Source organism: Genypterus blacodes, unplaced genomic scaffold, assembly GCF_046128005.1.
Source record: "Genypterus blacodes isolate CSIRO-AG114 ecotype Tasmania unplaced genomic scaffold, CSIRO-AGI_Gbla_v1 ptg000138l_1, whole genome shotgun sequence".
Lineage (NCBI taxonomy): Eukaryota > Metazoa > Chordata > Actinopteri > Ophidiiformes > Ophidiidae > Genypterus > Genypterus blacodes.
The window spans coordinates 700957-771299 of record NW_027466940.1 but is presented as its reverse complement, the minus strand read 5'-3'; the positions used below and the strand labels follow the sequence as shown (position 1 = coordinate 771299).

Sequence of the window (70343 nt, the reverse complement as noted above, 5' to 3'; positions counted from 1 at the left end):
CTCCTCCCCAGGTGAGCCAGAGTTGCGCTTCACAGCAGGTCTTCATGGAAACGAGGCGACGGGACGGGAGATGATTCTGCTCCTGATGCAGTACCTGTGCAAAGAGTATAAAGACAGAAACCCCAGAGCCCAGCGGCTGGTGAACGGAATACGCATCCACTTGGTACCCTCGCTCAACCCCGACGGACACGAGGAAGCCTTTGAAATGGTCAGTGATCCTTTAAAAACCATTGATTCCTTCTTTATTAGCAGTGTTGTGGAAAAACAGAAATGGGAAATAACAGGAAATACCAGTGATTCATGTTGTTTGTGGTTAGGACTGATCTGGCAGTGTGGCTCCATGAATCTCTGTTTACAATCTCTCCTCTGCAGGGCTCAGAGCTGAGCGGATGGACCACCGGCCATTATACTGATGAGGGCTACGACATCTTCCAGAACTTCCCAGATCTGAACAGCATCCTATGGGACGCTGAGGATAAGGGCATGGTGCCCAAACTCACCCCCAATCATCACGTGTCCATTCCAGAGAACTTTATGGCCAACAGCTCGGTAAACAGAGTCTTTGTGACCTCCAGATCTATTAAAAATGTATTACTGCTCCTTGTGGCGATGCAATAATTTGAAAAAGAAGCTAAACAATAATTTAGTCTGAGACGTCCTCATGGTGCAGATGTAAAGAATGTTTGTCCTCTCACAAATATGCTTGTGCTTGATACTGTAAACTTAAAGGTGATTATAGTGATCTCACGTGGATTTACACTCTGCGACTACTCTGTGATTGTGCTCCATGAGTGTCTGTTCCCTGTCTTGATCCAGGTCGCTGTGGAGACCAGAGCCATAATCTCCTGGATGGAAAGCCATCCATTTGTGTTGGGTGCAAACTTCCAAGGTGGAGAGGCGGTTGTGACGTACCCGTATGACAGCTATCGCCTCAACAAGCCAGCAGAGAGCGCCAAGCCCCACAGCCGCCAGAAGAGACAGTACGGCGGCTCCTCTTACTGCTTATTTTCTTTCCCTCTTGTTTCTCCATCAATCTTCCAAAATGACACACATTTATGTCAAATCTTCCATGACAGGTATGAGGAAGAGGGCTTCGATGTGACAGAGTGGGGAAGAGGCTACCACGAGGAGCCCGAGGAGGACTGGAGAGGCAGAGGATACGGCCAGCCTGAGGAGGAGTGGAGGGGGCACGGATACGACCACGGGCAAGACCGCGGATACGACCGAGGACATGACCGTGGGTATGACCGCGGGTACGACCGAGGTCACGACCGTGAACACGATCGAGGATATGACCGCGGGTACGACCATGGGTATGATCGTGGACAGGATCGTGGGTATGATCGTGGACATGACCGTGGACAGGATCATGGATATGATCACGATAGCGCCCGTGGTTATGACCATGGTTACGACAACAGCCACAACCAGGGCTATGGCCACAGAGAGGAAGAGGAGGACGACCGAGGGCGAGACGGCGGCTACCAACATGGCGACTCCGAGGATGAGCTGCGAGTGGTGGCAGACGAGTCTCTCTTCAGGTGGCTGGCTGTCTCCTACGCCTCCACACATCTGACCATGACACACAACTACCGAGGCTCCTGCCAAGGAGACAGTGCAGCAGGGGGGCTCGGGTTTGTCAATCGGGCCAAGTGGAGGCCCATCGCAGGCAGTAAGTCCTGCCCACTTTCCCCTTACCAGTTACACAAGCAGTCGACAGCTGTCTGCATATTTATACGACACACCCTGGTGGACAATGTGTGCAGTGCAGGTTCTGAGGTTAACGTGTGTGTGTGTCTCTCTCTCTAGGTATGAATGATTTCAGCTACTTACACACCAACTGTTTTGAATTATCCATATTCCTGGGCTGCGATAAGTTCCCTCATCAGACTGAACTGGCCCGTGAGTGGGAGAAGAACAGAGAGGCTATGCTCATCTTCATGGAGCAGGTCAGACACACACACAGACACACAAACACACAGACACACAGACAGACCTGCTTAATTCACGATGAGCCAACACATGTTAGTAACCTACTAAAGTGAAGGTATTTGACAACATTGTACAAAAAAAAACACAATTACAGTAAAGAACTCTTGTTATGAACATTGTTCCACCGTTGTCTTGAACTCTTCCTCTGCTGTTACCAGGTGCATCGTGGCATTAGGGGTATTGTGAAAGACGAGCAAGGGAACCCCATCGGGAACGCCACCGTGTCTGTAGAGGGAATCAACCATGACATCACCACAGGTCAGCATGCAGCTCAAAACAGCCCAAGACCTTCATTCTCTTGCATTAAGAGACATAATACATCACTCTCTGCCCCGTATTCCATTTCACAGCTCCATCGGGGGATTATTGGCGCCTGCTGAACCCGGGCGAGTACCGCGTGACAGTGCGAGCTGAGGGCTTCGCCACAGTGACCAAACTCTGCGTGGTTGGTTATGAGTCGGGAGCTACAGCCTGCAGCTTCAACCTGGCCAAGTCCAACTGGGATCGCATCAAACAGGTGAGCCGGTGCTGCATTCTCAGGACTTCGTGCAAACAATTTGTTGTCTGGCTCCCATCATCAACTTTGCATTAGATGTGTCGCCTACATCATCCAGCATGACACACCACCACCGCTGCTGCTCCCCGTTTCCACCTCTCCATCTGCTGCTTTGGAACTGATGAGATGTGTGTTCTCTCCCAATTTGTCTGCAGATCATGGCCCTCCATGGAAACAAGCCAATTCGCTTGATAAGCCACGGTAACAGCAGAACACAGCACTACCCAATTGCGAGTAACAACAGGCACGTGGGTGTGAGCAACAATAGACTTCCTGCGGATCCACAAGTCCGTCGTGAGCGCCTGAGGAGGCTCAAAATAGCACGTCTGCGACGCCTACGGCAGCAGCGACAGATGAGGTCAACAACGTTACCCCCTACAACGTTACCCCCTACAACGTTACCCCCTACAACCATTCCAACTACAGTCCTCCCCACAGAGAGCACCACATCCTGGTACGACACGTGGTTGATAGGAGAGGGACTATCTTCAACGCCAGGCGGGTTCACGGACTCTATCCTGGATTATAACTATGAGTACAAGATCGATGACTATTAGCACTCAAAACGTGTCAGTAAGATGTTTGCATCTGTCCTCTCACACTTGTAGGCCTCACCTGTCAAGTTCTGCTTGGGCAGGTTGACTAAGGAAGTCAAAAAAGATGATGTACAAGCTATGGGAATGTTTTCCAAATTCAAAGTCAGGACATTTACAGCAACATGTGGAAGGTTTTATTACTTACATATTTTAAAAAATGCCTCTTCACTGAAATGGGCCCATTTATCTGTTCGATACACATTGAAAGCTCACACAGGAGTTTGGGGGTCATTATGTATCTGTTTTATGAGTGCATTCTGCTTCATAAAGAGGTTCACTGAGGGTGTCTATCAAGACAATCCGTCACAAAAGTTGAATTATTTACATTGTCTGTATCCATGTCGGAAATACTTACAGAATGAGCAGTCACTAAACGTTTGTTTGGAGTGAGTGAAAGCAGAGACGCGTGTTCTGTCACATTCCCTCAGGAATGGCTGAGGTATGAAGCAGTGTTTCTAATAAAGGCTTGTTCATACACAATGTGGGACTTCTCTTCTTTCAGTGGCTTTGTAAGTGCGACATGTTGTCAAAGACTGATATAAAAAAATACATGGTGAGAAACCTTTATACTGGCAAGTGGAATAATACATCAAGTTTGTAGAATACTGAACATCAGATTGTAGCTCATGATTGTTCTCTGGTTGATCAATATGCATGAGGAGTGTCTGTCAAATATTTCTATGCGCTCTTAGTGGCTGACGTTCATCTCGCTCTCGTCGTCATCGTCCCCGCAGAAGGCGGACACGCTGATCGACTCACACTCCAGGGTGCGTAAGTTGACCAGACACGCCTTTTGGGTGCTGCTGAACTCTGGGACGGTGACCAAGAGGACTTCCTGACCTGTAGGACCTGGACAACAACATACAAAAGGTACTTACACAACTTTGACAAAGCATCCTTAAGTAACTCAATGTGTTGAAATACAATTAGAGACCAACTGTATAGCATCAAACAAATCGTATCATACACTGACCTTTAATGAGCTTAGACTCAAATGAAGGAGCATTTCCACTGAAGTACACATGGGGACACTCCTCCAAAATGAAAGGGTCCGATTGGTAAAACGGGTAACAGCCTGGCATCGTACACACACACACACGCACAAACAGTATTAATAATTGGAGCCGACATTACATTCAGGGGCAATAACTCTATGGACTGTTAAATCTCACCCAGAGTATCCGGTGCCGTCGGGGCGAGGTGTCTCAGCCGGAGCGTTTCCTCCAGAATATCCAGGTGGCTGTTCATGCTGCTGTACCTCTGGATGTCACACACGTTCTGACCCGACGTGCCCAGGAACCTTGAGGGAGGAGAGATGCGGGTCAAACACGCCTGCGCCTCATGCAGGGACTGAGGGCCGATCGTGTGCATGTGGCGTCGCTCACCTCACTCCATCCACATTAGCCTGGTATGGGTTGGTGGTCAGATGTAGTGTGGGGTAGACGGAAGACAAGGGGAACATGCAGCGGTGCAGAGGCTGCTGTGGCAGGGTGTAGTTGGTGGGGTCGTACTGGCCCGGCATTACATCCACTGGGACAGAGGCCTGGATCAGAAGGAGGGAGGTGTAGAGATTTAGAAGTGGCCTCCACACAGATTTTTGTCTGTACTTCTGCCTTCTATCACGTTTTTCTCTCACTAAGTCCCCAACCGTTATTATGTTTGGAATGTTAGTTTGGTCCACAAGTAGGGCTGAAAATATTTACCACATAAGCAAATCAAAAACATATTTGTGTCAATTTTGGGTGGAAACAACAATCCAGTTGATGTCTTGTATATTCCAGTAGAGGGCAGCAGCCACAACTCTTCAACTGGTGTAGGGTGCATCATGTCCTGCACGTCAAACCATCAGTGATTTAAAGAAATATTGGCACTAGTCTACAAATTTAGTCCTTTCTCATATATGAGACGGTGAGAGCCTGATAGCTATAATGCATGTTGACTCACCACCAACTGAACGAGCAGCTCATCTAGCAAACGAATGGCCTCCACGCTTCCTGCCTGAGTCTTCTTGGTGAGGTATTTGGGCTGGAGAAAGATATGATATGGTACAATTAATCATGTCTCCTCCTCTTTAGCAACAATAAACAATATATTAACAACCAAGTCGTCATTGTCTTCATCACCTTCGTCGATGCCTCCTTGTCCTGGGTGTTTTGGCTCAGGAGGTTTCCAGCCAGTAGGACCCTGGAAATAGTTGCTGCGCCGCTCTGCTCCCCCTGGTCGCCTAGCTGACCTGTTACCATGTCAACCAGCAACTGCAGACCCAGCATGCTGTCGGCGTCGCTACTGCCAAGGCCAAGTCCCGAGGCCAGGAGCACAAATCTGGGCAAAGTCAAACGAGCTAAATTACAAAGATAGATTCTCAACATATAACATGTGATTTAAACTCTGTGTGTGTGTGTGTGTGTGTGTGTGTGTGTGTGTGTGTGTGTGTGTGTGTGTGTGTGTGTGTGTGTGTGTGTGTGTGTGTGTGTGTGTGTGTGTGTGTGTGTGTGTGTGTGTGTGTGTGTGTGTGTGTACCTGTCAGAGCCGAGCACAGGTCTTGCTGTCTGGGACGGGAGATCAGCCATGCAATATTCCTCGACGGTGAACTTCCCCTCATTCTTCTCCGCTCCATAAACAGCTACAACGCTACCTAGAGAGAGGAAAGGGGGTGCGGTCAATAACAGGAGGGCCGAGAAAAGGGGTGTGGTCATATACAGGACGACCAAGAAAAGGGGTGTGGCCTGATGATGTATTTGACGACATCCTTTCAAGTGTCTTTCATGTAATCAACACAGAGGAGGCGGAAGAGCTACTTCTCGGTGAAGCAGGTAGAAGAACATATTGAAGCAAATCACATTAATATGTCCAGTAGCTCATATTGTTTCAGTTATTTTGGTCTATTTAATGAGATTTGTTTTATTTTGTTCCTTTGCTCTGTGACTTTTGTATTTCCTACAGCGACACTTGCATTTGTGCTGCATTTCTATGTCACTTTTCCTTTTCTACATCTCTTTTGTAACATACCTTCTAATTGGTCACATGTGGAACTTTACGCAGGTGTATCAGGTTGGTATAATCAACCTCACCCCCACCCCGCTGGGGCCCTGAGGACCTGCAGACATGTTCTATTTTGTCACTCCTGCCCATGGAATAACAACTTTTTTATATATTTTCACTTGAGACAGAGCTCAATGAAGCTTGGGTAAGAAGTTCTTTCAGTGCTGCAAGATGTTACCTGAGGGGACCAAATCTGGTAAGTAGGTACTGAATTTGTCTTCAGTCAAAATCAATGCATGTTGTCCTAGTTTGTTATTTTTGTACAACTCACAGGGAACGTTTAAGTTGTTGCTTTCACACTTGCTCACATATGTATCAGGCTGTCAAGTGTCATAGAGCCTTTGAGTTTGTTATCCATGTATCTGATGATGGATGATTTCCTGACCTGTGACACACCTGGCCGTGTCAATTTTGCCCTCCAGTTTGATCCTCTGGAGCTCATCCTCCAGTATGAGCTCATCCGTCTCACTGATGTATTTGGTGCGCGCAGGTTGAGGCAAAAGGTTGTGCTGGAGGGGGGTAAAACAGATGAGAAAGTGATCAAGCTGAATCGATCTGGTCTGGATTCAGCCGGTGAACTCTGGGTTCCTGCTTACCTCATCACTGATCTCCTTCAGAATGGAGGGTTGCAACTCCATACGCTTGAACAATGTTCCTACAATGCAACACTGCTCTCCTGTCTGAAGATCACACAGATTCCTCATGTGCACATCTGGTCCTGTGTGACAAATGTAGAGACACACAAGTAAATAAATGGAAACACAGATCAGATGTCAGCAGCTTTTCGTGTTGAGTATCCAAAGCTCACCCCACTTCTGCTGGGCCCTCTCCGTGAGCAGGGCTCTCATCTGCATCAGGCGCGCTGCATAGATGTGAGCATACTGCCGATTGAAATTTCGCTCCCCGATTTTGAAGCGCTCGGAGCAGGGACTGTAGGCCGGCAGCACCCGCTCAAACACCGGACCCTGGTCCTCCGCGCCCGGCCGGCGGAGCAGAGAGGAGCTCTCGTTCTGGGCGCTCAGGTGGGAGAACATGACTGTCCTGATTTGGGGACAGGTCCGGTTTTTAGCACGAATGTTAACTGTCACAGTATAGTGTTTATTTACTCTGATCCTACAGCCGGGCAGGAGGGTCTTCACTATTAAACAAACACACTTAAAGATCTTACCTTGGCAGACGAGACGCGAATCCTGGCTGTTGGAGAGTTGTAAGATTTCTTATTTAACGTCTCGTGTCAGAGAAAGAGTCAAATCCCGCGAAATCAACCATTCGGTCTCGCCTGTGTTTACATCACGTTCTCGCGAGAATGCGGGAACAAAATTACAACCAATCGTGGCCTTTCTCAAACCGTCAGTTGGCGTTAGTAAAAAATAATTTACGATGACTACTGAATACAAATGATCAAATTTAGCGGAGAAAATGGCGTGAAAATAAACGTAACGCCTACTAGTCAGCGTTAGTTTTTTTCGTACCCGAGATTCAATAAAAAGGAAAGTGATTGGTCCATCGTTATCACGTTACAATGAAAACAAAAGTCCTACTTTTCTGGGTACGTTCTGTTTTCACGAATATGGCCCTATAGTTTTGTTAAAGCTACGTAATCCCAATCCCTTTCGTTATCATAAGGGATTGCCCACCCTGAAGTTTATATATTTTGAGTATAAAGATTTGTTCAATTCCGGGGGTTCCTAATACTACTTTCTCATTGGTTCTAGACTTCTCGGCCGCCCGCCTTATTGTCGAAACTGGGGTGGTGATGAATAACGCATCCAGCTGCGGGTCTCACGTCGCACCGTAAACACGTCATCGATTTACACAATGTCGCGTTTATTGGTCACAATAGCGTCGCAGTAGCACGCAGCTTCGCCATTTTCGCAGCTCTTTGTGCGCCGCTTGCTAACAAGAGTTTGCGGGTTTTTATTGCGCTATTCCACCGCTTTGATATTTGTTCGCTTCCAAAAAAAATGCAAGGTAATAGAGGCCCTCAGCAGAACCACGGCCCTGCACGCCAAGGCGGCCCGGGGGAGCAGAAAATGCCCGGAGGAATGAACACAAACGGGCAGCAGCCAGAGTCAATGGAGCAGCAACCCAACCCGAACGAGGCCTTAACATTAGACCTGCAGAGCTTCAGGAAGCCCGGAGAGAAAACCTTCACCCAGCGCAGCAGGCTGTTTGTGGGAAACCTTCCCACGGGGGTGACCGACGACGACCTGGAGAAGCTGTTCGCCAAATACGGTAAAGTCAACGAGATCTTCATCAACAAGGAGCGAGGCTTCGGGTTCATCCGGCTGGAGACGAGGATCATCGCAGAGATCGCCAGAGCCGAGCTGGATGACACCCCGTTCAGAGGGAGACCGATCCGGGTGAGGTTCGCCACACACGGGGCGGCTTTAACTGTAAAGAACCTGCCCGAGTTCGTGTCCAACGAGCTGCTGGAGGAAGCCTTCGCTGCGTTTGGGCAGATCGAACGCGCCATAGTGATTGTGGATGACCGGGGCAGACCTACAGGCAAAGGACTGGTGGAGTTCACCTCCAAGCCTGCAGCCAGGAAAGCTTTGGATAAATGCAGTGACAGCGCCTATCTCCTCACAGCCTTCCCTCGACCTGTTACAGTGGAGCCCATGGAGCAGTTTGATGAGGAGGAGGGACTCTCAGAGAAGCTCATCAACAAAAACCAGCAGTATCACAAAGAAAGGGAGCAGCCACCACGGTTCGCCCAGCCAGGCAGCTTTGAGTACGAGTATGCTATGCGCTGGAAGGCTCTGATGGAGATGGAGAAGCAACAGTACGACATGGTGGACCGCAACATGAAGGAGGCCCAGGAGAAGCTGGAGACAGAGATGGAGGCGGCCAGACACGAGCATCAAGTGATACTCATGAGGCAGGACCTGCTGAGGCGCCAGGAGGAGCTGAGGAGGATGGAGGAGCTCCACAGCCAGGAGGTGCAAAAGAGGAAACAGGCAGAGATCCGGCAGGAGGAGGAGCGCAGGAGGCGAGAGGAGGAGATGAGGATGCGCAATGAGGAGATGAAGAGGCAGCAGGAGAGCTTCAGAGGAAACTTCCCTGAAAACAGGGAGCAAGACATGAGGATGCAAATGGGAGGCCACGGGATGCCCATGAACAGAAACTCCATGGGTGGGAACGCTGGTCCAGCTGGTAATAACAACATGGCGGGTGAGAATCCTGCCCTGATGCAGGGGGGGCCAGGAAACCCCAACATGCCCGGTGGGGGGCAGGGGTCCTTCCCCAGAGGCTTCCCTGGCCCGGGGGACTTTGGACCCAATAAGCAGCGTAGATTTTAAGGCCTCTTCCTCTCTCTCTCCTGTTCACACCCACTGTATTTTCTGTATCTTCAAGTTCGGATAGTGAGCACATTACTTTTGAACTTTTGAAAAAAAAAAAAAACCTTTCTGCTCTTTTTTTTACTTTTTTATTTTGTTATTGCCTTAGGACAATATTATGAAATGTCTGAAAGTAACCCATGTGACCCTCTTTGTTTCTCCCATGAATGTGTATTTCTTAGGGATAGTTTTTGTCCTGATGTGTTTCTTCTCTGGATTCTAATCATGATGCCCCTTACAGTTTTGTTTTATTCAAATAAGAAAAACACTTTGAGATTGTTTGGTCATGGCATCATATGTTTAAACGGCCCATCAAGCTAAATGCTTTTCAATAAATAAAACCTCCATGTCATCCCTGTATGCATCATTGATTGTCAGCGTTGTGTATCACCTGTGGCCAGTCGGTCTCTTATCACTGCTGTCATTTAATCTGAGCCACTGATGACGTCATGACCTGAGTTCCCCCCAAAGGACCCTCTCAATGTTGTGGCAGAGTGAGAATTATCAGGAAAAAAAGCTGTTTGGTAATAGAAACTTTTTGTCAGTTGTGTTACTATCCCAGCTTCATTGTTATCTGACTAAGCTGAATTAAAGTGAAGTAGTTTGATATCTCTTAGCTGCAGTCGTCAGGTGTAAGTCTAGCAAAGAAAGGCTGAAAACATGATGTGCTCGCTGCTCCTCTATAACACTGGAGATGAGCTCTGACCCACACGCTGGCCGACTCTGTGCACCACCTGCTGAGCTCCAAAGCAGTTTCAGATGCGCTGAAACTTACTGCCTTGGTTATAAAACAAACACACCTTAAGCTATAGTCATACTTGTGACATAAACACACTAACTGGGAATGTTGCAGCATTACAAATATCTCCTGTTGTTGTGTTTTCATGGCGAATTCAAACAGTCCCGAGTAAACCAATCAGTGAATCCGCTCGTATCAACGTGGTCAATACAGCCTTAGTTACTCAGTGACTTGAGTCAAGAGGACATCTAGTGGTAAGAGACAGTACTTGGTAACTGCCACTGGTCCAGGTCATGGTGACTCGAGGAAACCCTGCATATCTACACAGTGACAACAGGCAGGGATCAGTCTGATAGCAGAAGAAACCGCTCCCTCCCTTTGGGAAGGGGACAGATTACAGTGGATGAGACATTTCAGGATATTGGCTGTGACTCAAAGGAAGAAGTGTTTGAAATGCTCAGGGAGTGGAAGTATGAAGAAGCTGGTCTGATGTGTTTATTAGCCTCAGACTTTTGTCTTGTCTCAGATGAAAATACAAAATGTCACAGCGTTTGCGAAAACTATATAAACTATAGTTGGCTCTGTGTGTAGACCCGGTGACATGAGTGTCTTGGTCAGATCTGTGTCTAATAGAGCAGCTAAACAGGTTCTCCACACAGACAACGTAGCTGGATGGAGTTAGAAACCGAACTATGACCCATATTTTGTAAACATGCCGATGCTTCACCCTCATCCATGTTAAAGTTCATGCATCCCAAACAAGCCTACATGTTTGGAAAAGCGATTTGAACTCTCAGTCCTGATGTTATCATTGATCTGTGCCAAGTCATCTGTGTTTGTGTTTCATCTGCTTTAGTCCTGAATAGAGATGAACCCTGCACAGAAACTCTGGTTTGTAAACATGGGCACAGTTTAGGGCACATATGCAAGATGATGTGTTGATATCCGAAGGGCTTCATCACTCCAGCGTTTCAGCAGCGTCATAGTTTCATATAATCTTCCTGTCGCTTGGGGGAGGGCCTCTGCACAGCACAAAGAGACAATCGGATTGCTGAACTTGTATCCTGGTGTTGACTGACCTCTAAACAGCTTTTAGATAATTCTTGATTCCTGCTGATATGACAAAGCAACCGATGAACGTTGCAGATCTCTGGGGATCCCAATCTCCATCACGCACAGGTTTTATATCCTCTCAGCTGATAATGGAGAACCTTTCCCTTTTCCTTACCCTTAACCTGTGTCGGAGTCCAAAACCGTTGAGATAATCAGCTTTGCTCGACCAGGAAGCACAATACACCCTCCATAATTTATGATTGATAAGGACTTTACCATAAAGAGGGTAAAGTTTGTGTTATCTGTGTGTCAGATCAGTGTGTGCTGCAGTGAAATGGTAATGAGAGGTACTTTAAGCCACAGTCACCGGGAGAACACAGAAGAGATGATCAGCTGCAGCAGTTTATGCAAGGAGGTTGTTTTTATGTGGATCATTAAATTTTACATCAATGTTGTTTGCTCGTTCCTTATCAGCAATCAATCATCTGTTATAAAAAACACTTTTATTTCCTGTCCCAATTCAGAGAGGACTGTTTTGAGTTTGACAACATGCTTAATCATTTGTTTAAATGATGAAATATTTGGTGATTTCTCTATTAAAAAGGTTACTCCTCGAGGGACTGTACAGTGTCATTGTACAGTAACAACACCTGGCTGAGACCTGCTGTGTGTGTAAACTGCATTCAAACCCAATCATTTAAAAGTGTAGAATTAATGTACATAAAGAGAAGTATGATCAAAAGTCTACCAATCTATTTATTGAAAGATTATTCAAATAGGGACAATGTAAAATATATAAATAGCAGCATTGGTTTATACCAGATTCATGGTCTCTAGCTGATTGCTTTTGTCAAAATAGTGAAGAGATAAAAAAGACGCAAGTAAGTGTTATTTAACATATAAGTGAGCATATCGATCCATGTACGTTTCACCAACTCAATGGCAAATGAAACCATAAAATTTGAATTAAATCATTGTGCACCTTCGCCCCGTTGGCTCCGATACTCCTGCGGCACGGCGGTGGTGCCATGTTTGTGGGGTTTATCTCAGCCCTGGCCTTGAACTGTGATAAGATCTGTAAGGCAATGTAAATTACGCTGTTACTCTCAGATTGAAAGATGTGATCAGGGAAGCTCCTCTGCATGCTGACTTGGCATGACTGACTGCTACTGTGTTAAAGACAACAAAAAACACATTTGGGAACATTTGTAGATCCTCTCTATACAAAATCACACAGAATCCTCTACATAACCCAGAAAATGATATTTAGCATTTACATTCAAGCCTGCTGTAACCCTCACCCTCAGCACAGACTGGATCACCTCCACCTGATGACCTCCACCTTGGCAACTTAAAAGAAAACCTTTGTGCTGCTGGCTATGAACAAGCTTCATTGTAACAGAGCAGCTGGTATTTGTATCTGTCTTCTGTTGACAATGTAAATGTGTTTCCCAAAGTGGCTGTGTAGAGCTGAAGGACACAGCAACAAGTTGAAACACATTCAACTTAAAAAAAAAAAAAAACTTTTCTGTGATTAATCTGTTTTACTCCACTTATGTCTGTATATCTACTTTACCTATCTCTTTGTCTCTAGAAATTCTGGAGTTTATCCCAGTTGTACTGCCGTGTTTTTCTTGAATGTGCACAGCTGAGGCAGAACACCTCTGATTTCAAACCTCCTTCATGTTGGAGAGGTCAAAGTCTGAGGGAGCCAAATCAGGTGAGTAGTCTGGGTGCTGAACTAGTTCAATTAAGTTCACCTGCTATGTGAATGTTGTACAACTCACAGAATGTCTAAGCCATAGCTGTCTAATTTGGGTATAAACTGGGTTAGTCTGAAACAGGTTGATGAGCAAAGCACTTATAGAACTGAGATTACATCCACAAAAATGTCACAGACCTTTCTGGTGTGTTTATATGTCAGGCTCAGAATTTCTCATCAATCCCATTAATCTATCATTCTTTATCAATGACGCTGATGTATGATCAAGGTGGAGAATGGGGAACTGGGTGTGATCCTTCTGCAGTATCTATCAGTTATTTCCGATCACCCTGGCAACCCTATCAAAACATGCCCAATGTTAATGATCAGACAGAAGAATTGATCACCTGAAGCTGCGATTGGCTGCTCCCTCGATCAGGCCAGATAAACCGGCCGTGACATCACAGCTATGAAGTTTTTCCCTTTCCCCAACTCTAAACTCAGCGAGACAGACAGGTGAACGGACGGTAAGACAGAGGACAACTGTGAATCGACGGCGTCGTCTCGTTGTGTCTTCCAACAGGGAAACAGTGATCAATATACACTCCATTATTCTAGGCTAGAGGGTCCTGACTCACCATGACGGCCCGCGTCTCTGCTCTGCTCATGTTTCTGGCTTGGACGGTAAGTTGGTTCATCTCTGTTGATTTGTCTTTATTAGGAATGTAGAAATAAAGAAACACAGTCAACTTTCGATAAATCACAGATAAGTTACAAATCAAATGTGTCCTAAATGTTCCAAAACAGTTATAACTGAACAGCTTAACAGATCCTTTATCTCTGTGGCAGCATATCTTTACTTTCGGTATGTAAAAGGTTCTCAGCAACAAAACATTTTACATAACAAAAGGCTTGATTCATTACACTGTTATGTTACCATGTGATGAACATTCTGTGCCTAATACTAAGAAGGATCCTTCTACCCCCAAACATTGGGGTCCTGGTGCTCTAGTGGTGTAGGATTCTACAGTCCGTATAATTGCAAAATTCCCCAGTTTGATTCCAGGGAAACCCCCCATCACATTCTCCTTCTACACTGTGATCTAAAACAAGCAAATAATCGTAAGTGACTGACATACAAACAAAACTAAATACAACTTTTGTGTACACTGTCTACATTGTATTTAGTATTTTAGAAACTTACAAAATCTTCCCTCCCGAGTGACATATAGAACTTACAGCAATAATCCTTCTTGTGTCACGTGACTGATTGTGATCATGGTTGGAACTTGCAAACGTAACATTGACAACTGACACAGCAGGACACACAGTACAGTGTGACATTTACGATCAGTGATAAGACGCCTAGAAGTTAATTACTGTATATTCTCATAGAGAAAAAACACAGCTGGAGAACCTAATGAATCTAATCAAACCCAATATTCTGTTCAGGTGAAAGGTTCAAGATACAATACAATAGAAGATCATTAAGTGTGAATGCACAGCCTCGTCTTCTTTTGTCATTCCATGTGTGATACGTGTTTCTTCGCCCTCACAGCTTGTGACAGAGGCCCAACACCAGGCAGGCTACTGCGCCTTCTACGATGAGTGTGGCGTTAACCCCTTGATCGAAAAACCCCTCATCACACCGAAGGTCCCATGCAGAAACTTCTCCCCCGCCCGAGCCATCAAAGGGAGACACTACAGCAGACTGAAAGCAGTATGAACAGCACTTCCTACTCTGTTACATCCACTGAAACACAAAATAGGCAGATGAAACGGCTGACAGAATCATAGGGACGGATAGAGAAACATGGATCCAACAAATACAATTTTTTACCACGTAAATTTTACCTCAATGTGCACATGTAACTGAAGAATTTACTTCTGAATTGTGGATTGAAGGAAAAAACACTAGGATAAAATTTGGTGAGAATGTATTAGGAATCTAAGCAGAATCTGTGAATTGTTTCTACTTTCTGAGGGTGAATTCACCAAGCTGTGCCTGTCTTGCTTGCAGGTGTGTCCCATGCTAGATCATGGAGAGACCAACACCTTCGCCTGCTGCTCCATAAAGCAGCTCAACTCCATGGAGTTTAGTTTCAGCCTCTCCAAGGCCGTGCTGAACCGTTGCCCTTCCTGCGCCGAGAACTTTGTCCACCTGCACTGCATCACCACCTGCAGTCCCAACCAAAGCCAGACAGTGAATGTCACAATGACCATGAACGTCACTCACCAGGGCAAAGAGAAGGATGTCGTGGTGGCCTACCAGGCATATCTCAGCTCCACCTTTGCAGAGGGAGCATTCCAGTCGTGCGAAAATGTCCGAATCCCTTCCACAGGAGGCTTCGCTATCGCCACCATGTGTGGTCGGTATGGTGCCAAGCTGTGTACCGCCCAGCGCTGGTACGACTTCCAGGGGGACTCCAGCAATGGCTTGGCTCCGCTCGACATTGATTTCTATCTCATACCTCAAGGAGACACTGAGGGATTACCAGCAGGTTTGATTCCATTCAACGGGCGAGCGCTGATGTGTAATGAGACCACACTGACTGGAGGGCAAGAGTGCTCGTGCCAGGACTGCAAGGAGTCGTGCCCAGCCGTGCTGCCGCCTCCAGTGCTCCCTGGACCCTTCAGATTGATGGGGACGGATGGCTTCCTTGTGATTTCTATCATCTTACTATGTCTCCTGATATTCGCGTTTGTCTTCTACCTGTCTGTCATTTGCTTGGTGAAGGCTTGGAATAGGAAAGACGAAGAGCTGGGCAAGAGCAGGGCAAATGGCAAGGACCAGAACAGTAATGACGTGTCTCAGCCAGACCTCCATCCCTCAGATGTCACTTTTGCAGACAGGAACAGCCTGGCCGCTCACGAATTCCTCAGCTCCCAGTTTCAGTGGTGGGGAACTCTCATGGCCTCATATCCCCTCACCGTGAGTTCACTTGGCTTTGAATTAGCTATACAGTCATGAATAGGTACATTCATATCAACTGATTTCTTAATATTTCATTTTCCTTGAAGGTGCTCTTGGTGACAGCTATAGTTGTGGCCGGTTTTGCCTCTGGCCTGAGGTTCATCGAGCTCACCACTGACCCGGTCGACCTGTGGTCTGCTCCTAACAGCCGGGCCCGTCAGGAGAAGGACTTCCACGACACGTACTTTGACCCGTTTTTCAGAACAAACCAGTTGATCTTGACGGCGCCTGGCAGAAAAGGACACATTTATGACTCGTTGTTGTTTGGGAAACAGAATTTCAGTGGCCTTATCTCCAAAGATCTAGTTATTGAGCTGCTGGAGCTCCAGGAAAGAATAAGGGTAAGACGCTCAGGATCAATCAGGAGTGTATCATGTTGCAAATGTTAATTTTAACATTTGGACTCTCTGGTGTCTCTTCTACCCGTTTATAGGACATAGAGTTCTGGTCCGAGGATCTGAACCGTACAGCAAATCTGAAGGACATCTGTTTTGCTCCGCTGAACCCATCTAACACTTCACTGACTGACTGTGCCGTGAACAGCTTGCCCCAGTACTTCCAGAACAACCTGGTCAGCATTAACGCTAAGGTGAACATGACCGAGCTCGGGGAGACCAAAGAGGTGGACTGGAGAGACCACTTAATCTACTGCCTGAAGTAAGGATCCACGTTGTGACATTAAAGAGAATGATGATTGCACGGATATCTTTCAACTTCTCAACACTTCTTTCTCCTCCGCAGCTCTCCTTTGTCTTTCAAAGACATCACTGATTTGGGCCTGAGCTGCATGGCCGACTATGGAGCTCCAGTCTTCTCCTTCCTGGCTGTAGGAGGCTATGAAAGTGAGTCATCATCACCATCAACCTTTTACAGATCTGCAGTCATACATTCAGCACACAAGGCGCTTTAACACCCCGAAATCGTACCTTCTCCCAGATGATGACTACACCAATGCCAAGGCCTTCATCCTGACCTTCTCGCTCAACAACTACGCTCGCACCAACCCCAAGTTCAAAGTGGCCTTGCAGTGGGAGACGGAGTTTCTTAAGATTGTCCAAGAATACCAGAGCAATCCGAACACCAACTTCACCTTTGCATACATGGCAGAGGTACAGTCGATGGATGTCTCAGCTTTTCCAAGAGAATAGAGGGATTTTATCCTGTCTCTATCACCTTGTTCTGTTCGCTTGTAAACTCCTGATGGTTTGCTTCTCTTTGGCTCCGCCCCCTCTCTGTCCCCGTCTCTGTCACTCTCCACAGAGGTCTCTGGAGGACGAGATTAACAGGACAACGGCAGAGGACATCCCCATATTCATGATCAGTTATGCTGTCATCTTTGTTTACATCTCTGTGGCGCTGGGCGAATACTCGTCATTGAAACGCATACTGGTAAGAGCTACCATGCTCACAACAAGACACACACTGGTGACTGTATACATAGAGTTATGTAGTTTGTACCTTAGAGTGGATAAGCCTTTCCCAAGAAACAGAACTTCTCACAAGATAAGGAGGGAGTGCAGTTTGGGCTGAGCAGCTGTGTGCTTATCTTCTCTGTTAAGCATCTTGGTTTATTGTGCTTCAAGTTATACAATACATAAGACACGATAATAAGGAATGTACACATGTGGCCTTATCTCGGTGCCCTGCAGGTGGACTCCAAGTTCCTGGTGGGTCTGGGTGGAATCCTGGTGGTCGGCTGCTCTGTCCTGGCCTCCATGGGCTTCTACTCCCTGATCGGCATCCCCTCCTCACTGGTCATTCTCCAAGTGGTCCCCTTCTTAGTGCTCGCCGTCGGTGCAGACAACATCTTCATCTTCGTGCTGGAGTATCAGGTGTGTGTGTGGTGTATTATATATGTGTAGGAGAGAGAGAGAGAGAAAGGCCACAAACGCAAATTGTAGCTGATTCTGTGTTTTCCCTGACAGAGGGATGTACGGAGACACAGGGAGAAAAGAGAGGAGCAGATTGGTCGTGTCCTCGGGAACGTTGCTCCCAGCATGCTCCTGTGCAGTCTCTCCGAGTCTGTCTGCTTCTTTCTAGGTAGGAACTTTTGCACATCTCTCCTTTATAAATGCTAAACAGGATCAACAGAGCTGATAGAGGAAGGAACTGAATGCATTACGCCTTTTCACACCATTTGTTCAGATCAATATTGTACACATACAGTGTGTGAACAGGGACTACTGGGTTGCTATAGAATGTGTTAATATCTAACCATGTCTCCACTCTGCTGCTACCTAAGGTGCTTTGTCCACCATGCCGGCAGTGAAGTCCTTTGCTCTGTATGCCGCTCTGGCTGTGCTCGTGGACTTCGTCCTCCAGATGACGGCCTTTGTGGCTCTGCTATCCCTGGACACCCGGCGCCAAGACAGCAACCGCTGTGAACTGCTCTGCTGCGTGTCGGTTTCCACCAAACGTCCAAAAAAGCCAAATGAGGGCTTCCTGCTGCCCTTCATGAGGAAATACTACGCACCCTTCTTAATGCACAATGTGACCCGCGTCATAGTGGTAAATCCTCCAGCAATACAAGATTTAACCACTAACCTCTGGTGTGCCTGAAATGTTATCAAATCAATGATATGCTTTAACTTCCTCTAGCTGACTTGTTTTCAGGGGCAGTGAAAGCATCACAGAGGCATTTGAACTCATTCTGTCCTTTGTTCTTTCCAGATGTTGGTTTTCTCCATCATGCTCTGCGGCTCCATATTCCTCATGTTTAATGTGACAGTGGGTCTGGACCAGGAGCTGGCCATGCCTCAGGTCAGTCATTATGTCTCTGCGCGTGTAAGTCGAATAGTCGCATTCTCCTGTTTCTGTCTCAACCTACAAACCTGGTTTTGTTTTTGGTGCAGGGCTCCTACATGCTGGACTATTTCAAATATCTGTATAAGTACTTCGAAGTCGGCGTTCCAGTTTATTTTGTGACAAAAAAAGGCTTCAACTTTCAAACAGTGGAGGGCATGAATGCAACATGCTCCAGTGCGGGCTGTGATCAGTTCTCACTCACCCAGAAGATCCAGTTTGCCACCAACTACCCTGAACGGTGCGTGTGTTGGTTGAAATGTAGGTCCTGGTTCACGTCATCGTACTGGAGATGTCCTTCACTTCACAGCCTTTTTCCAGAGAGGCCTTGACCTGCTGATATCTTCACAACAACCTTTTAGATACTAGCCAATCAGATTGGTTAATTATCAACAATGTTACATGATCGGCACTGAGCAGATAAAGGAATGATAGTGCCAGGCAGAGCACGGAACACACAAATCTGCCCCAAAGTTATTGTGAGGAACCTTAAGCAGAGGTGGAATGTAAACTAAGTACATAAGTGTTTACCCAACTTACTCAATTTATCTCCAATGCAGATTGACAAAACAAAAAATATTTGACTGAACAATTTGTTGACCTGAAATTGTGAAAATCCCTCAAAAATTTCCTGGGCGTCAGATTAAGAAATTCAGCCTTGTTTACAGAGAGATATAGGCAAAAGCAAAGCGAGTCTCATGAGTGAAATGTTTTGATGTATAAATTGAAATATTATATAGCAAAGATTAATTGTGATTATACATTCTTGTTAATTCACATGCAGAATTTCAGCTGTCAATCGTTGCTTTAATGTGACTATAGATCCTACTTGGCTATTCCGGCGAACTCCTGGGTGGATGACTTCATCGACTGGCTGAACCCCGGGTCCAGGTGTTGTCGTCTGTACACCTCTGGTCCAAATGTAGGAAAGTTCTGTCCTGCAAGTGAACGTAAGATACATTTAAACACGTCACAGAAAAACTGAATCATTCTGCGCAGTGAAATTATTTATATGAACCAAATCTGAACCGCCCTTGGATCACACACTCGTATCTCAACAGCTCGTTCGAAGTGTGAGAGATGTATGGACATTCCCCCTGATGGCGTCCTCAGGCCGAATCTCACACAATTCAACCGCTTCCTCCCAGACTTCTTGGGTAACAGGCCTGACCTGCAGTGCCCCAAAGGGTGTGTGTCTCATCTGCATGTGTGCATGCTGTTCACATCAACAACACAACCTCAAAACAACAATCAAGCATCATCTTCTTACTTTCTCACCACTTTCCTCTGACAGTGGTCTTGGAGCTTATGACAAGGCTGTGGTAATGGATGACAAAGGGGAGATTATAGGTGAGCCAACTTCAATTCAGCAGAATATGGGATGATGACGTGATATTATTTTTAAACTGGAGCTTGAGCTTGACCTGTGCCCGTGTGGTTCCCAGCCTCGCGGTTCATGGCGTACCACACACCGCTCACCAACTCTCAGGAGTTCACCGCTGCGCTGCTCAAGGCCAGAGAGCTTGCAGAAAACATCACCAAAGGCATGAGGGAAATACCAGGAACCTCGCCTGACTTTGAAGTCTTTCCATACACGTACGTACATAAGGCCGCCTCCTTTTGTTTTCCTCACAACGACGAAATAATCTCCAGTCTCTGATCGATCCTGTCTCTGGTTTCCAGGGTGACAAATGTATTTTACGAGCAGTACCTGACTATTGTACCGGAAGGACTTTTTAACATCTCACTGTGCCTGTTGCCAACCTTTGTGGTGTGCTGCCTGCTGCTGGGTCTGGATCTGATCTCCGGCCTGATCAACCTCATCACCATCATCATGATCATTGTGGATACTGTCGGGGTCATGACACTGTGGGATATCGACTACAACGCGGTGGCCCTTATCAATCTGGTCACGGTAAGATCAGAAGTAACATTTTCCTCATTATATAAAGCTTTAATAGATATTAACCTGCAATTCTATATTTGCCTCTCACTTCCTGTGCTTACCATTACTACACAACAGCTTTATAGCACACAAGTGAAATGTGTGCTCACATAACCCAGTGACTATTGTCTGCTTTCTAATTCCCAAAAATGTGCCATCTTGATTGATTGTGGCGTAATAACAAAGTCCTTTCTTTCCCATTAATTGTGTAAGCATTGACTGTGTCTGTTGCTTGCAGGCGGTGGGCATCTCTGTTGAGTTTGTGTCCCATATGACGCGATCCTTTGCCATCAGCATTAAGCCCACACGTGTGGAAAGAGCCAAGGAGGCAACAGCCACCATGGGCAGTGCGGTAAGAACATCTGAAGCAAACAACGATAATGACCAGCTGAAAGCAGTATATTGCATCATATCTGAGTTGAATCTGCTTTCTTTTCATCCTGAAGGTAATTGCTGGTGTTGCCATGACAAACCTGCCAGGCATCCTGGTGCTGGCGTTTGCCAAAGCACAGCTCATCCAGATCTTCTTCTTCCGCTTAAACTTGGTCATTACACTTCTGGGGATCGTTCACGGACTCGTATTCCTCCCTGTGGTGCTCAGCTATTTTGGTGTGTTTGTGTTGTATATGCGTGTGTTTTTGTGCGTGTCTGTAAAATTGAGTTTGTTATTAACATCCTGGTCCTTCTCCCTCTCAGGCCCTGGAGTGAATAAAGCAGTGCTGCTGAAGCTCCAGCAGGCCAAAGCAGAGGCCAGCCGCAGCCTGGAGCTGAGTAACTACGCTAAGCAAGTCTATGACAATGTGGGCTACGAAGACGACAAAATGACACACAACCCAGACTCTAACACCGACACCAGGAGACCTTCAGAGGTGACGGGAAAAGAACCTGTGGAGAAAGAGGAGAGAATAGATCGTTTTTGAGCATCAACGACAAATGATATTGTTTTGAAATACCTCTGAAGCAAAAGGAACAAAGATGGACAGTGGCCAACAAGAGCCTGTGAGCTTTTTTGGGCTTGATATGAAACCTCAATCAGAAGTGGATTAGTCAGACTGCAAGCATGCAATATGTCAGAAAGTCTCGTCGTGTTCTGTAGTAAATCCCCTCAGGCACTGCAGCTACAGGCACAATTCATTTGTATCAATTATATAATTATAAGACATTGTCCTTGAATGAGTCATTTTGTACTTTTTTTATTTAATGTAATTGTTTTATACATTTGAATGTCTTCACATTAGCACTGTGTAAAGTGATTTAAAGGAACACACACTCCAGCACAACACATGTTTCAGTTTCTTCAATTGCAGTATCGTGTCAAAGTTATAACATGTGCAGAAATATTAAATGTGTTTATAATATGAACTGTTAATTAAATGTAAAAAACTTGACCAGTCTTAGTTTTGTCTGATATTTACTGATGAATTTATAGCCCATATAATGGAGATACAAATGTAAAGAGGGTAGCAGCTCCTCAAAATGGTAGAGCGAGCATAGAAAGCAGTGAGAGAGATTGATAAATACATCAAAGCATGCTGCAGGAGTCATGCAACGCCAGTAGAGAGCAGCACCACACTTTTTGAAAGATTACATTCTCCAGGGAAAGCTAGATGACGTATTGTGAAGATTTGCGTCCAAACCCAACATGCCTCAGGACACGTACACCTGTGTTGTGCGGTTGTTGTCCCTGATGTGTTTAGCTTCTGCCCTTGTCCATGAGCAGATTGTTTATCTTTAGTGCACAATAAACGGCCCCTCTGCTCCCATCCTCTGTCCCCATCGGGCCTCTCCTCTAATCGCTTTAATCTGCGGTAAACTGTCCTACTACTTTATGTCTTTATGCCATAGATAAGACCACTGCCAGATTACAGTCGGTTACTCTCTCCCTTTGTCTGCCCGTCCCCAACTCCCATCTATCTCACACATACACACTGAGTTGGATGCTGTTCCCCCCCCTCCATACACACACACACCACAATCAGAGTCACCAATCGGGTGTGCTGTATGCGATGTATCTCCTGATGGCAGCACAATAGCAGCAGGTATCTCAGCTGCAGGTACGGCAACATGAGGGATCCAGTTACAATATCCAAGGAAGTTTACAGGTTTTCCCATGTGAAAAGATCAGAGCTGATTCAAACCACATCATCAACTCCATCGAATTTGCTCGCAAGTCACGGCATATTGGAGCACTGACAAAGGCCATCTTTGTGGTCTGGTTTGGAGAGCTGCTTGTTTTGAAAGCATCTCTGGCCACCCTGTAAAGCTCCAGCACAGCTCCGTCACTGCACTGTCTCTCTGCAGCTTACAATCAGGATGCACACAACATTTACATTATCATTCAGGGGCCTTGTCCTTTCAATGTTGATTGATGATGATTCCTAATGCTCATATGATCTAATTTCTTGAATTGTTATACTGTTCGTTTGTAACTTATGATATATGAAATAGATGTTCAAAGTAATGTTTTTGTTTATTACACACACCTACATGGCAGCAGGCAGAAGTATTGTTATCAAAGTGATAATTTGGTATTTATCAGGTCTTGATTGGCATGGTTTTTGTCTGTTATTGAGTTAGGTTCAAATGAATGTTAAGTGAGATTATAGTGAGTGAAACTTTTATTCTGCTGGTGGTGTGGGTGTATCAGTCAGTCATGTTGTAAACTCCTCTTTGCACCTTTTCAAATCTGCCAAATGCAGTTAATCCAGGTGTGTGAGAGGGAGAGAGAGAGAGAGAGAGAGCGAGAGAGAGAGAGAGAGAGAGAGAGAGAGACTCCCTGAGCTCAAAGAATGACGGAAAAGGAAACTAGCGAGGGGATGTTGTTTTTACTCTGCTACATTTGTGACTCAATGTACCATGTCTCTTTCAGGCTGAGGAAGTGCATGTATGACAATGGCAGGTACAATAAGAGGAGCTGCAGCCTTCAGCATGGCCCATCAACCAGCTCCTGTTATCTGATGGCCATGTTGGTGTGCGACCCGGCAGCTGAGAGACGCTGACAGATACTGTCAGATTCTCAATGCCGTCAAAACAGACGCTATCTGCCCTCTTCATGTCTAATTACCTGTTTACTCCCACAGACCCAGACTGAACCATTCAACCACTGCTGATAAGAACTCACTTTAGTTTAAGCAAGTCATTAAGTTTGAAGATATAGGTATTTTCAAAACATTTTATTCTATAGCCTCTATACTGTAAAATCTCTGTGAGTTCCAGGATGTCATCTCATCCATCCTTAAATACAGGATAGTTTCTTGCTTACTTAACTGACTTAGAGCTTTTTGAAAGCAGAGCCACAAAACAAAGTACAAAAACTATATGTATCATTACATTTTGGAAGAAGCAAGGAAGGTTTGCTGTGTCAGAGCCCTGGAGTTGCCCTCTTTATCAAAGCCATCAGCCTTCTGTACACTCTTTGGTTACGGTACTGTAAACTTGCCCTTCTTAAATATGTAAAGCTCTTTGCATTCTTATCAACACTGTCTGGAAGACACTGTACTCACTACTCAGCCAACCTGAATATCCTGCTGCACGCACACAGCTGAGGATATATTGTTTTGCATATACATAAATATTTCAAGGTCTAACAATTAGATTCTTAGTCTACATTACATGATTCTAATAAACTATGACATTATTTTCTAAGAGCGAACGAGTAGGTGAGTGTTTCTCTAAGTGAGCAAAAGATAGAAATCTCAAGGGAATGTTTTAAACTCTTCAGGTAGTTCAAAGTGGCTCACTTGACGAATGAGGATCTTGATCTTGATCTTGATCTTGATCTTGATCTTGATCTTGATCCTGCACTTCATCTTGTCATGAGGTTCCTTTCACGGAGTGGAAACAGAGAGCAAATAGACGTTTTGACCTCTCGGCTCGCAAAACTAAAATCTGTGATGTTTCCTGTGAGTCAGTCTAGGTTTTGTTCTGTACTTTTTGTTGTTGTAGTAAAAAAATCCTCAACTTCATGTTAACATTCACATGATCAGAGTGTGTATGCATACTTGTGTAACATATAATTAAAAACTCTTGATGATGTTGAATTGTAGCTGTTTGGAACAAGATCCAAATGTTTTCCTTGCAGTTTCAGTAACATATGTTTACTTCTGTCAGCCATATTATTTAAACAGCAAAACCCAGATGGCAGTACTTTGATCACCAGTGTGGCTCAGAACTTATCAATCGTGCCTATGGAGGAGGTCATGCGATAAGACAGGGAGATGATGATGATAATATCAATATAGATAAACTCTGAACAAGTTGCATTCCAACGATACCTGCATGATGGTACAGCAGCTCAAAGACAACAAGTGGAAAGACACGGACAGACTTAATACGTCCACAACGAGACAACGCAGATGAAATGTGAGGACACTGTGAGAGACAGCTTGTCTATGTGTTAGTTGTTGATCAGAGTTTCCTCTCTGCTGGGACTCTGATTAGCCAACAGTGAACACCTGAGCTGATGACCGGAACAAGGACACACACATGCACGCGCGCGCACACACACACACACACACACACACACACACACACACACACACACACAGGACTGTCTTTGCTGTTTTAGGGTGTTGGTTCGATGACATTCTTTACATTGTTTAGGCTGGATGGGCATGGGGGCGCTTGAGTCTGACATTTTGAATAATTCTGTAACCTCTAAACTAGCAGATAATTTTTTTGCTGATTGATGGTAGGAGCTCACATTTACTGAGATGACTTGGGTGGAATTTTCTGTCATACATGCTTAAGGTTATGACTAAATATCTATGATTGACACACTTAGTTGTTATGATGGAATAATTTTTTTACAACAAATCCCTCTGACAAGATTTAGCTGACATATTATAGTTTGTATTCAGAGGCGGCGTTATTCATGGTGATGTCACCGACAAGGGCAGCGTCAGTTTATCTTATTTGAAACACACGGACGGTGTTATCGGGTTGTTTGAAGGAATCATGTCTCATTGTTTGACCCTCATTCACCAAATCACTCACATTTCAGTCTGGCTTTATCGTATCATCTCAGTTTCATTCCACAAAGACGGATGAAACGTTTTCAGTATTGAATATCCAGTCATAGTTTGTGTCATTGCAGAGGGAAATGTAACAGTTCCAGTAACAAGCTGGGCTACAAGAAAACAGTCATATGCAAAGCAATAGTTTATTGGCTAAAGTTGAACATAACACTTCAAATAATGCATTTTATGAAGGAATTTAACAAAGTGCCACTGTAAGATCCAAAAACAGAATGTGGAGCAATTCAGTTGTAAAAGACAGAATTGTAATTGTAATACATCACTTTGGATTGAGAATCAAGTCCAAATTAAACAAAGTATGCTTGTGAACTTAAATCATGTCCCTTTCACCATAATGTGGGCCTCCATGAAGCGCTGTAGTCCCACACGTAGGGCTGGTAGTGATGCGCTTTGCACAAAGAGGTGAGCAGTGACGTTCGGATCAAATCCTCCCTCAGGCCCAGTGCCTCTGCTTTGTATGTGTCCTTACAGGTTTGCTGCTTTCTTTTGGTCTTATACCTCCGGTTCTGAAACCATATTTTCACTTGGGTCTCTGTCAGTCTTAAGGTGTTGGCCAGATGCGCCCTCTCTGGAGCCGAGAGGTATTTTTGATGGTTAAACTTCTTCTCCAGTTCGAGCACTTGGAGGTGTGAAAATGCAGCCCGGGAGCGCTTCTGTTTCCCTGTGGGTGTGAAGCTCCTGGACTCTGAGGTGCTGGGACAAGACGTGTCCAGAGAGTCTGTGGAGGACAGAATGAGACCAGGTCAGAAAGTGGGAACAATATCCTCAGAGTGGTTTAGCTTATATAACTATAATGTGATTTTATAAAACCCTCAAACCTCAAACCACAGGTGGATATAGTTTGGGGACAGAGGTGGATAAAGTTTATTCTGCAAACTAAAGTTACTTTCACTGCATTTATCTGCTTAAAGGCCTTTTGGTAAACAGCAGAAACTCACCTGTCTGCACTCCAAACACTGTCTCCTGTTGGCGAAGCTGCTCCGATACTTTTCCAGATTCTTCCTTCCACTGTGAGCATCTTTCCATCTTCTGTGAACAACATTTGCTATTAAACCTTGACTTGTTGTTAATGGAGAGAATGTCCTCTATAAGGAAAGAAGTCCGGGGTTTGACTGTGTCAGACATGTCTGTCCCGTAATCCTCAAGCTGAAGACGTCTCAGGGCCGCATATGGGAGACTCTGTAGCTCCAGCGCGTCTCCTCGCTCACAGCGTGAAGCAACCATTTATACCAGTGCAGGGGCGGGTTCACACTCACTGCACCGGCATGTGGAGGAGGCGGGTGGAGCAGATGGATATCTGACATGGTAACTCCGCCCTCAGGAACACTGATGTGACTTTCTGTTCATGAACTGATGATGTGTATGATTAAATAAAGCAGCAGGTCTTCTGTGATTATCAAGGCTGCTGGTCAATAGCAGAAGGTACAAAGAAAGAAACACATATGATTTGAAATGGTCATTTACACTTTTTTTTATAGCTATCATTGTATTGTACATAACTGTATGTCAAGAAGTATCTGGATTTGTTATTTGCAGATGGAAATGGATGTGCAGGCTGTCCGGGTTCCGTGCAATGTTTGGTGAATAAGACAGTTAAAGGTTTCCTGTGAGTGTGAATGAGTTTATCTGCCCGTGGCCAGTTGAGCACTGGGAAAGGCTCCAGCTGACCCTGTGACCCTGCAGAGGATAAGCTGGTATATAAACACTGGATGGATGGATACATTTGGCAGAGAAATTTCACATTTGTAACATTTCGACACAACTATGTTTCAACAGAATTTGAACATTTGTACAAGTAGAGCTAATATGATGAAGGCCGAGTTCACTCTTTGCTAGAGTTGTGGACATTATCCAAGATCTGAGTTGTTTTTTAGGAAGGGGACTTTTTTTGTTATACATGTTTTGGGAGAGGAAACAAAGTGTTCTCTGTATGAATTAAGTTTGATAATTAAACTTTTGATCCAACTGTACAATCATTTCTTTTACCACTGCAACAGAGTTCAGTGTCTTGCATTTCATCCTTGATGTCTTTCCTGCTAATCACAAACGACACACTTGCAGGGTGTAAATTGTATATACGGACACAAATACAAACTGTGTGTTGCGTAAAAAGCACATTAAATATACTTTTAGCAGCTGATTCTGGTGCCTTTTCTTTTCACAGGCATCAAAACCCGCAGCGACTCTTAAGTACCACAGATGTACACAAACTCTTTCAGGAGCATCTGTAGTCTCACCTAATCTGAACCACAAGATCTTTCTAATGGAAGGACTTTAGATTTGTGTGATAATTTCAGGTAAAACTATATAGATGTGTGTCTTGAGTTTCATGCTGCCCTGAGTCTGGTTCAGCTGGCCGGTTGTCTGCGCCTGCAGGGGGTTGGGGTTGTGGGATGTGTGTGTGTGTGTGTGTGGGGGGGGGGGGTCAGAGTGGGTGGCCACACTGACTTGGGGTCTAATGACTTCAACACATTTAGGTCGGCTCCTACACGGACGCAGTCGCTGTTCGCCGGCTGTTTATTTGTTGTTCTCCGTGGTTCGTCCTGACCTTTTTTGCTGGTGAGGCCGTTCCTCTGGGAGTTCATGCTGCGTTTGGAATAGCATGAATTTAGGGATGATAAACTTTATCCTCTCCGTGCCCTCTGTTACTGCCAGCCCCTGCTGCTCTGCTACACACACACACACACACACACACACACACACACACACACACACACACACACACACACACACACACACACACCTCCATGTGTCCTCTTTCCCTCCTGGCTGCATTGTTACTTCTCTGATGCCATCCCACTGCGTATGTTATATATGATTTATTTGGTTATATTGGCTTAATATTGAGCCAAAGGTGCATCGTAAACACAGACTGATACAGCTTTCTCATGCAAATCTCCTGCTTCAGGTCTTGTAGAAGCAACGGTTTCCAATATGCTGAAGTTCTTCTTAAGCATGAGCCTCTGTCTTGTCAACACAGTATTAACATCAGCAGTGTGATAAGTTTCACCTTGAGTTCTTCATCTTCTAAATACAGTTTAGACTCACACTTTCGGGGCGTTTTGAAAAACATGAGCTGGATTTGAGGACCGTGTCGCAATGAATATGAAATAAAACAACAAATAGAAATGTGTTGGATGCCGGAATGAGTTTTTAAGAATATAAATGGGTTTACAGTATTGCTCGCCCTGTCATTCACTGCTGATTCAGCTTTAAGAAAACATATTCACACAGCAGAATGACAAAGGAAATGCAATCGGTTCAATGACAAAAACAAACAAAGGCAGCAGTGAGAGTGGGTGGGTGCTGGGTGCTGGGTGCTGGGTGCTATTTCATGCTTTACAAATGTGTCTTAATATTCCACCGATCTTTTCAATTTTTCAATTACTTCTTTTTAAAGAGTATATATAGTGTACATATGTGCATACTGCCGTTAACTTAACTACTTCAGCTATGCCATCACACAACCTTTGACCTTTACGCCCAGGAAGGCATTTGTCTTCCACAGCACCTAATATGTGCTGTTTTGTTTAGTTTGAGTCCCACGATGAGACGTTGTGCCATCAATCTTCTGTCGTTTTCCTTGTTGTTTCTTTGTCTGAGGTGAGTAGTGAGACTGTGTTGTAACAGCGTATTTGTCAGACATCCATCCTGCTATCTGCTCACCATCAGCTTTGTTTTTTATAACGTCTTCACCTGAGTGTGTTGAGCACGTGTCATTGCACAAGATTCCCCTGAACCATCGTATGAAATAACAAACAGGAGAACCACTTTAGGTTTATATACAAATCTTGAAATGAAATGAAAAGACATATAGAGTAAGAAGTATAACTATAATTCAATTATGCTTGGCCACTTTTCTATCAGATTTCTGAGTATTCAGACACTCAAAAAGTGCAGTTCTTGCCATCTGTTTCAAGATCAAATTTCTGGAATGGAAGTATTGTATTAACACCACAAAGGAAGTTGTCGGTCTGTCAACAGAACATGTCTGCAAACTGGCAGGTGGAGTGTTTCATACCAGTTTGCCAGTCTTCTCTTCAATACCAGGCATATACTGTATATGGGTAATAGTAATACTAATTATATTTAGCATCAACAATAAAATAATACCTGAACACTGGACGTCATATTTGTGTCTCCCTTTGTCATCAATCTCACTCTTACGTCAGAATGACATCAAGGTGACATTATTGATCAGCAGCATCTTTATTATTCTGACGTCGTGTTGCGAGCTTCAAGCCAGATGATAAACAGTTCCACGTTCCAAATGAAGACTGAAGTAAGGAGCACAATAGTTCTGTGTCCTGTTTGGAGTATTCATGCTTCTCTGTGTGGGCGTGGGGGGGGTTTCAGGTTTCTCCCCACGTTAAGTTCAAAACACAAAATCTTTCCATTCTGATGTATCTTTGGTTTGGGTTCGTCTCAGTCTCAAGTCACCTAATATATGTCAGTTCTTACACATGTCATATAAGTTACTGCATCTACGTACACTCTCAAATGGCAAATGTATTTATTAATTCACCAAATAACTGAGCCGCAATGGCCAATGTGTCCTTATATGATTCATATATATAGTTTATCCTGTGATGAGCTATCAACAGATGGGATTTTGGATCCAGACACGGGGTCAAGATGTGGTGGCTTTAAAATCTGTTCCGACATTTAACATTAACATCAACAAATAAGTCCAGAGCCATTCAGCTGCCAGCAGGGTGATACTCAGGTTATGTTGAATCAGAAGTATAAAGTAGTTTTGCCTTATTGTAAAGTTATAGAGCCATAACACACCTCATAGTGAGAGCTCATCCATCTGTATTCACTGCAGTAGTGGATGTAGTTTCCTCTGATAGCCAAATGTATGGCTGGTGTTTCCCTCACACTTTTCTCCACTAGAGAGAGCTGCAGTACATTGTGTGTGTGGACCAGCCCAGGACACACTGAAGGACTACTGCAGTCACACACACACACCACAGTTTGAGTGAGTTAACTGAATGTTCAGTTTAAACAGCTCCACTTGTCTTCATTTAGTTTAAAACATAAAAATCAAACTTTTTTTCTTATACTGAGAGTGACGTTATTCCTGTACACAGGAACAGATGAGACAATTTCCTTTCATGTGTGTTTTTCTCCCAGCTGCTGCTGATGTCAGCTTGGGTGAAATGTTTTGTATGAAGCCATAATGTGTCTCTAACATCATCCTGGCTCATGTCATTCTCACTCAGACTGACCCTCATGTAGTGTGAGTGACATCATTGCAATCAGGCATTTTTGTTTAGTTGATTTATCTCTGATTCATACGTCACATGAAGTCATGCTTCTCTTCTGCTGTAGCTGAAGAACCTGCAGCCTCTTAGCTGCACTGTATCACTGCTGATCTTTTTGTATTTTATAATAAAAGTTGGATGGTACTCTTCAACAAAGAGACAGGAACTCCACAATATTCTTTTTAAAGGCTCTGCTTGGAAAACTGCCTACTTATCACTGTTCGTAAACACAATAAATATGATGTCAGCTCACAGGACTTAATTTTGCTTTATATGTTCATTCAAACTTTGGTAAGATCAACTTTAAATACCCGGTCCTCACATACTGAATGATTTCCAAGAATCCATAAAACTACAACCTCAAGTTCCATGTGAAATCACAATATGTTAATCTTACAAGCCTAAACTGACAAACTAACTCACTAATTTGATATTTGTTGATATATTTTGATTGCATTGTTGATTTAGGTTCATTTATTAAGATTCCATAACAGCTGTAAAGTCTGCATTTCTTTCTGTCACACACACAAGCACACACAAACAAGCACACACACACACACACAAGCACACACACACACAATACACGTGCACGCACACACACGCGCACGCGCACAGACGCACACACAATACACGTGCACACACACACACACACACACATGCACACGCACGCACACACACACACACACATGCACTATCTGATCTCCTGAAGTGGCTCTGGTCTCCCCTCTGTCTACAGTCCATCCTTATCTTGATGCAGATGCTCCTCCGCCTCGTCTTTCTCCTTCCGGCAGTGTTTCTCCAACTCCTTGCCTGTGTGTCCATGTGTGAGACACTGACACAATATATACTACAATATAAATGGTGATATTCTAATACAAATTAGGAATTTAGCTACAGGTGTAACTTAAGATTCACACAAATTGTTTAGTTTAATTCTTATTTATTGCAGGCTATTATTTTCTGCCTGGCACCCTGAAGACAACCTGAAGTGAGAAACACCTGGAGGCAGATTTGGATGATCTGCGTATCATGGCTGAGTGTCAGGTTAGACCGGAGCTGTTTCCCCTTGGACTGAAAGTTGTTAAGAGTTAAAGAGCCACTGTGTCTGTGGGTTTGTTTACCCAGCAGAGCTCTGAGACAGAACAAGCTCTCCGGCCTTATCAGTGGATTTGTGGATGGGACAATAATGAGGCTGGATTGATAAAGGAGCCTGTCAGGTCACATGTCACTCCATCCATTAGCATCTGATGGGAGTCTGTGATAAACACACTGGGTCAAATATGCAGAGCTCAACAGCCAATTAGAGGATTTAGAATTATGCATGTTGTTTCTAAGAGTCCTAAGAAGACAATGAGACAGTAATGGCTAGAGCCTGTTTGGCAAATTTGGAATGGTTATAGGGCCTGTAAGCAGATTGACAGTTAGAAGGTTATTGGTTCTAATGTGGACTCCAATTCCTAAATTTTTGACCACACAAAGCTCAACTAAATTTACAACACATTTTTCCGATGTGTCCTGAACATACAGCTCAGTTCAGCTCAGTTTACCAGCAACATTACAAATGCAACATCAACACATATCGGCAAAAACCTTAGAAACTATTAGAAACCATTAATAGTTAGGATTGTATTTTATTATATTAGTATACATGAACAGTAATATACTAGTCCTGCATTTTGATTTTTGGAATTGAGGAAAACCTTTTTTGCATTTCTATCATACACATTGTACCCTTAATAAAAACTAGTAAACTTTAAAATATGTTTTACCGACAAATAAAACGTTAAAATAAACGTGTTAGTATTGTAGATTATATGACAAACAAACATGGCTTTAGTTTAACTTGATGTTTTGAATACTTAATGTAGATAAAATGAAACCATTTAAACCAGTCGACCATTTTAATTTAACTCTGACATGTAAGGGAGGAGACCTGCAATGGCAACACACACACACACACACACACACACACACACACACACACTCACACACACACACACACACACACACACACTAACAATAAACATTAACACACAATTAAAAAAAAAAAAAAAACCTTCACCGGAAGCTTAGTTTGTTTCCTTGTGTTTTGCTTCTTCTCACCAGCCTCTCACACTCTGGACCGAAGCCTGGAAGTGTCCTTGGCTCAAGGGCCCCTCGGTGCTTCCTCTCATATCACCGAGCTGGCTGTGAGGCATGTGCGGGGGCGGAGGGGACATGGACACGCTGTGGAAGCCGCAGCCGTACACGCCGCTGCTACACCCGAACACGGTGTTATACGGTCCGACCGTGACGTTATACGGTGCTGAATGTGACCCGGCGCAGAGCTTTCCGTCCCGGACAAGGACGGGTACCGCCACCCTCCGGGGGGCAGGCGGGTACCCGGCCAGCTCCAGCGACCGGTCCTGCCGCTGGCGCTTGTGTTTGTAGCGCCGGTTCTGGAACCAGATCTTGACCTGTGTGGAGGTGAGGCTGAGGCCGCGGGCCAGCTGCTCCCGCTCAGGGGCCGACAGGTACCGCTGCTGCCGGAAGCGCCGCTCCAGCTCCGACACCTGCGCCTGGGAGAAGAGCACCCGGGGCTTCCTGCGCTGCCGGCCGGCTTTGCTCCGTGGGGCTTTGGAGCACTCGGTGGGGCTGTCGAGGCCGCTCAGGTCTGCAGAGAGAACAGGTGGAGATCATGGAGGTTTGAACGTTAGGATGTCATAGGTCCGCATCTTTGGGATCTATTATCAACAGTCACGTACAACTGGCCCAGAATTATAATGAAGATAAAAGTAAAACTAACAAAAAGATTAAATTCAAGAAGTTTTTGGTTACATATTAAAATGTTTAATATTTACCGACTGATACTGATTGATGTTGTAAGTAAAAAATCTAACTTTTTTCTCTGTAAAATCTAACTTTAGTAGCTTTTGGTGCGTTGATGTTATGGTTAAGTGTCACGGCAAAAATTACAAAATATAGGAAATAACTTAGTATTTACCTCCATAGGCTAAACGTATATTTAGAGCTGTATTAAATAAAATAAAATAAAACCTTGCATTTGTCTAAAATTGTCCTAAATCAATCGATATTATCTGGATTCTTATATTTTCAGGATTTTTTTTTCTCCAATGAATCTGTTGGTAAACGAAAAGCGGTATTGGAAACAATTAACGATTTAAATAGTCAAAGTTGCAGGTAGGTTAAGTAGATTAGATAATATCCTCCTGGGAACCGAGGAGGTGTCTTCCAATTTCCTTTTGTCGTGTTTTCATATTTAGGGGTTCAAAAAAACATCTTGCAATTTAGACTTATTTATTTTTACAATTTGGTATTGCTGTAAAATATTATACATCACTGGAAAGCCCAGGATGTTCCATGCAGCAGGGATTGATAGAGAATAGCTCACAAGAGAAAAAGGAGATGTGTGTGAATAAAATATCCACCGCACAAGTCAATGGGCTGCTGGGTCTCAGGAGGATAAATCAAACATAAATATAATCTATTCACTAAGCGAGGCATTAATGTTTATTACTGCCAAACGTTTGAATGAGGATTGAAAACTCAAGTTGGCACCATACAGGATCAATAACATCTGCCTTCCCCCATAAATAACCAAGAAACCTTCGTCGATCCTACTTTAGTCGGCACATTTAAATGTATATAGAATGTCCCTTATTGATCGGAGTAAAATAAATACAAAAAGACAAACAGTGAAACTTCTCAGCATCCGTGACGGTTTAGTGCACCAAGGCCTCGCTCCCGCTGCTCACCTACCACCACAAAACACTCAATCATGGCGTGTTCTTCATCTCACCCTGCTCGTTGGTCTCATCTCCCTCTTTATGCGTCTCCGGCTCAGTTGCGCGTCTCTCCTGCATCTCGGAGACGCTGCGCGGCTCTGCCCGGCTCTCGTACAGGTCCCAGCCCGGCACCGCGCCCTGCGTGTGTCGGTAAGGCACCGGGACGACTTGGTCACACACCAAGAAGTCATGATCAAACACCTGATGCTGCTCCAGCTTCAAAATGTCCTTGACTGAAAACGGCGTGGAGGAGGTGGACGAACTGGGATGCATCCCGTCCTGCTGTGCAGAAGCTCCGACCAGCTGCTGATGCTGCTGCTGCTGCTGCTGCTGCTGCTGATCCTCTTCCTTCGGCTGACTGATGACTGAAGAGATGAGATCAGCGGAGGTCCAGCTAGAGAGCAAGAGGAGATCACTGACCAACACCCAACCTGCGCGCACATCACACACCTTCACCTTCCTCCACCTTCCTCCCCCTTCCTCCTCTACCTCTAAACAACTTATTACCAAACTGGGCTGTAGTGTGAACACGTGGTATCACTGAACTCAGCACAATAATCCTGGATTGTGAAGTAATCTTGATTTCGACTGATGCAAACTAGTAAAAATGAACATTGATTTAGTTTTCCCTCAATCTAAAAACTATAACTTTCTAAATATTAGAGTTATAAGAAGCTGAATCTAAAATTTCGCTGCAGGGAAATATGTTCATTTGCATATAAAACAAGTGAAACTTTCAAGGATTAGGAGGAATTATCCGGTTTACTTTGCTCCGCCTGGTAAAACCTCTTCATCAGCGCGCAGCTCCTCGGGGTTGAGTGATCCTCAGTGATCCTCAGTGATGTTGAACAGCTTCACCATCAACACTGTTTGCCCACCGCGTTATTAGTGTTCTTCAGGCCACAACAAACAGTAACACTACACCTGATGTTGTGGAAGTGGAGAGGCGGCGGCGCCAGCCTGCAATGCTTGACTGACGGCAAGACGCGCGTCCACACCGGGCGGAACAAGGCCAGACGCGGCCTGAGCGGCGCGGAGGGGAGACCACTTAAGACTGACATGTGTGGAAGACACAGGAAGTGATCGGGTGACAAGAAACCTCCAGAAATACCACGTAAAGAGCAAAATAATGCATCCTGGAGGAGGAAAGAGTTTATTTATGTCTGCGAGGGCGAGGTTTGATGCCAGTTATTGATCAGCATTTGGACTGTTGAAGTGAAGAGATGAGGGTTTATTCTTCAGCATACTCATCCTCATAATCACTTATCAAAAGTGGCCATAAAATGGGTTCAGTACCTGCTGCTTTTTGAGGTTACATGATAAAATATGTTCCAAACAAAATGTTTTTCTCTTTGTGAGGTATAAAGTCCAAAGGTGATTATTTGATTTATTGTTTATTGAGGACATTAATGTGGATTATATGCATTCTCATAGTTTATCATTTTGTTCACAATTTTCAGATTCCCATCAGGAAAGTTAGATTATGGTCATAGACGCTTATTGTTTATTGAACCAAAGCATATCTCTCATTGATTGAACATCTTGCATTGATGAAATACTAATTAAAAATGACTAATTAGAACATAAATAGGACAAATCTACTTGCATGCATTCTTGGGTTTTTAATGGCAGTATTCCAGGAAAGGGGACCACCCCTCAACAACCCGAGAAACCTGAACTTCAAAAGCAGAGAGAAGAAGAAGGAAAAGAAGAAAAGTCAGCAGTCACCTGGGAATTGTTTTGGCAAGTTTTCCTCTTTTTTTGTAGGCGGGAACCTGCGGGGGACTTGAAGGTGTCTAGTTTGATGAGTAAATGACTTAATGGCTACACTGGTGTGTGTGAGGGCTCGGAGCAAAACTTTGAGTCTCTATGACTCCTGCACCACCAAATCAAAGCCTTTCCTATTGATTCCTCCATTTGTCGTCTTCACTGTAACATAAGAAGCTGGCTAAGCACCGTTTACCACAAAATACCCCTAATTCATCATACTGCAAAATAGAAGCGTGAAAGCCGCTGTAAGAGGAGACAGAGGCGGTTTGTAATGTGTGAAACTGAACCCCGTCTATGGCCAACGTGTTGCTGGAGACTCTCATCAAACTGTTACGTGAGATTGACGTCTCCATCAAAGAGAAGTTCCAGGTGGAGAGCTCATGCAGCCGTCATGGAATATGGGAGCGTTTCCTCACAGCCTTATTCCGTGTCGGGACTAAATCTGGAGACACTTTTAAAGCCGCAGTTTGTACCTCTTTAAAACAAATTCACAGAAGTCGTCATTCCATCATGATATGAATCCATTAACAGAGCAAGGTGATGTCTCTGTAGCACCTCCTACTGGTGCAATGGGATTCAGGAAAAACCCTTTCAGCCCTGCAGAAATACCACCATCCACCACAGGGGGAGCTGGTTCTTCACTTGTCCATCATATCTCCTGTTCTCAGGTGTGTAGAGCTGAACAAGAAGGAAGCAGTTCCAAAGTGTGACACACTGAAACATGAAGAAGAGGACAGTGTTTCCTAATCTTGTAATGGTTGCCAACATCAACCTCTTTAGGTTGGGGTTTGTTTTCAATTAATGAAGTAATAGTTTAGTGCATGAAGAGTCAACAAAAGATAAATGCTCACCGCACATCAAATGGTTATTGGATTTATTCAGATATTGTTGATATATTTGCTTCTGCTTTGCTTAGTTTTTTTTATTTCTCCTTACCAGAGCAGGAGACACAGTTTGGTTCTTTGCTTGCTGTCCAAGTGGGAAATAAGCCATCAGAAACAGAAGAAAATGGAATCGATGATGGGTTATTTGGATAAGCTGCATAACTGATCTTTTTATTTGTTTATTTGGATTTGTGTCTCAAATGACCGTAACAGTATCTCCACAAAACACGTGTATGAAAACAGCATTTCTGTAGATTTTAGACGACTGAGCACTTCCTCAGTATGAAGTGAGACGGTGCAGCCCAGTTTGTTAATTATTATAGCTATCACAACACACATTTATGTCAGTTTGGGGTTTTTATTTGGGTTTTATTTAGTTATAAAACGTCCTGATTAATTGTCGACTGTATTGCAATGCAGCTGCAGGTCATCGGCTCATTAAGCAGCGGCATGAAAACAGGTGTGAATCATTAGGAAACCAACAAATGCTCCAGGTTCCATTTCAACCAAGTCACAAGCCTCAAATCTGGGCTTCATACTGCCAAGTCAAGTCACAAGTCCTTAATGAGCTATAATGTGTCTTCATACCATCAGTGCCAGGATAATGTGTTTTAATTTACACATTTTTAAATGCTTTAATTTGTATTTTATACTTTCTGGACACACTATGTAACATGCAATGTGAACAATGTTGCATTGTGTTGTGATTACGGATGAGAATTCATAAATAAAGGTAGTGTGGCTACTATTATGTCTCTGTAGCGCCTCCTGGACTTTGATTTGGGAATAACGTTGGAGCTCATATAATCTCACTTTTAGGTGTTTGGAGCGCTTCTTTGGATTTTTGCTGTAACAGCTTTCCAATTGCGATCTCCTTACCAAAGTCTCAATAATGACAAACACAATCCGTCAACATGTGCATTTCTTGACGATGCTGCAACATTTACAATCATTGACATTTTAAAAGTACGTGGAAGTCTGAGATAACAACTTGGACTCAGTGTTCCAATCAATGAGTTGTGATTGGCGGCTCGGCCACTGAAAGCTTTGCTCTGTTCACGTGAGCCACGAAAACACATTTCCTAAAACCTTACAAGAAGAACTTTAAAGATGCGCTAAACTATAAAAGCATCTCTAAAGACCTGGTAACCCCTGGAGGATGCAGCCATCCATCACCAGAGCTGTGATGTATTTTGGTTTTGTAGAGGACAGACACGCGTTGATTAACAACAGCACTGTTTTGAAAAGAAGAAAATTTATGTTTTGGAATGGCCCAGTAAGGTCATCTCGATACCATAAATCTTGCTGAACTGGAACAGTTTTATAATGTTGGCGTAAGTTTGATCGGCAGCTGGAAATATTTTATTGCTGCTTAAATGTTTTTTTAGGGTCGACTATGTGTCTGATAGTGTTTAATGAAAACAATCAGGAAACGGTTGGCTATTATTGTGACTTTGTTGAAGAGGAATTTACTGATTGAGAGAAATCCAAGAACTTCCCGCTGCCACTGAAGTGCCAGGTCTCACTTGTGTTACATATTTTCAGCCACTAGATGTTGCTGTTAATCTAAAGTAATTCCAAAGGTTTGATAAACGGGTGAATCCATCCTCACTTGATACGTTTCACTTATTGTCTCTCATTGAGTGTCACCGAATTTACATTTTCATTCATTTAGCTCAAGTTAACAAGTCTCTCATAACACTGAGTTTACATTCAGATATACAAAATAAAATAGACGCCTATAAACAAATTAATATACATTTCATTATACCCAAATATAAAATCGAAATTGTACAGCTACCTATGAGTGTTTATGATTATAAGCAAACATCACAAAACTGCAGCAGAAATATCTGCAGAGTGGAGATTCACTGAGTGTGACGCACGCTAACCTTTCCCTGAGCTGAACTCGCGTTTCTCCCTCAAAGTGAGTGTCTCAGCCATGACTCAGCTTTGTGTAGTCATGTGTTACTATTCCTCCATGTCTCACAAGTCTGAGGCTCGTGTCGACGCCAAGCTCAACGGGCCAGATGAGGGAAGCCATAAATTATCTCGGCCGAAAAACAATGTGTCAGTGGAGGCTTGATCCATATTTATGAAATCTGTCTTATCTTTTACAGTTTTCTGGCAGGTGGAGAGGCGCTGGAATCGTTCGGCTGCCGCGTGCGAGAGCAACTTTTGAGGACATTCGAGAGCATCACAACTTTAGCTGCCCAGTGACTGAATACGATGCCCAGTGTTGGTGTATTTCTGCAGGTAATGCAGATTGATGAAGGTAAATGAGCTCATCGCAACCTCAGCTGTACTTATGGCTCATATTTATGCACCTATAATGCACAGCCAGATTAAACATTTGGTGCAATGTAATGTATATGATATCCAGGAACATAAATTCCATCGCATTTCATGCTGAGGCAAATCTGGATAGACGCTTTGGCACAAATGAAAATCCTCCGTTTCATCTCTTTCCCTGCCGTTCAGTCACTTTCTTTAGTCAAATTTGATGTAATTTTCTCTCCCCTCCTTGGATATTTCCCCACAGAAATGAAGGGATAGTGATTGCTGGTAAGATTGGAGTGGATCTAATCCCCCCCCCCCTCCGCTGCTCTCTGTCGTACTCCATTTCACTGCACATCTAATTTGTCACGCTGCTGATGAATACGCCACAAGTTTCATGGGAAAGAGAAGGACATAATGAATATAAAATACACTTGGAGGGGAGAGAGAGCCAAGTGCTGCACCACACTAACCGCGGTGCATTGTTCATTTGTCCCATCAAATTGCGGACACTACGCATGCACTGTGGCTGCATTGTTTTCCTACCCCAGAATTTAATCAAGAGGTTCAAACAATGCCAATAATGGTGGGTTTTGTTGCTTGCCTACAGCATGTTAGGCAGAAGCTCTGTTATCACTTCATCCACTACAGGGTCATTGTGTTTGTCCAAGGAGAGCTTGCTTCACCCCAGACCACAGGAATATTTCTAAAGGACATCTAAATATTGACTGTAATAAACTGGCGGGTTCATTGCTCATAATTGCTTGAACATGTGGGCGTGTCTGTTAATGGCTGGATGTGTTTGCAGATACAGAGGGTCATTGTTTAGAAGCACAAGGCACAATAGCGTATCTGATCGCTTAAATCTAGTGTTTCATTGTCAGTCTTAAAAAGCAGATGATATGAATTGCATCTGCATGGTGATATTCTTATCTTGTCATTATTCATTAGTACCCCGGTGTTGTGATTGTCCAGGCGGCAACACACCAGGCAGCAGTCCAAGCAAGAGGCAACAAAGTGAGCCGCAGGGTCAAAAATCCGTTCAGATGTTTCCTGGCAACAAGATGTTGCTGCATGGTAAACGCAGATCCCCAGGCTCCTACAGCCGTCCAAGTCGGCTTTAGAAGTTGCAGGTTTTGCCGGTTTCAGCTTGATGACATACCTGGCCGTTCATGAGCAGACCCTCGCTTCCCAGTCCCCCTCAAATCCCAAAATCTGTCATGTGCTGAAGTGAATTCATTTATGAGTTTGTGAGTGCGTGTCTCTTTAAAAATGGAAGACGATAGAATCTTTGTGCAAAGCTGCTGCATCACCTATCCATGAGACTTGAGAGCGGCTGATGAGAAAGCCCTTCAGGACTCTTCTCTAAATAGGCATGAAATTATATCTCCCTCTGACTGAGATTAGTGTCCGCCGAGCCTCTCGCGTTCTGCTCCCTCTTTTCCTCAGGCTCTCCAACCAAACGGGCACTTTGCAGTTTCAGCTCGTTTGTGCTCAACTTTCAGAAAGTTCATTTTCATCACGGAGGTGCTTCTCCCGTGTGCTTCCATCTCACTGTGCGCAGTCCTGCTGAATTTGTCACACGCATATAGCACTCAGCCGATGGAGTGAACTATTGGAAGGAGCTGGATACAATAGTTTATGGTTAGATTCAGCGTTCACACTGCACATAACGACTCAGGCTTTGCTGTGATTCAGGCAGCATGGGTCAGTGCAAGTGGAGCTAACCTAACCTGGTCATAGTGAATTTTTGTCAGACTTCCAGGGACCACAGTGAAGTTTTTTTGATGTGTTTCAGGGGAAATGGAGAGATGGAAACTGACTGGCTTGCCCACACTGGGGATCTGACAGGATCTCCCCGGCCTCCATTCAGTCAAAGCTGATACTTCGGCAAGGGTGGAGGTTATGGTTTGTGGGTCAGGTTGTACAGCTATACAGCTTAATGTGATATTTGGGTGTGGATGCACCCTGAACTCACCTTTAGGAGTGGAAAAAAAATGAAGCACAGCATGTGTGCTAAGGGAAACACAGGTGTCCTCATTTTTCATCAGGATTAAAAGTCTCCAAGTGTACCTGAGGGTTTCCTTGATGGCAGCCAAACCTCTGTAGCATCTGTATTTCTCATATTGCTAAAGTAGTATGAAGAGTCAATGCATTACATATCCTACAACCAACAAGAGAAGAATCTCACTTTTTACCTTCCTCCATTATGTTTATTGAAACATTGACATTAAAAAAACAATCAAAGGAAACAATCAGTTTTAACAAGGGAGATGTGACTCACAGCAGGGTTGCAAAAGCTAAACGGGAAATTAAACTTGCACGGGGCGGCGCTCAATCTATTATGGGCATGCAAAATAAAAAGAGTCCTATTTCTCTTGCCAGCACGTCTGACTTTGCACTGGCTGATGATCTGAACATTTTCTATAACCGTTTTAACATCCATGCTTTTATCAATGAACTGTGTGTATATCAGAACGCTCCCCAGTACAGACAGAAATTCACATTGATAGTGACGCTGTGCTCAAAGTCTTCAGGGGAGTGATAGAGAGAAAAAGTCCTGGTCCTTACAATACTGGCGGCAGAGCATTTTAGATCCACTCCCATCTGCCTTCAGGGCAGGCAGGGTGTCGAGGATGCTGTCAGCACCCTACTTAACTCAGTCCTGAGCCACTTGGAGGGTGAAAAGAATGTTGCACGGCTGCTCTTAACTGTATTCAACCTCGTATTTTAGCTGAGCGTCTTAACAGTATCCAAAACATCAATCCAGGTTTGATATGGTGTCTTATCAAATTTGATTTTTATCTTCCACCGGTTCCCCTCAAGGGTCTTTCCTCTCACCGCTTTTATTAGTTTTATACACAAACAATTGACAAGAGATGCAGTAACTCAATTGTCTTTGCTACCACAGCATGTCCTAACTTTTGGTCCACTTGGCACTTTGATACTGTATATTGTGTGTAAACAGTAATAGTAATAGTAACAGTAACCGTTATTCTCTACTGGCTTTAAAGCATTACCTTGACCTTGACATTAATATGATTGGCAGAGATGATGGAAAACCATTTACTTTTTACATCTTGGAGCTTGGCTGTATGACCAAGCTCAAAGAGCCTCGCTTTGGAGCTGCCAGTCAGAATGGCAAAGAAACGTCCATCTGTGTGTGTTGATTGCATTTCGGTTGCATTGGCAGGTTACATATCAGATTTATGTCCATATGCTGAACGACGCCCAAAATGCAACTGAGAATATCTGATTCCATGTGTTCTTTTACTGTTTACATGATCACAATGCGAATGAACCCGACAGTGTAAATGCAGCATGTGACACATTAGATTAGATTCTACTGTTAATGTGAAATAACAGCAAGCAACATCTTTCATACCATATGCCAGATATGATAAATATTTTATTTCTGATCAGCAAAAGACACACAATTGATGCATTTGTATCTTTCATGACTTTTCGTACAGAGGAAAAACCCAAACATATACACAGTATGGGTATACAGTATATGTATACGGGTGTATTTTAAAGTGCAAGTGATTCACAAGGGTCAATCATGCGTAACATAGCATCTGTATCAGGAACTTCAGTAATCTCCTTAAATCGTCAATAACGTTTGAGTCTGATAGTAAAATAACTTGTCACCTGTATGAATACAAAATAAATTTAACAAGTCACTGAAGCTTTTTGATTTTGTTTAAGCACAACAACATTTATCGATCTATTTCAAGTCTTGAGAGGAAAGAGTACCATGAAGTGCCAGGAGTGAAGGTTTGGCCTCCGTTCATCTGATAAGAACAGAGTTTTGACAGGAGAGACAGTTTCACAAACTCACCATGGGTCAATCTAACAATACTCCAGTACCACCAGAAACGCTTCAAATTAATGTCAAAGAATGAAACCCAAAGCCTTTAACGTTTCTCATGTTGTATTTCCTAGGGGTCACCTAACATGGGCTCGTCTCATCACACCAGACATTCATATACGAGTACATTCTCCCAAATGACCTTTACATTGGACTTGTAGTGAAAAGGTGAGGAAACAGTCGACTCGCCCTCGTCAAATACATTTGACATCAGGAATGTTCATAGAAAATAAATATGGAAACATGGATAGACGTGAAATGTTTGAACTGAGGCTGGTTTTGCCGCGTGTGGATCGATCACAGCAGCCACAGCTCAGGGGCATCTGGACAGCATCATATAGGGAAGTAACAGTTTAGCAGCAGCTGTTAGGTTTTGGATTTACCCATGAACAACAAAGGTACAGACACATGTATCACTAGTACACGAAGAAGCCCTGAACCTTCAGGATGCAACATATTCAAACAGATTTTCATTCACTGGGTAAATAAAACATGTTTCAATTGCACATGTGCTGAATGTTTCAATGCCCTTTATAGTGGTTAAGATGCAAAGTGCATATTTAACATAAAGTAGTAAGCTAGGATATAGTACAGTGTGAATATAGCTCTCAACTCCCCAAGTGATTCCTTCAGATCTGCCGTCTTTTCACACCAAATGACACTGAAGAAAACAATCATATTCATGGAACAAAAGAAAACACCAATTTACACAAACCACAGAAAGGGGGGGGGGGGCATAGGAGCGACGCCTTCATACTGGGAGTATGAGAGCAAACACGCTGTTGCTTTATTCGCACAGCCTCAGCTGGCACTGAATGAAACAACGGTCAATTTGTGTGTTGTTGTGAATCCTTTGTATGTGTGATTATTGCATAGTTTGGAATTCTTAACATAGCTAATAATTTGACACAGAGAAATGACAGCACATCTCATTTTCTGGTCGTAACAATTCATGACAATATGTAAATTAATGTTTCCACTCTTAAGGATTGGGTTCAGTTCCTTCTCCAGCCGCCTCAATCCAAAGTTAAAAAACCTTTTTGCTGAGTAATTCCACTTCATTTTGATGTCGATGCCTTTGTGGGGCTTCAGTTTGACAGAACTGAGGGTTTTCTGAACTTAAGTGGATTGAAAGTGAAGTGAACCCAGTCCTGATTCCAGGTTAAGCTGTATATTGCATCGCTCAGTCAAAGAGGACTTTGGCTGTGCACCAACATTTGTAACTAAGTCACAGAATTTCAGGAAACACCAGCATGAAGATCAATGTGTCATATTACATGTTGATTTTGAATGATTGTCTTGATCTCTGGCTATGGGATTTGCATTCATAGATGTTTTCCCCTCTTGCAAAACTGCTGTGATTTCATATGCAGTTTCAAGTGGCTTCTTTATTACAGCGGCACAGACACAACCTGCCACGCACAGTGTTTTACACACACACACACACACACACACACACACACACACACACACACACACACACACACACACACACTGATGTACTTGTTACGCCTCAGGCCTGAGTATCATTTAAGTTAAACTCATCAGACATGTGCTAATGAAAAGGGTTTACACCTACACTGTGAGGATTTAGTAACAGCTGTCTTTAAATGACTTTACAAATTAGAAGCTTTCTCACTCTGGCTGATCCTGCTGTTTCATGTGAGTAGTTAAATCCCAGCACGATCTCAAACGCAAACGCTTTCACTAAAAAGTACAGCCAAGTACGTAAAGCTTCCGGACCTCAGGCACTGGGATCTATACGGATTAAGTGAATATATTGCTGAAGTGACGGAGGGGGGTTCTTTAACGTTTTGGATGGAACACTTTATAGCTTCTTGGTCAGATCGCATCACTCTCAATAAGACAGCGGAGGACTTAAGCAGACCTCGTCCCTCTCTAGCATTCATCTTTTGTATAAATACGAAACAAGTAAAATGGTTTAAGACGATATAAGGCCGAGCAAGCGCAAAGAAAATGGTATTTTCTAATAACACACAGGCTTTAAGGGAGAGAAAGGACTATAAAGAACACTATAAAGATTTATCTTTGTAGCTATACCTCATGTATGCATCAAATCCATCAGCTACACAGTCGTTGTTACATTAATAATTTCATTCCAATCAAGGAGGAACCAGAAAAACCCAAAGCCTTCCTGCAGTCATTTACTTCATGCTGATGTTTCCTTTACTGTCATTACACCATTTAGCTTTTAAAAAAAATGAACATTATGCACAAACCCTACGACGCTAAGCAGGGAACGTGTGTCAAGATTACGACTTCCTGTTTTGAGTGTGGTCCCTTGTAAATCCCATAAAGTACATCACCTGACTTGAAAGACCAACCTTGTTCCCCTATGTCCAGCACAGAGTAATGACACGGGTCCCATTCAGTCACTCAGTGGCAGCTCACTTTTTGGCATAGAGCTCACGTTCAAATAGGAGCCATGACTGAACTGCTTTTTCAAATGTATATCTGTAAACCAACTAAAAACTACAATAATGCCAAAACAAAAATAAAAAATTAAATAATATAGTAGGAAAATAAATATCATCATTCCAACAAGGCTTTTTAAATAGTCACTCTCAATCTTTGACGCCCGAGGCCAGTGTGTATGTGGTGTGATTCACCTCAGAGAATGACCATCATCAGTCCAAGACGATGGCTGCTCTCAATCTCAATGGTGATCGTGCTAATCAGCCACATACACGACTGCCTCAACACTCCATACAGACTCCACTAAACACGGTCCCACGTATACTGTAGAGCTCAACAGTCTTGCATGACAGATGTCTGGAGACCACGTATGCAAAAAAATGGCCTTTTCTGATAGATAGACTCGGCCATGCCCTGGACAATCCTTACGTGCAGGATGATGATTTAATGAGCATGGCTACATCTGCCATCAGAAACTATAAGTACTGCAGCTATACACTATTTTGGTATTTCATGAATAGCATTCAGGGCAGTTTGAAGTTTTTTTGGTCAGTTTTAAGGTGACCTCTCAAAGGTCTCATGAACCCTCTATGGACCTCTCTCTCTCTTTTCTCTCCCCCCTCTACCTATCTCTCTCTCCCTCTCTCATCTCATCCTCTCTCTCCCTCTCTCTCTCTCTCTCTCTCTCTGTCTCTTTCTCTCTCTCTCTCTCCCTCTCTCTCTCTCTCTCTCTCTCTGTCTCTTTCTCTCTCTCTCTCTCTCTCTCTCTCTCTCTCTCTCTCTCCCTCTGTGTCAGAGGGCTGGCTATGGCTGTCTCAGATAACTTATACAGTACATTTAAGTATTATGTTTATGTCTGAAAATAGATATGAAACTCAATTCCACAGCTCATGCTCACAATTTGACGGGTCTCATCACAGAAATATTACATACATCTAGCAACTATTCCCCCATTTCTATCAGTGAACCAATAAATAATTAATGAATTGACACGTTTTGTCTTTTAAAATATGGACCACTTGTGCTCTACAGGCACGAACCACTATGGCTGTTTTTTTCTCTTTCTTGGCATCAAAAGACCACTTAGGGATTCATCTCTGCAGGAGCAGGTGAGCGAGTGAACGAGGTCTCGTCGCACCTATGCAACAGCCACACGTGTTCAACACTAACTGTGGGTAGATACGTTTAAAAAAAAATTGATGGAAGGGGGTCCTCTCAAGCCTAAAGTGTAGGATATACAATAGAACAACAATCAAACTCTATCAACTTGGAACTCTATGGGCATTCCGGCATTCCCTAGAGGTGCATATTTCTGTAACTTCCAGTCTAGTGGAGGAGTGGATTGGGTCACCCCTAGGGAATAGAGGAGCTTGCATTTTCATGATTTTGAAGATCGTGTGGAGTTTCTGAATGGAAGTTAGGAGTTGTCACTGGTGGAGCGTTTTTTGCCAAAATGACTGGCAGAGTCTCTGTTTCGCAGATTAGGCTGGATCTTGTACATATGGGGACCCATGGACCAGCGCCAGCTCCCACGGCCGTCCACTCCAGTTGGGACGGCAGCAGCTGCAGCCACAGCAGTGGATGGGCAGGGCTTGCTCTGCAGCAGCTGAATAAGCATGGTCATCTCTGGGCCCAGCCGTGACACCATGCTGGTCCTGATGCGGTCCACCGTGTCTTCGTCACAGTCCATCAGGCTCTGTAGCAGCTTACCATAGAACCTGGGACAACAAAGCAAGGCATCATAGTGCTATTGGGAAATTTAGGCACAATTTGGCCAACGACCAGTTTTGAGTAGCATCGGCATATCAAGTTAACATTGTAGTGATCATTTGTCCACTTACACATGTAGAGTGTCTTGCACACACACACACACACACACACACACACACACACACGCACATACACACACACACACACACACACACACACACACACACACACACACACACACACACACACACACACACACACAGACTAATCAGAATAAAGCTCCTGCTATTGTCCAGGACAGCAGTATGTCAGTATGGATGTATGAGGCGGAATGCAGGACAACTTGTTGTGGCAATTGTCCTCTTCACACCCTATTAACATTCCCAGATAGTCTCCTATGAGAACAGGGTCGGGGACATTTCAGGACAAGCGTGCGTGTGTCCTGATGATGTATTTGTTCTGTGACTCGCTCCTGACAATACACATGGGATTTCAAGAAGAAACTGCACATTATTTGAAGAAATCTGTGGAAATTGGACTAATTGTTGGATCAGGGAGTTTCTGTACATTAGGACAGAAGGTGGAATTATTAGTTAAAGGAACATTTAAGTCATCAACTACTTAATAACTGTGAATCTAAGCAGTGTAGTGTTTGCATCATCATGTCCTGCCTTAAATTTCTTCTACTTTGTTCTCTACAGGTTGGCAGTATTATAGCAGCAGAAACAGAACATCTCTACATATATTCACATTAGTGTTTCATTTCGTGTGACAGCAGCAGCTTTTGGTTTGATTTATTAGCCTGGAACATGGTTTGGTCCACTGGTAATCAAATGATGGAATCAATACCAATCTGTCAGTGCTTTATGCTATACACAGTAGCGCCGTAGAAGCTTCTACAACATGACACTTGTGTATAATATCTGTTCCAACTGCACTTTCTGTAATTTTTAGGATTTTTGCTACATACTGTACATGTGCACGAGTGTGTCTTGTTTAAACAGTCTGCATAACTGCAGAGCTGAAGTATGAATCTTAGGCTGAGGTGGTTTTCATTCGACTCTGAAGTCAACGACCAAACTGAATTTCATAAGATTTATCCTCTAACGTACATAATGACTGATGTTGTTTGGAATGCAAAAGTTATCTTTACATGTTACACAAAATATGAAATGTAATCACTGGACGGGGGAAGTAGTGCTGAAGACGTTTGGTGATTCATCCAAAATAGCTTCCCCGGTGTGGGAGAGGAGCTGCCATTCCATCCCACCTGTCCGACGGAGCACCATCCCTGTCAGGGGCGCTAAGGGGGGCTATATGGGTGCGGCCATGGCTGATATAGGGCAGCACTGTAAACAGCAGCAACATGATGAGTCGTCCTCCTCCCTTGTTCAGAGAGGGTTTCGCTGGGTTTCTCCTCTCTGTTGGAGATGTGGACATTCCTCGACAGTTTCTTGGCCTGTAGGTGTGTGTAAACTACTGCGTCCTGTCCACCAGAGGTCGCTCTCCTATGCCGTGCCAGGCACATGGCACTAACAGTTCACATCTTTCCTCATGGGGGGGGCCGAGTCCTTTTTCACATTGTGTGAACTCAGAAAGTCTTGGATGGATGGCGAAAGGCCTTCAGCACTGTTTCCCAGTCCAGTTATGACACATTAGTACACATTTTCAACTGCTGTTTACCTGGACGACTGAACTGGATCGTCATAGAAGAATAATGTCAAGTAGCATTTCAGAACTATTTTTACAGTATTGAGTGTCTTACCTATTAGGGAAGTGACTTGGTAGCTGTGCCACTTCACCGATAGCGTCTGGATTAGATCGTGCCACAGTGCAGATATCCAGCTTGCTGTAACACTCCTCTTGGACCTCAGATATCATTCTTTGGAAGGTGGAGCAGCGGCGGATGGTGGGGAATGCCTTGGACGTGATGCCATTCGCAATGCACTTAAGGCTCTCCTTCACAAATGCTTTACCCTGTCGAGAAAAAAACGCGTCAGCATCTCTGCAGACGTTCTTTCCATGACAGTTAAACTCATGCCATCGTTTACCTGTACATAAGAGATGGTTGATTGATAAGTTGTGAGCTGATGTTGTGCTAACTGATTGTAACTGAGAAGGGCCAGAGGTACCCAAGGTTCTGTGGGTTGTTTCCTGCTAACTACAATTGTTGCTTTGACCTTGTTCACCAGACAACCTTCTCACCTGAATTGACTGCTCAGACTTTCACCTCTTCCCAAGTGCGAAAAACAGTTTTCCCTCAGATTTTCACATCATATAATCTTTACGGGATTTGATTTCAAAAGCCAAGATACAGCTTCAGATAAAATTTCTCCACCATCGTTGGCAGATGGCATTGAATTGGATGGAGGACAAAAAGGATCACGCAAGACTCGTAACTTATCGATCAAACCAAAGTCGGTTGTATACTTTGCACAATGAGTTAAAATGAACTATACCTGAGTGTCAAATTTTGCAGCACTGTATAGGAAGGACTTGCAGATGTCATGCATGCCATCTGTGTCGCAAGTTGAGTTTTCCAGGCAGGCAAAGGCTCCGCAGCCAACTTGGAGGGCACTGTTGAGACAGCGTGCCACATCTGCTGTGGGCACAGAGAAGGAACCATCAGCAGGGGAGCCAGCAGCGGCTTCACCCGGAATCACTGGACCCATTCTGAGCTCATTACACAACAGTTGCTAGGGTTTCGACTAAAATATGAGGTGATCAAAGGAGCATTTCCATACTTTGGTGGTTCACAAAAGAGATGCAATCACTTGTTGTTAATAGCGACTTGACTGGAGGTTGGACACCTTACAACTGTGAGCGCCTCAGACACAATTTGGCATTACTGCACTTTTCTCTTGGCAAAGCCCTATATGCCACTGTTTGGTTCTTTTCAGCAGAGCTCGGATGAACAGCACCAGGAATACCAAAGAATTGCTGGCATGCCTGGAGACACACATAAACATACATTCGCTGTATTCATGCACATACATACGCACACAAATGCTGCAACCAAACTCTTCAAGTCTTAAATTTTCTTACATAAGCCTGAACGGAGGACACTGCCCCCCCCCCCCCCCCCCCCGCCCCCTCGCTCCCCACCCCTCGCCCCCCGCCCCAATACTATTCTTAACCCTTAACTAAGCACAAGTCAATCTGGTAAAAATAGCAGAACTGATCATTTTTATAGGAGTGTCATATGTCTTCAATGATTAAAAGGCTGATTATAACCCTGATCCCCTCCTTACACACACACACACACACACACACACACACACACACACACACACACACACACACACGCACACAGATACACACACACACACACACACACACACACACACACACACACACACACACACAGACACACACAAACAGACACACACAAACACACACACACACACATTAATTTGAAAGCCTATGAAACAGCTCCCTGCTATAATATCCCTTCCTCCGTATAGCCTGCTAGAAACTTCACTTTGCCATAAAGGATGGAACGTTAAATCCATGCAAATCTTGAAATCTTACACCAGGAAGGACCAATAAACATAATCTGTAAATCAATGTATCTAAATAGTTGGCTTCCCTCGCTCCTCATCCAACAATCCACTGAGATGGCAGCCAGCCTGACTCAAATCCTTTATAATAACCATTAACAAATGTCACCGTAGAGTCTAAGCCTGCTGGCAGACTTCAGATCTCGGGCCCCATGTTGACCCTCGCAGTGAGATAGAGTCTGCCTGTCATCAGGGCAGGAGATTGTTCTGAAAATACAGAGAGTGAGCTGCAAATCTTATGATGATGAAGCAATTCTGGCAGAGGCGAGTGAGCTTTCCCTCATACCCAGTGTTCACTCTGAATTATGCCAAACACATTTATGATTTGCAGCCAGATATTTGACCCAGTGGAATCTTGATGGATTGGGAATTTAAGTGTGCTTGCATCCTATTTGACTATAGAAAGGCAGAGCCCCAGAGACAAACCAGTGCACCTTTCCACCCCCCCCCCCCCCCCCCCCCCCCCCCCTGACTGAAGCTACAATGGAAGCCTACTTCTTCCTCCTCACAGTGGACTTAAAGACGATCTTATTCCCAAGTCTTGTACAGGCGGCGATGCTGGACTGTGGGACCTATGCAGCAGGCAGAGCATGAGCGGCGCCGGGAGCATGACACAGCCGGCGCTCAGGTGTCACACTGAGCACCGTGCTCATCTGTTGCCGGCAGGACACCGGCGAATCCACCGCGTTCATCCCGCAGCCTTCCCCCCTTGAATCAACGCGCTCGTTTAGACACAGAAGGCTGCATAGGCCAAGAAATAATGACAATAAAAAAAATAGAAAATCTCCACAGAGTAAAATCGAGCAAGGTGAGGCTGTGCGCTCAGTGTGGAAACGGAGCGTAAAGAGCAAAGCAAGCGGTGTATTGTGAGAGATATGCGGATGGGAAAAGCGCGTTTACTTACAAGGGCTATTGGCAGAGAAGCGTGTTCTCCTGGGCGAGTAGGACTCGTTCTGATCCAGTTCATATGCAGATGCGTTCAGCACCATCAGGAGAAAAAGTCCGGTCCTCAAAGGCATCGTCCTCTCAACACAGATCAGAGAAGTAAATGTTGAAGAAACGTCCCCCTGCTTGGTGAATCAAACCGCTCCAAAGCTTCAGTGGCGCTGGACCCGGATCAGTGTGGGCTGCCTGCCTGCCTGCAGTGTGTCTCTACACTGGACTCCTCACTGTCCTTTTGACTTGCATGACAGATCGCACCGATGTCAAGTCTGCACGGGTTTATATGGGAGCGCTGAACATTACGAGTTCACTGTGTGGACCAATCACAGCCCGGGATTCAGGACCGTAGCCCAGGTCGCTCCACTACTAATTGATAAAAAAAAACCCATTAAAAATCATTTTAACAGTCTTGGGGCTCAACGTAAAGGCTGAGCTCTCTTCTAGAAATCCTACAGATCACTCATATTTCATCTGTGGTTGAGGATTCATTCAGCCTCATCAATGAATGAATTAAAATCTTCTATTGATCCTCTAGCATCTATTGATCTGACTGCCCTGCATGTGCATCAGTCTGTACACTAACACTCCAAATGTGTGTTTAACCAACCAAATGTGTTACACACTTTAATACCCTTGTCCAAAATATCAACCCAGAATATTCAAATGTTTGCTTTTTTTTATCACTCTGGCATTTTCCTGGGCCGTGCTGAATAATGAGGCTATTGTTGCTTTAACTCACAGAGATAAACTGCTGCCGTTATTAACCTCAAGTGTGTTGTGTCTGTGCTTCCTAACGCTGTGTTATGTTGGTGCTGAGTGCACCAACTTGCAGCTGCACGTGCTGGGATACAGAGGATGATGTGTGGGACTCTAAGCTATCATTTATCATTGGAGGCCTCACGCCTCTTCACCCAGTGCAACGCTCAAACATTACATACAGAATCAGCTGCTAGAAATGGAAGATACCAAAGCTGAGGGATGAAAGCTAATATTTCAGCATGACAATACTCTAAAAAAATGCGATTTCGTGCAGGAATGTCCTCATTTGCTGGAACAGTGTTGGATTTATTTCCGATCGGTTATCTTGGAATCAGTCTTCGTTCTTCCCTCTGGTCAATCATTGTGCTCAAACCCTAATATGTCCCAGACCACTGTCAGGGGTTGGGTGTGATGTCAAGCTAGGGGTATTTTATCTCTGTAATTCAAACATGGCAATGCAGACCCTGGGTCCATTCCAGCAGCCCCAATGGGAAGAATATGATATGATTATATCGGCTCATGTACACCGTTATCTACTGTCAAAGTCACATATTATTATCATCACAATGTACATGTAATATTTGTATTTTTGTGGAATACTTTGTGTTGAAATGACAGCATTTAAAAGACGTAAAGAAAACAGCCACATAAGCTTTGGGCTTCATATAGCTCTGCTCTCAATTCACTGTACTGCCTCCCTTGTGTTTTCAATCAGGTGGTGGATCCAGTGTGTCTCATCTGAAACTGAATATGTGAATTGGAGAGTTTATTCATGAGTTTGGAAGTCAGTCTTGTCCTTGTTAGCAGATGACTGCAGACGCTTCCTTTGGGAACGCAGCCATACCACAAACACATTTGAGAAGACCACTTCTATGTCCTCTGGGTAAAGGATAATGAATTCCTTTGTCAAGTAGGATAAGGTGATTCACCTTGTTTTCAAAAGTATAACAGACAACATTAGCATGGTGCTGGAGATGAAGGGCAGAGTTCAGTGAGAGGACAAATATGCTACAGAGACTGAGCGTACAGTGTAGCGGCCTGCTGCAGCACCAGAGTTTTGCATTCATTTAAATGGAGCTAAATGAACTGATTTTCTGATTAGAGGACACTTTGCATCTCAGTTGCATTTTGCCCTGAGCTCATTTTTGTTTGCCTGACAAGAACCTTCCCTATAATTATAAGATTATGAGATTTATCATTATGAGCGAGAGATGTGAAATCCTTTGTCAAGCACCAACAAACTAATCACAAATACTGTAAATGTCTGATCACAATTTAACAAATCTACATGTGCATCTTTTCATAGGCCTCTGTTTTTAGAAAGACATACAATCAAATACCACATAAAGGACAGTGCTGCTCTACTGGTGTCCACAAGAGGGACTTTGGTGGAGTTATTAAAGCCACACGTGGTGAGTACTGGGGAGGAGGTCACCATTAAACACATTGCTAAAAGTTAAAACATTATATCGTACAATCAAAATATCAGTCGCTGGTGATGTGCTTACACTTACATGGTCCACATTTTATTGCATATGATTGGGTCATAGGGCATAGGGCGTAATGCCTTTTGCTTTGTGGTGGAAATTTGTTTTCTTCTGCACGAACAATGTGTTGCAGCCGACTCGCTCTGTAATCATTCAAGGGTTAAGGAAAAGCAGCTTGAACTGGTCTTGGTGTCACCTTCCAAACCCCAATAAAATAACAAAAAAAATCACATCACTGAAATAAATAAGCAGGCATTTGTTTACATATTCCAAAATAAAACACTTAAAAACCCTTAAAATTGCTTCTTTAAATCATTATCCAGAATGAGTGTGTAATTACTGAAACCACAGCTATACTTTGTATTGTTAGAGGAAAGTATATTGAAGCACCATAATTGTCTGCTGAACAACAGATGCAGAGCAACTAAATTGAGATTTGGTTTCTGTGGGCTGAACAGCAAAATCTATTTACTGTTGTAAGTGGTATTCAAAGCAGCACTCAGAAATGCTGTAATTAGCAGGCATTAGAATGTGTAGAGCTCTCATTCTCTGTGGCAGGCAAAATTCTGTGATAAATTCTGATTTATACTCAACAATCACATCACCAGAATATTAATTTTCCCCTGAGAAGCATGAAGTTAAATACTTCCTTGCTCGTATCCTGATGGAGGATATTTTTACACAAACAGATGTCTGCGTGTCTTAGCCATAACGTAAAACTCAGGGGATCTGCATTCTTCAACGTGTATCCAACAGCAGCAGAATAGCAGCACTATACTGTACATCTGGAGTTTGGAATGAAAACACACTGCACGGCCCCGGAGCCTGAAACACGATGACGAAAACATAACAGACAAAATTTATTGCGTAACAGCTACATTTGTTTGCAAGTTGTGAAAGCAGTACGTGGGGATATGAGCTGTAGAGCTTATGGATATCACTGTAATGCGGAGGACATAAGACATCATCATTTTATGATCTGTTTTTCGTGTATCAAGAGTTCAGACTATACAGGTCAATGAACGATTAGTACGAGTCAACATGATGGATTGACTTCACACTGTGTGGTTGAACAACACTTGGCTCCCTTTGCCTCGTCTTTGAGCTGTGCACTTTGTTAATGTTGCATCTCCTTTGACAGTTCTGAGTTCAGTTCTGAGTTGAGTTCAGTCCAGAGTTCTGCAGCGCTCCCAGCATCACCAAGGTCAACTTAGAGGCTGAGGTGTCCTTACAAGACAACTCCACACATTTAATTTGTAGACATAGACAATGGAAAGAACAGCAAAACAGCAGCAAAAAATGTTGTTTTGCTGGGCCACTGTTGAGTTTAGACATTTCACAAGTAGAAGAACGCCTGGTTTTGTCATTATAGCTGTTTGCTGTGTGCTCCAGTTGTTCTGTTGCAGGCAGCTCAACCTCATTGAAATTTTTATTATTGGAATGCATTTGTAGCGAGATGGTATAAATAAGCCTTGGAAATACATTTGAGATGCATTGATTAATCAGGCCCACACTCGTTCCCAAAGGGCAAAGCCTTTCATAGAGCTCTGTGAATAAATAACTGTACCACATCATTCCCAGAGCATCTGAAACAACATATAATTATAATGAATATTAATGTCATTTGACAATCAAGACATTTTCAAAACAATATATTTATTAAAATGACTATTACTGTATATCTCCAGTTATTTACTATAACAACATAACATACAATACCAACTCACTTTACAATAACAATAAGGAAGAATTATCCAGCAGTGTTTACAATTTGGCGCTGACATTTTCCTAGAAATGAAACAAGCATTTTTTTATTTTAACCATTTGAGCAATAAGATCTGTCAGTCTTCCTCCAACATCACGTTGAGTTCAGCAAAGCTACAGCCTGTGACGAGGCAATGCCACATAATGTAAGATTTGTTGTAGATCCAAAAAATTGCAGGATAAAAACACAATATAGGTTCAGTAAAACCTAAAATACATATCAGACCCCCTTTTGTGGATGTGAGATTAAGTTGAGATTAGATGTAATACCACATAGCCAAAGCCCATTGACGCATATGTGCATACACACACGCACAGCAACCTTACACACTGTGCCCATACCTTAGCAGGAGCCGGTCCATATGCAGGCAGCCGTACCTAGGCTATGTTCCCCTTCACCAAGCCATCTGGTTTCAGTTCAGACCCATCTGGATCTGTCTCTAGCCCAGGCATCTCAGGAATACATGTTGGAGGGGTGCCCACATCCGTTCACACAGACAAGTGTTTTCAATTACTCAATTTTAAATGTCTCTGAAACCCGAGTGATTGGGCTTTTTTTAAAGGCAGCAGTGGTGGTAAACACTACTTTCAAAGAATTGCTTCAAAGGCAGATGACTGACCAATTCATAAGACATCCAATGAGTAGCACCTTGATTACTGGGAGTGAAACACCTGGCAAGCCGAAGTTCAACCACGGATCATAGATCCCTTTCTATAGTTAGCACATAACACAGACGTCTGGTGATTTCATTACACTGACTGAGCTACCGCAAATATTCATTAAGCCAATATGAAGAAATCTGAGAAATGAGAACCATGGAAAGGAATCGTCAAAGATTTAGCTTGTTGGTTGGTATTTGTCATCAAAGACAGAATTCATTTTAGGTTTATGAGACTCACATTTTCATGGGCCCTCTGTCCACATTAATTGACGCTGATGTATCTCTTATGTGTGAATCATTCATTTATCCAAACATCCATTCATTCATTTTCCTGGCCTTAATCCTGATCCCAGACTGCATTCTCATGCTCCTCCCGTCAGATCCTCAGGTGTTCTCAGGCCAAAGGGGACATGAAGTCCTTCCAACGTGGTCTAGGTTTGCCCCGGGGTCCCCTTCCAGTTCGACATACCAGGAATACCTCCACGTCTGGCTTCTGGGAGGCATCCTGATGCTCAAAGCACCTCATCTAACGCCTTTCAGTATGAAAGAACAGGGCCTCTAACTGTTTCAGCAAAAGTATGAGACTGTGGGATAAACCCTGTGATTCCTGCATCACACTGTTGATCCCACATTCTCATACTTTTGCTTTTGTGACCGGTCTGCTGTCCTCACATGCCTCTTTTCTACAGCTTCCTCGACTGCTGGTGGCCACCGGTGGGGGTCCTAGTTAATCACCATGACAACCAACAACAACCTTATGACCACAGCTGTGAGCACGAAGCTCAACAGAGGTGGTTTTGAACATAGCCCTCTTAGAGTCCATGTCCCCAACATTCTCAAAGATGCAGGACACAACTCCTGCAAAGTTAGGGGGGTTGAGGATCTTGCCTCTGCCAGATGTGTTCAGTATTGCCTCAGTGTATTTTTCGAAATGATGGGTCTGTCAGGCAGCTTCCCCCACCATTTGATCCAACTCTACCACCAGGTGGTGATCAGCTGACAGCTCTGCTCCTCTCTTCAGCCGAGTGTCCAAGAGCTGCAGGTGACGTGACATGTCAAATAAACAATGTCAAGTGATAAGAGGACAGAATAGTGGATTTATGTAAGAACCCACCCCACCCCACCCCCCCACCCCTCCCCCCCACACACACACACACACACCTTGCTTGCTTGCTTGCTTGCTTGTACGTGCTTGTGCGTGCGTGCGTGCGTGCGTGCAAGCGTGCGTGCGCATTACAGCCACACTCTTTCAGGGTAGGTTTCTTTTCCATCCTGATTAATTTTGCTGTGTCAGGGTGACACCAGTACCTGAATCTATTTTAAGTTGGGACCCACAGCACATTTTACTCACTTGTATTGCTAATCCTGTGCAGTCGTTACTCAGGGTGCCTGTGGGCATGTATCCATACAGCTTGAGTGTTTCAAATGGGTGTGTGATAAGGTCTATACATTGTCACAGGCGGTGGCAGTTAATCCAAAGGAAATACTGCCGCTGTTTTCAATTTGCATGCTAATACCATTCTTGATGTAATCTAACATGAGCTGCCCTCATATAAATTCCCCATCTCTTCCTCATCTATCATGTCTATCACGCATTAATGCTGTAACAGTTCACTGCACTCTACTCTTGGTGAATTACTTCATCCACATTATCACATACCTTCCCTCTCAATAAGGAAACATTGCAGGTGAAAAGTGAACATAATTTGCACACCAAATGTATCTATATATCCCCCAGAAGGAAGCCAAAAGGGAGTGAAGCCTTTCCTGATAAGCAGGATTGGGACGTTTTGGCTTTGCAGTCTGCTCTGTGTTATGCCTCGGAGCAGAGCTGCTGACTGTCTCCATCTACTGAGCATATCGATCCATTTATGTTTCACCAGCTAAATGGAAAATTAAACCATAAAATTTCAATTCAATTAAATCATTGCGCACCTTCGCCTCGTTGGCTCTGATACTCCTGCAGCACGGCGGTGGCGCCATGTTTGTGGGGTTTATCTCAGCCTTTGACCTGTGATAGAATCTGTAAGGCAAAGACAATTACTCTGTCAATCTTAGATTGAAAGATGTGATCAGGGTTGCAGATATGGTGGACATTTTATTGGGAACATGTCTCTGACTAAATGTGATAAATGTATGAAAATGCGAAAGGTTAAAATCAGTAAAATCCTAGAAATCCCCACATTCAGCAACAAGCTATAGATTAATTACCAAGTTGTTAAATGTCCTTCAAATGCAGTTTTATCTTGATATTTAAAGACTGGTTGTGGTTGTGATTATTGATGTTGGAGTGTTTCTCAATAGTCTTGTGGCATTCTCCACATCTATTCGTAATCCTTAATCAGCCTTATGTACATAGCACTCCATCACAAACCCTTCCGCATCGCTCAGACAATGTTGACATGGTAATTGAATCTGAGCATGGCTTATGATGGGAACATAAGCCAGATGCCAGGATGTTTATGGCGTTGTCGCTTTGTGGGCAGCCGTGTACACAAGCTCTGTCTGTCACTGCCGGCACATTTTCCATGGCCCTTCACTTCCTTTTGGTCACAAACACGGCACGTAATGTGTAGTGATGAAATTGGTGTGAGCTTTGATACGCCTGGTGTACAGTCATTACCGCACTGTGTGAGAGTCTGCTGAAGCTAAAAGGGATTATAGTTGCAAAAATTCACAAAATCGTGAAGTTTTGGGTGTGGAAATGGGAAATTTATGGATTACCTATCTATCTATCTATCTATCTATCTATCTTTCCGTCTGTCTGTCTGTCTGTCTGTCTGTCTGTCTGTCTGTCTGTCTATCTATCTATCTATCTATCTATCTATCTATCTATCTATCTATCTATCTATTTATCTATCTATCTATCTATTTATCTATCTAACATAACCTGTTGTTTTTAATGTGGTTATCCAATGGTCAGCAATTATAATATGTTAGGGTCAAACCTTTTCAGTTAGACCTTAGTGATGATGATGCTCTAATACTGCTTTGTCATCACACACCCCAGAGGAATGTCCACCTCCATAACCAGAGGTGATTGTTTGTTATTAGTCTCTTCGTTGTGTCTGCAGCCGAGTTGCTTGAGTTGCTTGAGTTTAATATCTAGGCTTCATTTTCCACCATTGTTCAATTAAGATGGATTGCATAGCTTGGAACTTGGAGTGCAAAGATGCGCTGGCAATGAGAATTTGATACTAATGTTGACAATTACAAAAGCACAATCATTGACTCATTTGCAGTGTAATAAAATTGTCCTCCGCGCTGCAGTGATCGCGTTCTGCGCCATGCTTCAGACAGCCTTGACCTGCCTCTTCAAAGCAAAGAGTGTTATTTTGTCTAGATACCAAGCCACAGCCCACTAGTTTCATGGCAGACACCCCAACCACACAACCACTGAGTTGGATAATGGAGAAAGCAATGGGATTTGTAGTAAAAGTGCTGTGCATCCTCGCTGAAACACAGCCTCCATGTCTTCCAGAGCCTCAGCAGCTTGGCCCATCGCTGTGAGTGAACGCAGATGGGATTGATGCCCAGCAGTGGAAAACGGGGAATAAACTAGCATAATGAAAGCATCATGGCACAGTGAAAAGCCAGTCCAAGCCATCAGTGAGAATACCCCAGGGGTAGGAAGATGGGCTGGTGTGCGTGCTGGGGGCTGGACGCTTGCCTAGATCCAGGAGCTCTGCTGGCCCTCTGTAGGCACATGGCATCCTCTCCCTCACCAAACTGTTTCTCAAAGCTGATATGCCATTTTACAGGTTCGGCCCCGAGGCACTTCCTACCATATCGGGAAAGATTAAATGCTTAGTTGACAATCGCAGCAGCCTAAGCTCGTCTTTTACAGATGGAGCAATTGACGCCCTTGACGGGGAGGAGTGGGAGCTCAGATCACTCCTGTTTTTGATCAAATCTATTGCGTGTATGGTCACTGTTGCCAGTGCATACACATGATGATGATGTCGCCTGCCCTCCTGGAGTTGCACGACAAAAGTGTAACATCAGCTGTCAAATAAAGAAGTTGAAATGATGTTTATAACTCCCAGCTGTTCAAAATTGTGTGAAGATAAGACGCATGATGTTTTTCTGGCATCATGCTGGAGTTTAACCTTCAACAGTACTTGTGTACACAGTACCAGCACACTATCTTATGCTTTGGATCATAGGGCGTTCATTGCATATCAGTACTCTGAGGGACTTGCTAATATAAATAAGTTCTTTCCATAGTCTATCCTGGGTGCTATGGAGGTTTTGTTAATCGCTACATGTATCTCTGGTAGCTCTGATGATGCCTTCATGGTCTGGGCCTTGCTGTGAGCTTGTTAGCTTGGCTCTGAAGACATGCAAAACAGAAAGTGACATCCAGCCTCACCACGACCAAATGAACCTGAGCTCTGTCGGCCTTCGAAAGCTAATTCTGTAGTTACTGTTAGCAACACTACAGATGCGTTACAGTGTCTGAAATGGCCACATTCATAGCCAACACAAATGTTAGTGATCAGCTGACGGCCTTCATGTTGGTTTGGCAGACATCCTTGAATTTAATGACACTTGTGGTAACATTCGTCAATTAGTGTGTACACAAAACACTGTTCAAATGTAGAAGACTTTTGTACAATTTAACAGAAAAATGCTTTTATCCAACCAAACCATTCCCCTCAGTCCAAATCACTCATAAATTTTTATTTAAAGGTTATATAATTTCCATTCACTGTTGTAGATAAAGATCTTATTCAGCAGAAAAGGATCTCACATCTATTAGTTCCAGTCAACAGTCTTTTAATTCACTACACTTGGTTCAAAGTTTTTTTCCCTCTTCTCATCAACTTTCATTCCTGTGTCTATAAATAAAGTCTGTCAATAGAAGCCATTCTTCCCTCAGCAGTCGGAGAGAGCGAGCTTCATCATTCACTTATCTTCTCCAAGGCTCTGGGGTACAATGCCACCTATTCACTGCTGCTGTTCTGTCACTTTGACAGATGTCTCGCTCTTCACTTTGGCCCAACATCCATTTGTCCTTTGTAAGTGTTTGATCTAATCTAGAAATCACAGGGCTAAATGGTTTAACCTGAAATCTAATCTATAATGTGTAGACACGTTTATATACTAAAGTCCATCACGTCAACAGTGGACTTATTCAAAACTCATTCATGAATTATTTTTTTTACATTGTTTGCTCATCCAGATGCCCTACAGCATAAGGATAGAATTAATAGATGAAACGCATTTTATCAAGATGACCATTATCAAGAAGAGGAAATTATGAACTTTCCTTAGGAATTGTATAAAATAATGTTGATACAAACAAGTATCCAATATAATGCACCAGATTATTAGCACCAATTAAGTGTGACATATTCAAAAACGGATTCTGATACACAATTACATTATATTTGACAAATTTAACATTTTAAACCATATCCAAACCAAGCAAACTAGGTTATTAACTAAGGTTATTCCCAAAGCAAAGCAATTTCATTATGATGGTTATGGTGTATCTATATGGTTTACTATAGAATTGAGGCAAATTATGAACATTCCCCTTTATGAATGAACTTTCAGAGAGTATTCAGAATATCAACACTTTGTCCTGTCAAACTGTCCTTTAAAGAGCATTCATTCTGTGTAAATCACCTTAAGGAAATCGTTGCTTTGTTCGGTAGCTGTGTAATGGTATGAGGACTTTTCCTCCTTCTATTCAGTGTCACTTCTACTGACAGAAAGGCCATTTACAACTATCAAATATATCCTCTATGCAACCGAAAAAGATGGTGAACTTGCCACGCATTTTCCACCTATCCATCAAGAGCAGAATCACACAGTGAGTGCCGGGGAAGTGCAAACAAGGCAAGGCTGGGTCAGAGCCCCTCTGCTTTGACACTGTGAGCAGCAGGGCGGATATTACAGAGTGATCTGCAGCACAAACAGGAGACAAAGGAGATAAATTAAAAGGTGACATAAAATGATAAAATAGAACCATGAAAGACACGCTTCCTTATTTTTTCCTTTCAGATCATTCATCTCCCCCAAAACAGACAGTCTTAAATTAGATTGATGATCGTGGTTAAATATATGTGGTGTTTCCAATGTATCACAGTCGTGCTTATTTTAGGCACAATGTTCTTTGCACACCGACTGCATTCATCACATCTAACAGGTTTTATTGGGTAAATGTTCCAGGAAGGGATTGGGGAGATTACAGGACTATACCTAAACCAAGTTAGCCAGAAGGAACCCGGATGCTGCATTCTTGATTAAAATGGTTTTGATGGATTTAAGATAAATGTGATCGCAAGAGAAAAAAACTACTCACTGAGTGGCAGGGTAGCACTGGGCAAATCGAAGGGATAGCAAGGGGGATAGTTACTGTCATCCCACACAGCAAGCCCCTCCCTATGGGCATGCTCCATAGAGCCTGTAGCATTGTGGCACCCCGTACACCCTTAAAGCTTCAGGGAACCATCCATATCTTCCCAATCAATCAATCAATCAATCAATCAAGTTTTATTTGTGTAGGACTTTTCATACAGTGGGCTTGACTTCATTGATTGACGTAATAATTCGGAAGTAAATGAAGAGAAACAGTGAGTATTGATCCCTGTGGAACACCACAGATGAGCTCTGTGTTGTTTTTAGGCAGATGTTCCTCCACAGCCAAACTGAGCTGTTTGACTGGTAGTAGAGCCACTTGACGCCGTTCTGATAGGCCAACATATTTTCTCAGTCTTCCTAACAGAAACTGGTGGTCCACTGTGTCAAAGGCACAGCTAAGTGAACCTTCTAGAATCCAACTTCTATGTAATATAATGCATTACTTGCACTAGTGCCATTTCTGTACTGGGGTGAGACCTAAAACTAGAGTGAAACATTTCTAATTTACTGTGTGAATTAAAAAAATCATTTGATTATTAAAAAATACTACTACTGTCTTTTTACAAATGTGACTACTGTTCTTAATCATTTTAGACAACATTAGACTGGAAACCTGGCGGGATCATTCCCAGGACATTCAGTAGAGGTTCCTCCAAGCTAATTACCTAGTGCATAATTACACAACCGCAGGGGAACATAGCGTAAAAAGGTTGATGGAAATGTTCTTCAAACCACAAAAAGTGCTTTAGAGGTTATTATAAATTGTACTAACGTTGTGCTCCAGGGGAAGATTTCAGGGACTTTAAGTTTGTAGTAAAATTGCTGCAACATTTAGAGAGGTTTGGATTATTTACTGGATCTAGATGGAAATTAGTCCTTATCAATGTTAAGGGCCATTCAGTTGATGCTTACTTGGAGGTTATTGTGTCATATGTGTGCACTTGTTCATGCAGTAAAAACATTACAGTACATTGGCTTTGGTACACATCTACAGAATCGTTCAGTTTTTGCTATGAATCTGTTTTGGAACTTTAAAACCAGATTACTGTCTAGATTCAAGTCTTGCTAAAGGTATTTTCTTTCGTGGATTTGTGTATGTGTGTGAGGCAAAGGGAAAGTCTATGTGTGCTGTTTTTATGGCTTCTTTTCTGTAGCACTTTGGTCCTGTGGGTTTATATAACTTTGCAATATAAACCACATAAAACACTCACAGTGAGTGGGACGAATAACGAGAACAAGAGGGGTCCTTGTAACCTTTCATGTGAGAATTCTTGGCACATTCATGTTCACTTCCAGAAGACATTCTAAGTTCCAGCAGCCCAGTTGGAAAGCTGTTGAGAGGACTGAAGTTATGATGCATTAATAGGCAGACAGGTGCACTTGGTAAGTGCTTGCATCAGTGTACTTTGATAATCATAATCGTACATTTGGGAGGGAGTTTGTTGACCAAAGCAGGGAATAGAAGCTCCTCTAGACTGCAAGCTCAGAAAGATTTAGATGAAGCAATTTGGCCTGATCTCACTGTGAAATTAATGATCTTTACCCTGACCCAACTCCCAGTGCATAAAAAGCCTCAGTTAATTATTAGATTTCAACAGACCACACCAGTAATGTTCAAGGAGTTCTGTCCTGGTATTTGTTAGTGAGTGTGTTTGCATTCTTGTCTGGGATGACAGATAACCCAGCTCTGCTTGCCATGGAAAGCAGAATTGAAGAATGACTTTGTGCACAGCGGGGAATGTGTAAACCACAGTGTCTACAAATGTCCTCACTGGACCCCTGTATGGTATTTCGGGTCTCTGTGGCTACAAGTTGCTGGCACCACTGCTGGCAATCGCTCATCACTCATAGTTCTGATTGACTCAGAGCAAGTTTATTAGCTTGATGTTATTTATGTATTGCTGCTGGTTGGGTACATTAGGACTTTGGGGGCCCTGAGCAGACTCTTAACTTGATCTTACACACATGTCATCAGCAAGCTTCTTCTTTGTTTGCCTCTGTTTGCAGTTTGGGTCCAGACCTGTATGTTCAGAGATAGATATTGAAAGATTGAATACTGTCAACTAATTAATTTGAAGAGGATTCTCATATCTAAAACATCAAAATCTCTATTGCATAACTAAACCAAACCATAGTAGCGGTGTGTGATAACAACTGTGAAAATTTGGACAGTCCAGGTCTTGTTGATATTGTTTTTTAGGGCTCTTAACAGCACCACACTAAACACCATGCACACTACATTGCACTGAAATGCTTTTGGATTACCTACATATTTTAGCACCAAAACTATTTTTAATTAAGTATAATGCTGCCTGGAACATGACCTTTATGTGGAAACCATATGACCACATGTGGAAATGTTCAATGTCTATGTTTTTCAACTTTGTTTTGCTCTAATATCTGTGCTCAGCAAGTACGGGATGGTAAATGTGAAGTGGTCAAGGTTAAGTAACTATAGCCACTTGATGAATGGTGGGGAAAGATTGTGGTTATGCAAAACAGAGCCTTCATGGATGCTCTGGTCCATACAAACCCGGCTGGCCTTGGAAGTCCTGTACTGTTAAGCCAACCGCCCACAGATATTTTGAGGACCTGCAATAATAACAAGCCTGATATTTGTTGTAATACATTCATAGCAAGCACACGGTTTTGGATGAGGGTCACATGAGGAACAGACTCTTGAGCCTTACACACAAACATGGTAAATCATCAGTCAGCATACAAGGAGGCAAAACAGATTTTTCAGAGACTAAATGTCTGCCTGTAATTTCACTGGTTGGCTCGTGTATTAATGGCCAAAAATACCCCTTGATTGAGGTTTACTACTAATAATGAGATTTCCCCACAACCTCATAAAATGCAGATTAAAATTGCGTGCGCTCATAGGCCTGCTGTGTTACATCCTGTACTACTAACCTAGTTTGCATGGTGCCTCTTTATTGTTGTTGGATCATCTAATCTTGGCTGCAGACTGACTCTGACCTTCACCCCCTCAACTGCGTCTCTTCTTCTGTTTCTTATCTTTGGAGTCTTTTGACAACCTTCCGCTCCAGAACATTGGACATCCAAAACATACGGTTTTATGAAAATAGTATTCGTGTTATCAGCTCTCCATTGTGTCACCTTGGGGAGGACATCCGAACACAAGGAAGTTTTATTGAAAATTTCCCAATTGGAGACAGTGTTTTATGTGAGAGAGAAGAGTCTTCCCCTCAGAAACTCTATGCACTGGTGGTGACTTTGTTTGAGGCAAATATTTTCCAGTAAGAAATTCATGAGCTTGTAAACAGCTTGGCTCCTGCAAAGCCTGTCACATCTGGGATAATAACAGGCTTTTCTGGAACGAAATATTACTTGTTTAAGATTTCCTTGATGTACCTTTCTCTGTTTTCAGGCGCCAGAACAGCTGCTGGTTCACATACGATAAGGCCAAGCGTTAATCCTACAGGCGAACCTCACATGAACTCCAGCCCTTATTTTTAGACTTTTACAATTGATTCTTGTTTGTGTGTATTTGAATGCAGGCATTGTTGTTTCTGCCTTTCTCTTAAAGCCTGTGCATGCGTGTAAGCCCACAGGTGCACGCGGGGCCATGTGCTGTGAAGATGAGTCAGTCCAAAGTCACTCAGCAGCTTTATGGAGGATGTTTTTTAACTTTAAAGGGCCACCTGTGAGCTGCCATAAAGCTGCCATTGTGCCCACTTTGTCAGAGCTGAGTCACATTATTTGTCATGCTCCGCTTGCACTTCTCGTGTCTTCTTATGTGGTTCCAGCACTTTGAGGAGATGGTGCTGACTGTGGATGACTTCTTGTTTCTCACGCTATAGATTCTTTTTTTTTCTGTACAGGAATTTGGCAGTCTTCCTCTTTGTCAGTTCTCTAATTTGAAACAGAAATCAAGGATACATAGAATACAACCTGAAAAAGTGACCAGGACACAAATAAAGAATGAGGGAATCTGGTAACTGTTCAGTTAAATCACTAATACTGCAATTATAATGTATACAATTGTTGCTGCTTTTATGGATATTAGTTGAACTCATGCCCTCTGAAGTACAATTAGACATTAACTAATATCATATCCTGAGCAAGTCTCCACAAAGTCTCAACAAATAAATAGCTGCTGGGGGAATTTATTTTGAGATGTTTCACTTTTATACCTTGAAACCAGTGCAAAGATCTGGCTTTCATTTTCTGTTCTCTGTTCCCACCAGCCTGAGGTTTTTAACTTTACCTTCCTGGAACGCACTTTAATGTGCCTGAAACATTTTGCGATCTCTGGAATGTCTTGATTTTATAATTAAAAAACCCCACAATAGAAACAGAGCTATTGTGGTGCTGTTTTTAACTGATTGTTGACATTCTTGTATGTTGTGAATAACTTTGCAGCACTCCAAATCATTAACACCAATTATTTACATCTTACACAGGAAGCTGAGCGGTTTCCTGTTCATTTGACCTCATTTCCTCTTGTTGCTGTTACTGTATTGTTTATCCTGTTTCTTCCTCTACGTATTCATTCTCTGTTCACACGCATTATTATACAACCATTCAAAGGGCCTTTCTAGGATACAGTCTATCCATCAGATGTGGCAATGTGAACATTCTAAGATGATCTTGTGTCTGAACTAAATACTCTTTTCCCTTTCCCATGTGTCTAGAAAGCAGTTCAATCCTCACTTGCTCATATTGGCACTCATCAGCATCCGAAAGACTCCGCTCCGGTATTCCCAGGACACACAGCTGCTTTTCTGTGCTCTTCTTAATAGAAACTCTATCTTCACGCAGATATTAGCTGTTTACTCAATACTGAAAACTGACCCATTGTATTTGGAGCACTCAGGGCCCCTGGAGCCACAGTGTCAGGGTATAGATTGTGTTTTGGGGTATGGGATTCCCTCAAAAGTGAAAGATGACACAGTCTTACCTGTGCAGTGATGGGACGGCTATAGAGGGATATCAGATGAAGAAGCAGATCCATCCAAAGGCCATAATGCCACTTGACTTTATGTGTTCTTGTTAAAAAGATTAAAGAGCATTCCCAAACATGCACATGGGAAAGGTGCGGAAAGCTCAGAGATGCTGATAAGGTGTCCTGTTTCTATAAGCACCTCTATATATCAGGCTTATGGGGCTGGAGTGTATCAGCCTCCACTAGGCAAGAGGCTGTAAGGGGCGGACTGCAATGATGCAGTGTGTCATGTATACAGCGGAATCCAATTAATTCCATGTTTACATGTATGTGTCACAATTATTGCCTTAAACACATTACGGACAAATAATCAAATCGGTTGAAAAGCCCACAGTCGGAAAACCCCAGGCAGGTCTAACATGAGAAGAGAAACACAGAAAAGGATGGTAGATTTCCAGAAAATTGTGAGTCAGGAGCAAACATCCATGATCCAATAAATCCTAGACTATTGCAATAAATTGAGAGCAGAGAGGTTTAGCCTGTTTCAATCTGACGCAGGTACGTTGTTTCCAATTGATTTGCTTTGTTCAGGCAAGTCTGAACAGTGACTTTTTTTTTCCCTTTTGAGAAAGTGGGCTTGGGCTAGTAACTAATGCTACAACAAACAAATGACCTCTAGAACCTGCCTAACTAGCTGGTGGATGAAAACAAAAGACATCGTTGTGACTGAAGAAGACGTCCTTGATTATTCAGAGAGTTGGTTTAGGTGGTTTGGAGTGACTAATCGGCCTTCCAGTGGATTTTGGCATTTCCACAACCTATGCAGCACTGCACACACTTTCAATGTTTAATATTCATACAGTTCTCTCTGAAACAGGACGTGACACAGTACGGAGCCGACTTTATCACGGCCAAACATTCCTTCCAAAAAAACTACAATGAGTAATTTAGAAGTGGGAAATATTCGTCCCTGTTGCTGCTTTGTGACTCAACATGAATAAGGTGGAAGTGCTAGGAGGCAACAGGGAACGGTGCTTTCCTCTGGGTTACGAGTGCAAAGGTTTGGTGTGTGTTCTCGTTGAACACACACAGATCACAGATCCTTTTCCAAACCAAACTGGGCCGAGGCCATATTCCTACTTTAAATGGCTGTGCTGGATTGAAGCTTCAATGCTCCCTTGGGGTCCACATTTGGTCAAATTAATAATACTCTTTAAGGACCTCCGGGAACGTTTCTTTGTATGGTATTCAAAGATTTGATCATTTTTATGCAGAACTTTGGGGCTTTCCCTGGAAAGTTTAATTAAGAGATCTATAGCGTTCCCTTTCAATGAAAGATACAAACCTTCTAGAGTGGGAATATTCCTGGAAGCATAAGGGGAAATTCTACATATGTTAAGAACATTTTCCCAGGAAACCTTCTGGAATGTTCACCAACTCCAACTTAACAATCCTGGAACATACCATGAACCAAATATTAGCTTCCTCGTCATAACACACTGATCAGGACTTCAACACTGTGAGGAGATGCACAAAAAAAAAATCACCTGAGGCAGAATTCAAACTGGCAACCTTTGCCAAACCTGCCAAAACTGCAGTTTGTTGAGTTCTTATGGAACAAGCTGCAATATCCTTTGTAATGGCTGTGTGCTTTGCTTGGCACAATGTTATACACAGGGAGATATTTTTAGGCCCTCGTGAATGAATTAAAGCAGTGTTCAGTCTTCTCTCTGTGGGGCAGTTCAGAACCTACCTGATTCTAGGGTTGCTATTAGCCCCTCTAATAAAGGCCAGATTGTGGGAAAACTGGTAGTTAATGTGACCCGGCTGCGGCTTGCTGACAGACGTTCCCACCAGTGGTGTAGGACAGAGGCTGCTCCTTTTTCCTATCCAGAGGAAAAATGCTATCAGCTCCCTCAGTGCTGCAGACTCTTTACTTGCATTATTTTCCCCTGAGAGATTTAATAGCCTTCTATCTTACCCTCGACATCGGCTGCAAGATTCAGCGTCTCAATTTTCAACGTGGGCCCATTCTCTGCTTCCTTCTCCAGGCACAGGTACAAAGAGCCATATGCCTCAATACCTCTAGAAACCACTGTGACAAAGG

General features: G+C 43.4%; 7 protein-coding genes across 7 annotated transcripts in view; 3 read left to right on the top strand and 4 right to left on the bottom strand.

Annotated features, from left to right (window-relative positions):
* The window catches only part of aebp1b (AE binding protein 1b), a 12033-nt gene extending 8409 nt beyond the window's left edge, over positions 1-3624 (top strand). The window contains exons 15-22 of the mRNA XM_076164758.1: positions 12-208; positions 373-549; positions 817-980; positions 1077-1672; positions 1810-1949; positions 2151-2250; positions 2343-2509; positions 2704-3624. Coding sequence (XP_076020873.1) covers positions 12-208; positions 373-549; positions 817-980; positions 1077-1672; positions 1810-1949; positions 2151-2250; positions 2343-2509; positions 2704-3105 — 1943 coding nt within the window. The 3' untranslated portion in view covers positions 3106-3624. The remainder of the gene's footprint in view (positions 1-11; positions 209-372; positions 550-816; positions 981-1076; positions 1673-1809; positions 1950-2150; positions 2251-2342; positions 2510-2703) is intronic.
* pold2 (polymerase (DNA directed), delta 2, regulatory subunit) lies at positions 3406-7876 on the bottom strand. The gene is made up of 11 exons (XM_076164759.1): positions 7355-7876; positions 6995-7227; positions 6783-6904; positions 6572-6695; positions 5665-5779; positions 5268-5466; positions 5089-5169; positions 4530-4687; positions 4317-4444; positions 4118-4219; positions 3406-3993 (listed from the first exon to the last, which is right to left on the bottom strand). Exons 2-11 carry the CDS (start codon positions 7218-7220, stop codon positions 3833-3835), a joined length of 1416 nt encoding a protein of 471 aa, XP_076020874.1. The 5' UTR covers positions 7221-7227; positions 7355-7876; the 3' UTR covers positions 3406-3832.
* Positions 7877-8007: 131 nt separating this feature from the next.
* On the top strand, positions 8008-9879 carry nono (non-POU domain containing, octamer-binding). Its single transcript, XM_076164760.1, has one exon. The coding sequence runs from the start codon at positions 8151-8153 to the stop codon at positions 9486-9488; it is 1338 nt and encodes a 445-aa protein (XP_076020875.1). The 5' UTR covers positions 8008-8150; the 3' UTR covers positions 9489-9879.
* Positions 9880-13496: 3617 nt separating this feature from the next.
* npc1l1 (NPC1-like 1) lies at positions 13497-21962 on the top strand. Its single transcript, XM_076164748.1, has 21 exons — positions 13497-13705; positions 14580-14741; positions 15042-15953; positions 16043-16336; positions 16429-16652; positions 16737-16837; positions 16932-17104; positions 17256-17384; positions 17645-17827; positions 17921-18035; positions 18238-18503; positions 18666-18755; positions 18848-19038; positions 19620-19747; positions 19859-19985; positions 20092-20147; positions 20243-20393; positions 20481-20712; positions 20981-21094; positions 21189-21351; positions 21439-21962. The coding sequence occupies exons 1-21, from the start codon at positions 13661-13663 to the stop codon at positions 21660-21662; spliced, it is 4080 nt and encodes a 1359-aa protein (XP_076020863.1). The 5' UTR covers positions 13497-13660; the 3' UTR covers positions 21663-21962.
* A 3927-nt stretch (positions 21963-25889) lies between these two features.
* nkx3-1 (NK3 homeobox 1) lies at positions 25890-26989 on the bottom strand. The gene is made up of 2 exons (XM_076164714.1): positions 26717-26989; positions 25890-26496 (listed from the first exon to the last, which is right to left on the bottom strand). The coding sequence occupies exons 1-2, from the start codon at positions 26901-26903 to the stop codon at positions 26105-26107; spliced, it is 579 nt and encodes a 192-aa protein (XP_076020829.1). The 5' UTR covers positions 26904-26989; the 3' UTR covers positions 25890-26104.
* Positions 26990-33144: 6155 nt separating this feature from the next.
* On the bottom strand, positions 33145-35170 carry LOC143011759 (homeobox protein Nkx-2.6-like). Its single transcript, XM_076164749.1, has 2 exons — positions 34845-35170; positions 33145-33698 (listed from the first exon to the last, which is right to left on the bottom strand). Exons 1-2 carry the CDS (start codon positions 35101-35103, stop codon positions 33145-33147), a joined length of 813 nt encoding a protein of 270 aa, XP_076020864.1. The 5' UTR covers positions 35104-35170.
* Positions 35171-44145: 8975 nt separating this feature from the next.
* stc1 (stanniocalcin 1) lies at positions 44146-52412 on the bottom strand. The gene is made up of 4 exons (XM_076164647.1): positions 52243-52412; positions 50238-50380; positions 49544-49755; positions 44146-47786 (listed from the first exon to the last, which is right to left on the bottom strand). The coding sequence occupies exons 1-4, from the start codon at positions 52355-52357 to the stop codon at positions 47486-47488; spliced, it is 771 nt and encodes a 256-aa protein (XP_076020762.1). The 5' UTR covers positions 52358-52412; the 3' UTR covers positions 44146-47485.
* Between the last annotated feature and the right edge of the window lie 17931 nt (positions 52413-70343).

Bases quoted from the DNA above. Each gene is read 5' to 3' on its own strand.
- pold2 (XM_076164759.1), bottom strand. From the start codon at position 7,220: ATGTTCTCCCACCTGAGCGCCCAGAACGAGAGCTCCTCTCTGCTCCGC. The intron at 5,467-5,664 runs GTACACACACAC...GACTTTGCCCAG, and splicing joins CCTGTGCTCGGCTCTGACAG to ATTTGTGCTCCTGGCCTCGG. The intron at 3,994-4,117 runs GTCAGTGTATGA...GTTGTTGTCCAG, and splicing joins TGAGTCTAAGCTCATTAAAG to GTCCTACAGGTCAGGAAGTC.
- nono (XM_076164760.1), top strand. From the start codon at position 8,151: ATGCAAGGTAATAGAGGCCCTCAGCAGAACCACGGCCCTGCACGCCAA.
- npc1l1 (XM_076164748.1), top strand. From the start codon at position 13,661: ATGACGGCCCGCGTCTCTGCTCTGCTCATGTTTCTGGCTTGGACG. The intron at 19,986-20,091 runs GTGTGTGTCTCA...TTCCTCTGACAG, and splicing joins GACCTGCAGTGCCCCAAAGG to TGGTCTTGGAGCTTATGACA. The intron at 20,394-20,480 runs GTACGTACATAA...TCTGGTTTCCAG, and splicing joins TTTGAAGTCTTTCCATACAC to GGTGACAAATGTATTTTACG.
- nkx3-1 (XM_076164714.1), bottom strand. From the start codon at position 26,903: ATGTCTGACACAGTCAAACCCCGGACTTCTTTCCTTATAGAGGACATT. The intron at 26,497-26,716 runs GTGAGTTTCTGC...TGTCCTCCACAG, and splicing joins AGTGTTTGGAGTGCAGACAG to ACTCTCTGGACACGTCTTGT.
- LOC143011759 (XM_076164749.1), bottom strand. From the start codon at position 35,103: ATGCATCCCAGTTCGTCCACCTCCTCCACGCCGTTTTCAGTCAAGGAC. The intron at 33,699-34,844 runs GTGAGATGAAGA...TTCTCTCTGCAG, and splicing joins AGATGAGACCAACGAGCAGG to ACCTGAGCGGCCTCGACAGC.
- stc1 (XM_076164647.1), bottom strand. From the start codon at position 52,357: ATGCCTTTGAGGACCGGACTTTTTCTCCTGATGGTGCTGAACGCATCT. The intron at 50,381-52,242 runs GTAAGTAAACGC...CTGTGCCCACAG, and splicing joins CTTCTCTGCCAATAGCCCTT to CAGATGTGGCACGCTGTCTC. The intron at 49,756-50,237 runs GTATAGTTCATT...TTTTCTCGACAG, and splicing joins CTGCAAAATTTGACACTCAG to GGTAAAGCATTTGTGAAGGA.